The sequence below is a fragment of the Aplidium turbinatum genome, chromosome 15 (genome assembly GCF_918807975.1).
Source record: "Aplidium turbinatum chromosome 15, kaAplTurb1.1, whole genome shotgun sequence".
NCBI lineage: Eukaryota > Metazoa > Chordata > Ascidiacea > Aplousobranchia > Polyclinidae > Aplidium > Aplidium turbinatum.
Window position 1 is genome coordinate 10,304,991 of NC_137486.1, and position 72,089 is coordinate 10,377,079.

General features: G+C 38.3%; 4 protein-coding genes across 4 annotated transcripts in view; 3 read left to right on the forward strand and 1 right to left on the reverse strand.

Moving 5' to 3' along the window:
• LOC145784510 (uncharacterized) overlaps positions 1-1,832 on the forward strand; it is an 8,289-nt gene extending 6,457 nt beyond the window's left edge. The window contains exons 9-10 of the mRNA XM_082596341.1: positions 589-756; positions 1,349-1,832. Of these exons, the coding sequence (XP_082452467.1) occupies positions 589-756; positions 1,349-1,591 (411 nt within the window). The 3' untranslated portion in view covers positions 1,592-1,832. The remainder of the gene's footprint in view (positions 1-588; positions 757-1,348) is intronic.
• Positions 1,833-11,419: 9,587 nt separating this feature from the next.
• LOC145784172 (adenosine 3'-phospho 5'-phosphosulfate transporter 1-like) lies at positions 11,420-19,831 on the forward strand. The gene is made up of 6 exons (XM_082595937.1): positions 11,420-11,546; positions 12,704-12,822; positions 13,322-13,478; positions 13,929-14,192; positions 16,362-16,532; positions 17,059-19,831. Exons 2-6 carry the CDS (start codon positions 12,743-12,745, stop codon positions 17,311-17,313), a joined length of 927 nt encoding a protein of 308 aa, XP_082452063.1. The 5' UTR covers positions 11,420-11,546; positions 12,704-12,742; the 3' UTR covers positions 17,314-19,831.
• Positions 19,832-28,449: 8,618 nt separating this feature from the next.
• Positions 28,450-36,503, forward strand: LOC145783955 (uncharacterized). Its single transcript, XM_082595716.1, has 9 exons — positions 28,450-28,557; positions 29,022-29,156; positions 29,571-29,683; positions 30,009-30,218; positions 31,003-31,240; positions 31,600-31,749; positions 32,221-32,351; positions 34,805-34,888; positions 35,462-36,503. Exons 1-9 carry the CDS (start codon positions 28,488-28,490, stop codon positions 35,525-35,527), a joined length of 1,197 nt encoding a protein of 398 aa, XP_082451842.1. The 5' UTR covers positions 28,450-28,487; the 3' UTR covers positions 35,528-36,503.
• Positions 36,504-36,747: 244 nt separating this feature from the next.
• Positions 36,748-51,893, reverse strand: LOC145784280 (acetoacetyl-CoA synthetase-like). Its single transcript, XM_082596070.1, has 14 exons — positions 51,760-51,893; positions 51,081-51,200; positions 49,676-49,897; positions 47,367-47,477; positions 46,475-46,572; positions 44,205-44,404; positions 43,879-44,020; positions 42,234-42,314; positions 41,806-41,930; positions 41,178-41,365; positions 40,640-40,891; positions 40,020-40,148; positions 39,088-39,329; positions 36,748-38,672 (listed from the first exon to the last, which is right to left on the reverse strand). Exons 1-14 carry the CDS (start codon positions 51,827-51,829, stop codon positions 38,535-38,537), a joined length of 2,118 nt encoding a protein of 705 aa, XP_082452196.1. The 5' UTR covers positions 51,830-51,893; the 3' UTR covers positions 36,748-38,534.
• Between the last annotated feature and the right edge of the window lie 20,196 nt (positions 51,894-72,089).

Here is a 72,089-nt window from a genome sequence, read left to right on the forward strand (position 1 = left end):
TGCTGTTCTGCAAATAGTATAATTTTTGCAAATAAATTTACATTATTCGAAATTTGAAAAGCAGGTTATGTAGGCCTAACTTACCATATTTTCATCGCCTAAAAAGAGGACAAGTTTTGCCAGCAGATAAAATACAAGTAGAATGTTAGGTATGAAGAATTTTTGACATCTTTTTGGATAATTATAAACCTATGCAGCAAAAAAAAAAACAGACACCAAAAAAAACAGACAAGTTTATTTGTTTCTCGAAAGCAGATTTATTAGATTTGTGTGACAAAATAAAAATGTGATGCAATAATGCCATAAAATTGTAATTTTTTTTTTTTTTGAAATATTTGATGGAAACAGGATAAGATTATTGTAAAAGGAAGAATGCACAAAAAATAGATTTTTGAGACAAAATCATAGTTTTTATTTACTGTAAAACATAAAATAGTTAAAATTAAATCTTTGTTTTCAAATTTTTTTTCTAAAATTTATTAAACGGTAGCCTATACATGCAATTTAGTAGAAATTCATGAATTCTGCAATGGGTTTTTATGGTAATCCGTTAAATATTTGTTAGTGAGTTGCTGATATGTTATTTAGGGACAATTTACTATCGTGTGTCAACCTTCTTTGAAATGGTCTGACGTTCCTCCAACATGTAACGATTCTTGTCCTGCATGTTTTACTGGTCCCACCTGCGAAGAATCAATCAGTTGGTCAAAATTGAAATCATTTGTGCAAAACATTACACCAAATGAAGAGTCATTTGTAAGTATTACTGGTAAATTTGACATGATTGTATATAGTTGTGGACAGAACAGGTTTAACAGAGGAACATTAATCGTATGAATTAATTGTATTTTTATTTCATAGAAGTACTGTAGCCTACAGTAGACTTTAATTTTCGTTTGTTGTATTTTCACTGATGGTTACAATGCGTGAATATTTAAAGTAGCCTAATAAGTTTAGACGTTTGCTATAAAGAACCTTCCGTATTTTGATAGCATATTAGCATAGCCTATGTAAGAAAAAAAAAATTTTTAGGATTTAATTTTTAAAGATATTACTTCGAGAGCGGTAGGCCTAAGCATTACGAGCAGTTCCTGGGTTTATTAACTCAGTTCCAATTGTCGGATTCACACATTTTAGCAATGATACGACGCAACGATCATCGCTTAAATATTGCAGACCACCAGCAGCAATTCTTAACTTTCTTTTTCCAACTGAAGATTCAAGTTAAAAACTAGAATTTATTGATCGAGTTTCGATTTGTTAGGCTTGCTCCTAGTAAATTAAGCTTTCTTTGTGATAAGTTTTGAATTACCTTGGGAGTTGAGATAACATAGTTTTTATACTTCAGGAAGACTATGCCGGTAACATCATTGCGTGCATTCCACAAGCGCATGGAAATGTATTTTTAAAGGTTGATTTGGATTGTACCTGCAGAGACATTTCGTCATCGGTGTCTGTGAGGTGTAATAATTACCCATCCGGGTCAGCGTCTTGTGAACATGCACTAGCGCAATTGGTTAGAGATATGAACTCTAGAGGAATCTATCCAAAACCATGTGATGTTAAATCTATGACAGTTGGCTGCAACTGACGAAAGCAAATTCTCAATAACAGAGCTATTGAATTTGTTGGTATAGCCCATATGCAGTAGTTGTGCTCTGAACAAACTGATTCAACGCCATCGTCAAAGATCGTTTTTATGTTGCTTGCGTTGCTGGGGCAGAGGGTTTCATGCATCACTAAAAAACGTTGTTTTCTTTCACGAAAAATACGGTATCTCATGGGTATCTTGTTTCTTAGTTTGAAGAAAATATAACTGCTGGACTACTTTGCATTAGGTGTCCTATGATTTTATATTGATGCGATTGCACATGGTTGTGGGTAGCCTATGCTGTTGGCTAATCTCAACAATATCAGGCCTTAAAAAAAGTGGATGACAATCAACCAAAAGTGAAATGCAGCTGAACAACTTATTGCAAAAACAGCTTTATATTCAGCGGAATCTGGAATACATATCTAGCCTATGTCAATGGTTGCATTGCATACAAATACAATGCATAATAGCCATAAGTTGTGTATTTGCTTGCAGTTAAATAACAGGTCTCAGAGAAAAAAAACAAAAAAAAACAGATTTTAAAATGGTTTTGTATTGCCAATAAAATTATAATTACAAACTGGTAGGCATCAAATGTTTGAAAAGAAATAAAGTAGAAATTATTTTGATTGGTGAAATTTAAGTAGGCTAGGTTAAAAAAAAAGCTTCCGCAAGATAACATTGAATAGAGTAGTGGAGAATGGAGATTTCCACTATTAACTTTCAGCATTCGATGATAAAATGCATCGATTCAATTATTTTCAGCATTTTGGAATGAAATTCTACTGCAATTAGTACGTTTGAACATTTTTATTAGATAGTTTTCTTTGATGTCCCTCCAGTTTTTTTCTTCGTGTGGCAAACGGCCATGTAGCCCAAACCTCAAGTCAGGTGCGACTCCCAGGGTTTGCGTTTGAGCAAAGCTTCATAAGGACAGTTCTTCATTCACCAGCTTACTAAAAGAGATATTTTACAGACCACAACACGTCTATTAACTGAATATTAACCCCATATGCCAGCAAACTACAAGAATATCCAAAAGATTTTACTCCAACTTTGAAGTCCAACATATCATAGCATCTTTTCACAAATTGCCAAATTCAAAAATTTATTAGCTAAATTTATTTACTAAATTTTTTAGCTAAATCTCGAAAATGTCACTATACATAGACAGCCATTAATATTGGATTCATTGATTAGTTAATTGTTTTATTGTTATTAGCCTGCGTAATTGTTTTAGAGCATCCATTAATTTTGTCAATTTCTTGAATATCGAATCTACAGTGTAGAAACTTATTAGTTATCTTTTACTTCATTTGACAAAAGTTGTAGACTCTTTTGGTTTTCATGCTATTTAATTTTACATGTTACGTTTCTTCATTAGTAATTACGTAGTAATAGATCATATAATTTGTTTCATTGTTTCCGTGGTGGCGCAACATGCATTGTTACGTCATAATATCTAAACTTTTAACCTTTGAAAAGTTTTCATTATTATTTTGTATTTTGAAATTATTATTTTGAAACTTATTATTTTATTATTATTTAAAAATTATTATTTTAAAAAGTTGTCATTACTAGTTGGGTCAACTTGGGGATCCAAAACCCCAACACTGCGCACTAGTGCCCTAGCGCTTGTGTACAGTGCTGCCGAATATGCTTCTCCAGTCTGGTGCCGCAGCACACACGCAGGAAAAGTAGATATCGCCCTTAACGACACCATGCGCATAATCACTGGATGCCTGCATCAAACTCCTACAGACTTACTACCAGTGCTTTCAGGCATCGCCCCACCAAAACTACGCAAAGAGAATTCTACCATACGGCTCGCATCAAAGGCAGAGGTCAATGATGGCCATCTCCTCCACAATGTAGTCCTTGACGCACAACAGCTCACACGTCAACGCCTGCTTTCCAGGCACCCTTTTTCTCGACACGTTGTGGCGCTTCATGAAGGTCACTTCGACGTGATGAAGTCATGGAGAGACCGCTGGGAAGCCATCTCACGGCCCAACCAGTTCCAAGTCACACCAGACACTACGGTACCACCTGGCTCAGACCTGCCAAGAAAAGAATGGGTAACTCTGAATCGCCTCCGTACTGGTGTTGGTTGCTTCAAGCACAATATGTTTACCTGGGGATTGTGTGACTCACCAGCCTGTGTTTGTGGTGACTGTCAAACAGCACAGCACATCATAAATCACTGTCCAGTGTTTCGACCTGAAGAACATGTGAATCTCATAGACCCTGATATGAAGACACTGCTCTGGTTGCAACAATTGGGAGATGTTACCTGAATTGCTGCCTCATAAGCAAGAAGAAGAAGAAGAATTATTATTTTGCTCTTGACAATATCAAACTGAAGATGCTTTAAAAGCAAAATCGATATTTTATTACAAAAATGAGGCTGGTACACTGTTTGTTGTGTTGAGCAACAAGACGAGACTAATGATAAGAGACAGTCAACCGCTTCAAGTGGACAGTTTGCTGGGTGGTTTACAAAAAACAGAAAAGTTTTATTAGTCAATCTAAAGAGAGTAGGGTAGCCAGTTCTTTTCTCTCTGCCGCCTTTCCTGCAGCAATTATGTCCACCCAATTTATTACACCCGAGATAGAGGTGAGCAGTGCTTTCAAAAACCAGCTGAAGCCGGGAGTCGAACCAGGTTTGCATAATTGGAAAACTAACACCTTATCCGTTGCACCATCCAACCGAAGAGAAACAATATTGGATTATCTGAACTTACAAAAAATGTACAATTTAGCTTTTTACATGACCGTACTTAGCCAATAACCTAGCGAATTGTTTTTACACAAATTGTAAAGTCATAAATATGTATAGTAGTAGCCTATCTATTTTTACCATTACCGAAAGGCATTGTGCCAATACCGGGTTGCTTTATCATAAACAGTAGGCTATATGCGACTCAGTCTTTGCAGATTTTTTTTTGGGCAAGTATCAAGTTTTATTCACGCAAACTGTAGGCCTATAGTTCTTCTCTCACCGGACAGTCTTCACTAATGACAAACTTCTTAGCACAAACAGAACTGTAGCCTACAGTATGATCTGCCTTTTCGAACCGTAGGACATTGTGGCAATATCGAAAGACCCTTAAATAAACTGCACAGTCTCGTTCTTACCTAACTGTAGACTACGTCCTGGAATACATTTTCCTCCTTATCTGACTAGCTACTGCATGTAACTGTCACCACATGCATGTCAGTCAGCTATGATTCAATAATGTGTAGCCTACTGTATATGATATGTAAAAAAGATATGTATGAAATGTATTGGATTTTAGTCAGATATATACTAAATCAGTGGTTTTCAACCTTTTTCATACCGCGACCCATTTTAATAACCCAATGTAACTAACGACCGTCTTCCAAAAATTTTGATTCAGGCATATGTAGGCCTAATACATTTGTGTATGCGTAATAGCACAAAAAATATATTTAAAAATACTACAAATTATGATACCACTCTGTGGAAAAAAATACTCATTTATTAAATTCATGCACAAGGCAGCATCAGTGAGATGGCTGGTGTTGCATCTTGGCGACAAGCTTGTGTGTGGGTGGAGCTGTTGTTGCCAGAGCACACCCTCCCTAGACCTGGCTCTACCAAGTTATTAGTTTATTCCTGGCTTTGTTCTTTATTTCCAGCATTGCTGAGAAGCATAGCATCTTTTCACATATAGACTAGGTGGGCAGTTGCCCACCTAGTCCTTTCGCTTGCCCTCCTAGCCTTTTCTTTGCCCCCCTATAGTTTGAAACTAGGTGGGCAATTTTTAAGACGTAATTTTCGTTTAAGTTTGATCCTGGCTTTATGTTAAAACAGCAAATCTGTAGTTTTTCTAAATTTATAATAGAACACTTCTTGATATATCAGCTTGCAATATTGAAAACAGCAAGGAGCAAATGCAGCGTTTTAAAGGTCTGGTGACTTCGTCTGTTCAAGTCAAATGTAAAAATTAGCTGACTGGGTTAGCGCTGCCAACCAAAACCAATATTTTGGTGTGAAGTTGTTGTGATGGCCTAAGTCAGTGGTTCCCAACCTTTTTGTTGTCACAGACCCCTTTAGACAAATTATTAATTCTGCGGACCCCTACCTAAATTTTGCCTGAAACTTAATTAACATACTATTGACTTTTAAGTTATTTTGGCAGCCGATTGTAGCATCGAATAGACAGCGATAGACACGTGTTTCGCCCATGAGGCTGGGCTCATCAGTATCGCACCGTATGTGTTAAACTGTTTTATTTGCATCAACAGCGCACGGGTACAAATAATTGACACGACGAGAGAGCACAAACAAACATAGCCAGGTCGAAGACTTTAAGAAACCGGCCTGCCACACCCCGCGGCGGCGGGGAGCGGCGTGATTTATGGGGTGACGATGCACCCGGAGGGTTAAGTCCACCAGCTTAGGTCGCGAGGGCCAGGCTGGGGAGTCGAGGTACCTGTGGAGGGAGAGTGTGGATCGAAAAACTATATGGCCCGTCCGCAAATTTAGAATGGCGGAGCGGGCCAGGGAGACAGGCTCTTTCTGCATAGCCCAGAAAGAAGCCCTGCGACGAACCGGGCGACCCGTCGTGTGTGGACGCTGGAACCGGCAGTAATTGACCGCCGGGCAGCGCCCACGTCTCCTTCACGCGTCCTCGCGCAGGTACTTTGACTCTTATACCCGGTCTGCCAGTAGGCAGAGCGGATAAAATTGGGGTCTCCCACGAGGAAGAGAGTCGAACCATTTAAGGATAATTTGGCTCTCGTGGCAGACGAATATTCAATAAAAATGTGGAGCAGAGGCTCGATGAATCAATATACTGTAATCAAAAAAAAAAAAAATATATATATATATAGGTGGGAGTGTAATTAATACTCACTGGAGAAGAGTAAGCTTTCATTCGGCGAGCACGGATGTGCACTGGCCAGACGTTGAGGCAGGTTCGCCCAGCTGGGTCGGGGAGGCTAGCGATCGAAACCAGAGGCACTGATAGGCTGCATTACCGGTAAAAATAGAAAATTGGGGTAGAAGTTTTGAGGCTGCATCGAGTTGATCAGGGGATCGTGTTGATCAATGCATTGAAAGCGGAGCGATGTTGATCCCGCCGCTTTACCAGTCAGTTTAACTCTTATCTTTGTGGAAAGAAAGAGCCAACAAAACCAGCAGGTGCCAGGGGTAGGTCAATGTGAAGAAAGGCGTTCTTCCCGGCTATCAGCACAAGGCTGATTACTCACTAGCACAGCGAGCTGCAGTGACGCTTCGCTAACCAGAACGGTGTAGCTTCCACGCCAGCCATTGAGACCTCCAATTAAACGTTTAAGTTATTTTGGCGTCACTGCAGCTCGCTGTGCTAGTGAGTAATCAGCCTTGTGCTGATAGCCGGGAAGAACGCCTTTCTTCACATACTATTGACTATTGTAATAATTATGCTCCTCAACTACTGTAGTCTACTGTGTCATATTGCATTGCCGCTATGACTCCTGCGGCCAGGCCCGGATTTAGGGGGGAAGGTGCAGGTGCCCCGGGCCTCCTACGTGGAAAAATGTGATTTTTTTTTCTTTCTTTCAGCCTTTGAAGTTTCTGCAAAATGCTGTGCAGTGCTGGATTAATGCTATTGTAGACGTAGAGGTGTTTTTTTGCACGGGAGCCCCCCGATCTAAAAATGCCCGGCCCCCATCAGCTAAATCCGGCCCTGTACATGATGGGTACTTTTTCATGCTTAAAAGCATTTTGAACTTTTTCATTTGAAGTTTGGCAGGGGTTTTGTGTTATTAGTTTTTGATAATTTTGATCTGGCAGCTTTGGGTTGACCAACGAGGTTGACTAAGCAAAAAACTACCATTTTCGGTGGTGCACGGTCGTTTGGTCGACAGACATTTGGTCGACAGGACGTTTGATCGACAAGACATTTGGTCGACAGGACGTTAGGTCGACAGAACGATTCATTTTTGGGTTAGAGTTAGGGTTAGAGTCAGGGTTAGATTAGGGTTATGGTTAGTTAACTAACCCTAACCCTAAAATAAATCGTTCTGTCGACCTAACGTCCTGTCGACCAAACGTCCTGTCGACCAAATGACCGGGTACCATTTTCGGTAGGCACTTTAACATTACCCACTCGTCGAAAAGCGTACTCGCGATTCAGCTGATTTCAGTCATGTGACTCGACACGTGATATTCTGATCGAAAAATTTTGATACAAAGAAATTTAACTGAATGCTTCGCTACAACCAGCGTTGCCTAATGGTTAGGGCAGAGGAGTAGTAATTTCGATTTCGTGGGTTCGATTCCCACCCTCTGCTAATACTATTTTTTCTTCTGCAACTGAACTGAGTGCAAGAAGGATCTTAATGACTGCAATCAATGGAGTTTATAAGGAAAATTGTGACTAAAACACAAAGCAATTTCACATTGAAAAGCAGGCACTCTTTGACGAGTGGGTGATGTTAAAGTGCCTACCACCATTTTCGGACTCTGTTTACTTGCGTATTTTGGCCTTATTTTCTCAGATTTGCTTGGTTGAGTTCATGAAACAACTTGGCAACACTAAGTTGAAATTTTAGACTGGTTTGTCGAACTTGGGATTTGGGAATTGGGAACAGGGTTGCCAGATGGCCTTTTTTTAGGCCAAATTCCAGAAAACTGGCCTTTTTAAATTGCAGTTGGCCTAAAAAAATTGATGCAAATAAGGCCAGAAAATCTGGCCTTATTTGGCTCTTTTTATGGCTGCAAATTTTGACCGGTTTAGAAAGTATTATTTTAAGGAAATTCAATTTCAATTGTAATATAAAAGTATCACTTATCATCACTTGGAGCCTGACCTATATTCGTTTTAATTTTAATTAGTGAGTACTAGTAGAGACATAGGTAGAGAGTAGAGAATGTGTTAGCGGTGGACAGGGCGGTTCTATTAAGTTGCACCTGCCGTAAACCGTAAAAGTATACACTTGCCTTGTTTGTTAATGTGATGTGTTTGCATTCCATTTGTGCAATCTTTTGCTGCTAAATAATTTCAAAACCGAGTATTAGTTTTAGTTCTTATGACATCTTAAACATAATGATTTCGTACTGGGTTGGTCAGTGAATAAGTTTATTATAACGACAACACATTTCACTGATTGTTGAACACTCCACGTTTACTTCTGATCCGGTTTGCAATACGCAAAATGCTACAGAACGACAGGGAATCTTTGCATTTGTTTATTTTTGATTTTTTAGATTCGTGGTTTTAAACTTCTATACATCAAATAAGTTTTGATGTGAGTGTAGGCTATATTTTATATTGTCATTGCGAAATTGAATTTTATACATTCTTTAGTTGATACAAACAGTGTTTTATTTTAATAATTCTTCTGTAGTCATGTATAGCACTGAAAAGAGTTTCCAATCCTGTAGTTGTAGACATCCCTGGTAAATATACTCAATAAGACAAATTCATGCTGATTGCTTAGTTAGATGTTCCGAATAGCACTGTTCATGAATTGAAGTAATAATGGTTTCTAGTTTATCTGCTACTACAGTAATTTTTCATTAATCAAATTATGCAAACAAACCGGTCATTATGCTCTGACAGTGCTAAATTATTATCTGTCATATTTGATCGTAAAATGGCATTTTCAAAAATTTATTTCAACTAAGTTGTTAGCGTTTATTTAGCCTTGGAAGTAAATAAAAAATTTGGCCTTTTTTTGGCCTTATTTTATAATGGATTTGGCCTTGCTATAGCTTGAGTATCTGGCAACCCTGATTGGGAATTGGGATTGTAGCGGTAAGAAGTTGTAGAAACCGGGGTTGAGTAACTTGAGTTGAAAAAAAACAAAAAAACTTGAGTTAACTCACCTTTCGTAGTCGTCGGGTAAATATTAAACCAATCATGAAGTTAAAGTAACAAATTTTATTCCTCTGCCATTTAAAAACAATAGTTGTCTAGCAAATTGCATGTCTAACTGCGCTTTCATATTTGATGATGCCTTTTTGGCGAATGTGGGCAATAGGCATTCGCTACTTTAAAAGTAATGCCCTGAAGCTATAACATTAAAAGAAAAATTCTTCAGTGGTTCTCAAACTTTTTTAATTGTGACACCTTTGGAAGTGTTTGCTGGACTTGCTCAGAGATCCATTAGGCTTAGGCCTATACATGAATCCCTGGACTTACTATAAAATTGACCAGTAACTTTTATATACCGGTATTTGTTTGCATCTCTAGCATTCTTTGTAGTGCAGGGGTTTAAGGTTTTATTTATATTAAATGTTTATAACCCCTTAATGACAGCAGAACCGCTGCTGGCGTAACAAAGCTTCGATGGCGTAGAGATAACACAATGAGTCTCAAGTTCTTTTATTCGTGAGTTCGAGTTCTCTGTTAATTTTCAGTAATATTATGAGTCTCTGTAATATTATGAGTCTCTGTTAAGATTGTGAGTCTCTGTCTGAGTCTGAGTTAAAATTTTGTGCAGAGGTATATAAAGCACTTTCAGAAAAAGGAAAAAGAAACAGTTTCGTAATTTAAAATTGGCAAATTCCAGCAATGTTTACGGACTAGGTTGAACTCCTGCTAGTGAGATTCCATTGCAGAGGTGAATCGCGGATATACTGAATAAGCAATAAATGGCCATTTTAACAGACTCACTTGAGAAAGCTGCGGGTGGTAGGTTATTTGAGTAAAAAATGATCCATCAATATTATCTCGGTGCACAACAACTGAGTTTTCTTAAGAAACGCAACTAGCCTAGATATAAGGATTGCTACTAATTGCTAATGGCCAAGTTTTAAGAAGAAATTCAAACTGGTTGAACTGCCAGACCGTAATTTATATTGTGTGTGCACGGTACTTTTTTTTTCAGATAAAAGAAGCTGGGCTATGTGATAGTTGTTTTACATTTATTTGTGATAAAATGACTTTAGAAATTGTGCATTTAGTTTTTGGATTTTTTTGTTTTCACTTAGTAGAAGCACCTCCTGTGGACGTAGCAGAAATTTCTGATACAAACTGGCAAGAGTGGTGGTTTATCAGACTGACCATCAACTTGTTAGGATATGCCACTGTGGTTGTTCCAGCGTTTCTTATTATTCGACATCTTAAAAAGATAAAGTATAATGAGAAAGGTATATATAGCAGTAATGCAGAATTTTGTATGATAATATGTTAATATCAGGGTCTGCTAAAAATGGAGAAGTTTTTAATTTCATTGACATAGTTACATTATTGACTGCAATACTGAGTGGTGAAAGCATCTGCATGGCACTCCAAAGGATATGATACAAGCTCAACACCACTCAAAAGCATATGTGACTGCATTTTAGCACTTTATGGCCAACCATATTAAGGATGTTTATATTGTTTACACTGGGGTTTTGTAGCAGTGTTAAAACTGCATCAGCTTAAAAACCTCAATTAGCTAGATCTAGTCATTCAGTAAAGCAGAATGAGTTATGGTTTTTGGAAAAATCTAAATTATTGATGCAAGTAATATGAAATCATGTTGACCATAAAGCATGAAGCTGTAGTCATGTCTGTTAATAATGTTATAATTGTACAGACAAACATGTTACAGTGGCACTGTCAATGGTTGCCGTCAGGATTTCACAAAAACAAAATGTGAACTATGCTCATCTGCCAAATACTCCAATTGAAAACTTTGTCAAATTTATCTATTGAACATGTTTATATACATATGCTAAAGTAAAGAAAACGTTGTGGTATTTTGTATGCAATTTTATGTCATAATAGGAGATATTGTGTGTAGCCTACCACAGATTGTTTATATCAGTTTTGAAACACTATTTTGCTTCAATTTAGGTTCTGGGGTATGTTTCCCCCTTGTCACCTCTTGTGTCTTTGGTGATGACGTTTCAGCTAGCCACACATCTTCTGCCACCTCTGCCAGTAAAACCGGTGCACCAAAATCCTTTCGTGGTTTCTTACTGCTTTTTTGTGCAGCTGGTTTGCAAGTAAGTTCATAAATTCTATGAAAGTTTGCTAGCATTTGAACAAAATGAATAAAGACTTTCATGCAAAAACTAAACAAACACGATTTGTTTTCCAAGCGACCGTACTTAAATTATATTGATAATTTACCAGCTCTTTTTTTATGCCTAGTTTTTCATTTTGAGTTTTTTTAATGAACTATTCTACTATACAACTAATCTGGGTTTTTTCTCCGGTCATTTATCGGTCATAGACCGATTTTTTAGCAAAATGTCCGAAAAAAATATAGCCAATTCGGTCAAAATGTCCGAAAAAATATATAGTCAATTGACTAACTGCAGACAGTGCACACCGTACTATATATGACCAAAATAAATAAAAAATGACCGAATTTTTTCAAGTTATTTCGGACAAATGACCGAAAAGTCTCTGCGAAAAAAAAAACTCAGCAACTAATCAACTATTCTAAACAATCCTGTCTCACACAAAAGAAGTAGAACTATTCTACTCCTAATTTTTGGATATATGTCACTGTAGTGTAGCAAGTACAATTATATCCAAGTTTATTTCTAATGCGTAAACTGAAGAGTGTAGAGTTGTGTCATAAAATGTAAGTGATTCAATAAAGTTTATTCTTTCTTTTCTATCTCTGTGGTCTGTACATTGTATGCTTTGCTGAGTGGCATTTATCGAATATTCATCCAATATATCATATAATACAATTTTGTTGTGGAAAATGTCTTAACCTACCAAGCTGAAAGTCAGAAAATCCATGATAATGGTTTTTGGCCATGGGTGTTTTCATTAGACCTAAATTATGTAAAGAGTTGATTGGTGGTACAAAACTTGAAAATTGTGAGTAGAATGTTGCTCATAGCTTGAAGCTGCAGGTTTTTGTCTCGCTCTCTTCAGGAGCTAACGTCAGAATAAATAAACCTAAATGTGGTAAAGTATATTTATAGTAGGCTAGAAGAAAAACAAAATGTAAATTTGGCTGGTCAGTAGAATTTAAATTAACAAAGGAGCTTTAAGGCATAAACGAATTTATTTTGGCGGCTTTTGAATTCCATGAAATTAATACTTTAAATCGGAAACGGAATGCCTAATGCCTATGTTATTGTTATGCGCTTACCTAAAAAACTTACAAATTTGATAACATAATCTATATCATATCTTTAAGACAGCATACTTGACTTGGGGAGTGATTCAAGAAAGAATTATGACAAAAGAATACGGAAAGTCTGATGATGAGCCAGGGGAAAAATTTACTAACTCCCAATTTCTAGTCTTTGTCAACAGGCATGTTACATTTAAGAGTTGTTTAAAAAAGATGTAACTAAATTGAAAGGAAAGTGATGTAATGAAACAGCTGACCTAAAGTTAACAAGTTTTTGTACTTTGTCGTAATGTTATAAATTTCCTATCTTTTTCATCTTCCTCACCAATGTACAGTGGCACACATGCACATAATTTTATCATTATTGTTGTCTGCTTGAACTTTCTTGGCACCAAGTCTAAGTGAATCAACATCTGTTTTAAGCCACCAGTCAGAGGAGTTTTCCCTATACTTGGAACATGTAATGTAACGCAGGGGTGCCCAATGTTTTTTGACCATATTGCATTTCGCTTTTTGTGAATTTTGGCTGCCGCATTAAATATTTCACTCATTTTTTCCTTGAATTCGGCCTAGTTTAACCTTTAAGATTGCATATTCTGGAGGCCAAATGAGGGCCGCTGATAGTGTTTCCCGCGTGCCACACTTTAGGCACCGCTCATTTAATGTATTGTTATTTTTCAGGTTGCTGGCGTTTGCAGTGGCAGGCGTGTACATAATGTCAACAAGACAGCCAAAGCATGGTTGCCCAATATACAAGTTTTCGTTTGCTTCTTTTTCCAACATTATGAGCAGTTGGTTTCAGTATGAAGCTCTCAAGTTCGTAACGTTTCCAACTCAGGTATACTCTTGTAGGGATGATAATCATGGCAAAGGAGTTTACTGTACTTGCTCGTACATTTGTAAAATTGTATTATATAATATTATACATATTATTTTAACATATAAAAAAACTAAACTGGTTAAGTCATGCGCTACCCAAGGTTTCATGCTAGGTGGCTTAGCAATCGTCAGCCGCAACACTGAAAAAAAAAATTATTATGATACACAACGTTTGCAAGTTGGTTAGTTATTGTATCATAGACCATAACCACATATGTTGAGCTAGTCCAGGAAATAGCTTTGGCAAGATGTCTGCTTCATGTGTTGCACATTTAACTTTCCATTGCACCTCAAAGCAATGCTTGTAGTTCAAAACATAAGATAAAAAGTAATCAATCCGTCTATGGTGTATAACAATTACTTATGTTGCTTTACATTGAGGTAATTTCATGTTTTATTGCCCTAACAGGTTCTTGGCAAAGCTTGCAAAGTGATTCCTGTGATGCTGATGGGAAAGGTAGTGTCTGGAAACGTTTATGAGCTCTATGAGTGGGTCACTGCCGGCATGCTGTCGGTGGGAATCGCCTTGTTTCTTTTGTCCAGCGGTCAGCAAGGCCATCACGACGCTGCTGATGCTGTTGACGACACTTATTCCCCCGTCGTCACGATAGTATCAGGATTTTTGCTGATGTTCGGCTACATGGCTTTTGACAGTTTCACGTCGAATTGGCAGGTGAAGGTTTACTTCATCGTTTCCTGAACTCTGCTTTAATCAAGACAATTAATTACACTGTAAACTGATTTATTCAACACTTTTGAAGCACTTTTATAGCCAGTAAATTGCAGAGGTGGGCAGTAGCGCGCTACTAGCGGCGCTACTTTTTTGGTAAAAGTAGCGGTAGCGGCGCTACTTTTTAGTTGAAGTAGCGGCTGTAGTAGCGGCGCTATTTGTTTCCAAAGTAGCGGTAGCGGGAGAGGCGCTACTTTTTTTCAGTCGCACTCCCGCTACCCGCTAATTTTTAATTTAAAGTGAAAAAAATACTCGTTTTTTTGCCAACACTGGCGTGGTCAAGCAGCTATAATCGGTTTGGTTGCAAAGTTTCGGTTTTTTGGGAATCTCGTTTTCTGGTGTGGAGCTGCGATCCTGCGATCAAGGTATGAAATCGATAATCTTCATTTTAATTTTGATAATTGCCGAAGTAAAGTTGTATTGTACAGTATATTATATGGTTTATAGAATATAGACTATATACATGCAGTGAGCATTGCCTTATCAGTCATCAGTCACCTATGCTAAGATGTTCAAAAATAAGGTTTTATCATATTGGTTAAAGTAGGTTAAAACTGTTGACAAATGGTTAGCTAAGATATTTGTTGTTGATAAAATTGTCTTACATGATGGTGGACTGGAGCGTGTTTGTCGGAAGTTGCAACTTCCTGTCTTAATCCACGGTAAGTCTTCGCTTACTTTCTAACAAAACACATCCCTGACTAAACGTTTCTTACTTTCAGCCATTCAATTTTCATCAGCCCTGCTTACAACTTAGAAGTTACAACATAGTTTATCTTATTTCTAAACAGCTTATTTTTTTCTAGCTGACGTCAACTTCTTCGGCAAATATCTCCGTGTGATGAAGCCTATCTGCCAGGCTGTAGACATTCTCCAGGGCGAGTCCAAGGCGTATTACGGAGTCTTGCTTCCGACCATTACAATTTTCACGAAGAAGTTGACCGAGATCAGTGATCTTGTGACCTGTGAGGAGTTGAGAGTGATCCTTGAAGTTGAAGGGGTGAAGAAACGATTCAACAAGTGCTTCAACGATATGAAATGTGTTATGGCATCATGTCTACATCCCTCCTTCAAGACTTCGTGGCTACAATATCTGCACTACCTTTCCACGGATGATGCTGACGCACTGCGAGAAAAAGTCAAGACAGATGTAATTCGACTGTTGCGGGAGACATCAAGCCAGGTTAATACCGAGAAGAGTGACACCAACACCAGTCACGACTCCAAGGATAAATTTTTTGGTGTGTTGGCGCCATCCCGTGAAACGTCTGTGCAGAAGGAAACAGCAATTGTGGACGCCTTTTTTTCGGACAGGAGCAAGTCCTTGAGCTTTTCGAATACCGAGTTAAAACATGTGTTCATTAAATACAACACCCCCATTCCTTCCAGTGCTGCGGTGGAAAGACTTTTCTCTGTTGGAAAAGATGTGCTTAAGCCAAGCGGGCAGGACTTAATGACTCTTATTTTGAAATGCTCGTGTTTTTGAAAGATGCGTAACAATAAATTTCCCTTAAAATGTGTTTTCTATAACGACGTTAAAATGACAGTGTAAACGAATGATAACATTCGTTTTCAAGGTCATTTTTGCGTCACTAGGGACTTGAAGAGTGTTTCCTAGTGTCATTTTAGACAAAAGTAGCGGAAGAAGTAGCGGTAGCGCGCGCTACTTTGGTCCGAGTAGCGGTAGCGGGCAGCGCGCTACTTTTGTAAATTGGTAGCGGGTAGCGGTAGCGCGCGCTATTTTGGGCGAATTAGCGGTAGCGGGTAGCGCGCTACTTTAAAAGTAGCGGGTGCCCACCTCTGGTAAATTGTGTGACATTTATCGAAAGTACTATAAAAACTTGTACATACACAGCCTAATAAGGAAATGGTAATAAGGAATACGTTCACATTCTAGGACACTCAGTTAGGACTTAACCTTCTCTTCTTTCATACTGGCGTTTTACTTTTTCTTATCTGATTTTTTACATGTCTGATTGTCTGGCGACTGTTTTCATCATTTTCCAAAAGTTTATTGTATATCTTGTCAATCGACTTGTTCTACCTTGGCGTTTATTCTGCAGCTCAAAAATGATTTAGTAAGAATAAAGCTCAATGTTTTTCTTCTGTTAGGGAAAGTTGTTCAAAACACACAAGATGTCTTCCGTGCAAATGATGTTCGGAGTCAACTTGTTTTCCTGCGTTTTCACATCCTGCTCCCTACTTGAACAAGGAGGATTCTTCGAAGCATTTAATTTCATGATGAATCATTTCGACTTTGCCGGGCACGCAGTGGTGTTGTCTGTAAGTACACTGATTATGGCACATTTCGATGCCAATACACTTTCCTTGGAGAGAAAATTGTGCATGACTAATTGACTATTGACTACATAGGACACAATTCTGGCACTATGGTAATAGATGCCATTGATAACATGATCATTGATCAATTATTATACATTTTGCAATATGCAACCATCCCAATCTTGTCTACAATAAGCTTCAACTAAAAGGTGAAAAAATGTAAAATTTTAGGAGCAAGTAGAAATCTTCAATGGGGTTAAGAGCTTTCGCTTGTAAGACGTTCATCGGCAACATAGCTTCTCTAGTTGATTAGAGTTTATTCACCTGGCCTTGTCCGTATTTTTATCTTTTGTTAAAGCGAGGTACAGAGTGTAAACGTTTATCTATTGAGTGGGCGTATTCTATTCAAAGCGTGGTATGTTTGTTTATGGGGTGTTAAAGTAATACGTTAATAAACCAAAACTGCAATATTATAGTAAAAAGAATGACCACGAGCATTCTGTAAGCATAATTGTTTGCTTTGTAGATTTGTTCTGCAGTCGGACAGCTATTTATATTCTTCACCATATCGGAATTTGGAGCTGTCATCTTCACAATCATCATGATCGTGAGACAAGCGTTTGCCATTCTGCTGTCGTGCTTCATATACGGTCATCCAGTCGGCTTGTTGGGAATTTGCGGAATCTTTGTCGTGTTTGCCGCGTTATTTCTCAGGATTTACGCCAAAAGTCGAAAGTCAACCACAACTGTTGCTTCTTCATCACCGACCAGCAAAGTTTAACGTGACCACCGTCAGTGCTGCGTCATCACGCTATATTAGACGTCGGTGACGTACCGCTTTTACGTTCTGCGTGTCTATAGTTAAAGCAACCTGTGTTTTGTATTTAAAATGTGGTGATTATACTGTTTGTTGGCTGTGTTTTTATTTTGGTGAATGTTATAACAAAAGCATTTTTAAGTAACCTTTCAGTGCAAGCGTCGAGTTTTACAGCACTAATTTTAAAGCATTTTCTATCAAGTTTCTTTTGTATTTGTCGCGTAAGTTTTAGTTGAGTTAGACGTTCTGTACAAGTAGCCTAGTTTTCTGCGGATGAAATATCAGTCGAAGGTTGCCACTTTCTTTTTACCAATGCAGTACCAAGAGATTGCTATTTTTTTATTGTTATTCATTTACTTTGCTCCGATGCGCAGAGAATGGAATTTTTAATCTTTTTTCCGCTGACTACTTTCGAAATACAAAAGATTTTGTTTTATGCACAACGACCTTTCATGTGCATTTTCTAGTTGCCATCTTCTATATATATCGATTCAACGTGGAATCCGTGTTCTGTCTACTGGAAAAATACATCCTTTTATGGTGTGCTAACTGCCATCGTTTTTGGCAAATTTGTTTATTGAAAATACGTAGTTTAACTTTAAAAATGCACCCTCTTTTCAAGTCTCGAACTCTCTGAATCACTCATCGTTTCATTGGTTTGATTTAGATCTCAAAATACCATCTTTGAATGGAATCGTAAATACCAAAGCCACCATTGAGCCATAGGCTGGCTACCTCTAGATAAATCGAAAAAGATCGTTAATTTGTGCGTCTTTTCCACGTTTTCCAGCAACTGCTCTGTTTTCGGCTTGTTCTCTTTTCTGACTTCAGCACAGATGCCTGCTGTGAACGATATGCTACAGTTGCATTCAATGGCTTATTCAGGGCTTACTTTTGTTTTGCGTTATTTCTCTCAATGTCTTTTCTGTTTGATGCTTCCGGAAAGATTCACTTTATCTGTTTGTGTCTGGAATGCTTCCATATTTTAAAAGGCTGCAAGTCCCCCAAGAAAAATTGTTGGGGGGGTGCCATATCGAATCGTATCTTCGACATGTTTTTGTTTTTGGAGCCTGCTTCTAACTCCGTTACTCACCTAAATGTGTGTTGTGACAACACAATTAGTTGTGAATTATTTAAAAACCATAAGAGTTAAGATCCTACAATTTGGTATACAGTGACTAAAATATTTTACAACTTTTCTAAAACATTTTAGGTGGAAAAGCAAACTAGGCTACATCGTTTAAACAAAATAGTAGTGTAGCACAAGTTTGTTTTTAATCCAATGACAAATGTAATTGTACAGATGGCAGCCGAATTCGCTGCAAACTTGTGGTTAATGTTTTATTTATCGTGTTTCCAACCTCAGATTTATCTCCAGTTTTGTCCTATTCTGTCCTTTGATTCTTTAAAACCAGTGGTCCCCCCCTATACCTCTGTAAACTTTCTCTGAAAGCGAGTCTCGAACATAGTAGCCTAGTCGTTCTGGTTGTCATCCGAAGACTTGGGAAGGTAATTTCTCTTTTAGTGAAACTGGGAGTATTATGTTTGAGATAGCTGTGAAAAGCACGGCAGGTATGTGATACTACATGCTCATTACAAACGCGTGATCATCACATGTTCATTTTTTGTGGGCTACCCCAGACAATTACTTTCGTCACTCCATTTTTAAGTGACTGTTTGAAAGATGGCATTCGTTGGTTTTTCCATCTAAAATGTTGAAAATTTCAGTCAAACTGCCACGTTATGATGCGTACCAAATTTTGAAATCATTCTTTTATAGATTTAAAAAACTCAACGTTTTGAAGTGTCACCATTTTTTTGCCCCCAGGGGCGTCGGAAGCGGGGAAGCAATGGTGCCCTTTTAAGATCATGTAAGCTACTGAACATTTGCAATTCGATATAACAATTTCAGCTATTTGCTTTTCGCCTAATTATAATCTTTCATTTCTGTCTCAAAATAATATTCACGACACAAAATTCTGTATCACAGTAGATTACATCATTATAACATATAGCATGATGCCCTTCCGTGCCATTGTTCTTTGTGTACCGGGAACTTGTATCATTACTCGATGATGAGCTTATGGATGAGCATTATTGCTATATCTTCTTAAAACTCAAAAAAAAATGGCCTTTCAGCAACAAAAATGCCCTTTTTTTATAATCCTGCCTCCCCCCCAGTCAAAAACCGTTCCGGCGCCCCTGTTCGCCCCACACGATATAACCAAATCATCCTTGTTATTTTGTGCATTGCTCAAAACGTGTAGTTTTTGTTAAGATGCATTTATGTAATTACCACCTGTTTTTGTAATAGAGTTGATCTCACAGATATGTTTATTGTTTAGTCAGAATTTTTGTTTATAATAATTCTTTTCGTAAGATGATGCGTTTTTCGAAGCCACTTATGACGAACGCACAATGCGCGTATCAGTGGTGCTCGTGCTTTTTTGCTTCCCGTTGGTGGTGCGCAATAAACACAACAAACATCCAGTTATTTGGCGTGTACTGTTTTCGTTGTGGTGGTCAGAAATAAAAACAAACAGAACTAGACCAGGTCCAAGCTACAATCAACTTGTCCGCTGCGCAGCCGAGTGGTGTGAGCGCGTATGTCTCGAGGCTCGAGTGAACGTCAGTTCGATATCTACCAAGAGCACGCAGATGTGTCTTTGGCGAAATAACGCCCTGAAAAGTATGAGACGAAGACCGGCTTCCTTGCCTCCCCTTTCAAATAATTAAAATATCCAACGACCGGGCATGGACGTGGTGATAACAAAGTCATATTTAATTTGTAGAGTTGGCGTTTGCCTTTCGTTTATGAGTGTGATCTATCGTTACCCAACTGATGGAGAGAGAACAAAAGGCGTCGTGGTTTTAACCTTGAAAATTTTTCAAGAAGTAGCCTAAGTTATGTTGGTTATGGTGCGCAAATATACCAAGCATGAAGTGTCATGGATTTAGTGGTGAAGGTTGTAAATTTTATTCTGTCTTAAAAACGTCCATTTGCTAGTTAGGCCTAGCCTCTATACCAGGGCTACTCAACTAATGTTAGCAAAGGTCCATTTCGACAAGATGAATATTTTTGCGGTCGGGTGAATATTTCATAATCACAAAAAATTGCTTTTCCCTAATGGAAATCTGTTTAAAGAAGCCCTAAAATGTGGCAAGGAGGTTATTCTTCCAGAAGCCCGAGGTCCACCTTCAACACCCAGAAAGTCCGGATTCGGACCGCGGTCCGCCAGTTGAGTAGCCCTGCTCTATACTCTGACAAGCAGAAAATCAGTGCTGAGATTTATTTTATTTTTGAAATGTCACTCGAGGCGATATGGGCCCACTGATCTAAGGAGAGTGTGCAGATTGCACGTTGTGGAAAAAAGTAGTATTCGTCGCAGTTTAATGCTGCGAAATAGTACAGTAGGCTTGACTGATCTACTATTTTGTTACATGATTGTTGATCAAGCACTTCAGTGGCAGTATCACAATACCCAGAATTCACAAATGCAATTAGCCTATAGTACAAAATTTGGCTCCTTCAAAAAATAACATTAGGCCTAAGCTATTTTTTTCAAAATACTGACATTTTTTAGTGTAAAATTTCAATTCGACTAGCTATTAATAGATCAAAATTTCGTTTAATTTTTACGTGAGTTTGTTAAACACCCTCAAAAAACACCAGCAGTTAGCATCATTGCTGAAGTTTTTTTTTTACGCTGATCATTGCTGATGCACAATTGCACATTCTTAAAAGGTCTGTCCGACGATATTAGACCTAGGCCACATCCTTTGCTTTTTGTACCAATTTTCGATGATGTATTATTTCATGCTTCTATAGATCTATTTTAATATCGGCAACGTTAACAAGTGGGCTAACAATAGGCTGCCGTTTTTGCAATCATTTTGCATGACGTCATTTTTGACCGAAAGCATAAGCTCGGTAATAAATCGTGGCGAACATTTGTGCCAATTTTGGAATTGATTTCGTCTTTTAGCTCACGAATTTTCGTATTCGATAGCTATTTGAGATATATGAAACTTATTTTAATAAACAAATTCCAATCAGTTATTTACGATGACGACATTGTGACAATGTGACTTACCAATGACAGACACAACTATATTTGTATCATCAGAATTATTAAACAATAAACATTGCAATTTTAGAGATAATTTATACTTTATTGTAAGTTACCTCAAACTGTGTGCTGCGCACATTAGGGAGCCTACTGTGCTGTTGGAGGGTCGCAAGTGTGCCCCCATTTGAAAGTTGTAACCGTAGCTGAAAGGTGCGATATGTCAAATTTGCTTAAAACAGAGCATTTGAAGACCTAAATGCTTTCAAATACTAAAATGAAGTTTAAAATACGACTTTTGAGTTAAAGCAACTGAAAGTTCTTTTAGCGTTGGTTTGGTTTTGAATCTTTATTCTTGGACTGATAAAGCCTTGATAGGTTATTCCTGGTACTTTCGCATGGCCTACTTGTAAAGGCTTTTGACGCATGGCCGGTTACCGAGATTTGACAGAGTGAGGTTTTCCGATTGTTGTATTGTTTTAATCTTTAATGTTTATGCATATACCGCGTGTTTCAATAGCGAAATTAAACCTTTTTTTTAATGAAAAATTTTGCGCTGGGACAGACGTTGACCACCATAGGCTATAGCCTACAACGTATTTTGGTGATAACGGAATTACCACAAAATGTAACTTAAGTACCGGTAGTTCTACAACTCAGATCTTCATTTGCTTTCGTGTTACAGTAGGCTACTACAGGCTACTGTAAATTGCCGACAATCAATTGTGTAAATCAATCGGACGCTTGCAAAAAGGAGGTGCCTCCAAAAATCTAAACCAGTTAGCCTACATAGCAATTTAACAACGATTGTTTGCAATGGGAATTCAAGTGGACAGGAGTTTCCACCGCACCATCACTGCTCACATTGCAGTAAAAGTAAATAATGTTACATAGCCTACATGGACTAAACTACAGCAACTTCCATCATGCAGCCTAGTGTTCGTCCAGTTTCGAGCAGTTTTAGTTGTTCTAGCAGTTTCGAGCAAAAGTTGGTGAAAGGTAATATTTTGACCAAAAACAATGGAAGTTAGCAGGGCCGGATTTAGCTGATGGGGGGCCCAGGGCACTTTTAGATCAGGGAGCCCCTGTGCAAAAAAAGTTTTTGCGCCTACGGCGCGAAAAACCATCTCTACGTCTACAGTAGCATCAGTCCAGTACTGCACAGCATTTTTCAGAAACTTTAAAGGCCAAAAGAAAAAAAAATAACATAAAATTACATTTTTTTTCACATAGGGGGACCCTTCAAAAGTCGGGGGCCCGGGGAAACTGCCCCCTCTGCCCCCTAAATTCGGGCCTGGACATGAGAAGGCAGTGTACCGTGGTAAATTCCGAAACTATTCTGTGTGCTGTTGATCAAAAAGTTTGAAAACTGCTGCACTACTGTAGATTGTAGAATGTAGCAAACAGTTTATCTGTGGAACTAAACAAAAAAAGAACAAAATTAAAGTGCATTATTTATAAGTTAAACGTTCCACCATGGCCACCTGGAGATGCGGCCTGATTTGTCACATTTTGCAGATTTTGATTAGAGCTACTGCTAGTGCTTGACTGACATTTTTTGAGATGTTTTTACTTTTTGTGGGTTCCTAATGACAAAAAACTTTTTTGTTGCCTTGGGGAAGCAATAGCAAATGAGAAAAAGTAAGTTGAAAAACGCAAAATCAGACTGTTATTGAAAATTAACAGTCTGACTAAAATTTACAAAATCAAATTTTCTTTGTTTTTCAACATGTGAGGATGTTAAAACCTATTGTGTCATCTGGGGAAAAGAATAAAGAAAGAGTAAAAATCTAATTTTTAGAAAAATTTATTTAAAAGTTCGCCCAAAGTTAGAAAAACCTGGAAATTTCTGCAAAAATGTGACAAATCAGGCCGTATCTTTAGGTGGCCATGGTTCCACTTATCGGTATCATGTTTTATTGTTTAAACATAAACGGCTCAACAAGAAAGCTTGTAGACCTATTTCAAAATTGATTAAACGATCTAAAAAGAAATTAGGGGCTGTAGTCGAGGCGGTGCCACTCCGCAATCGACGGTTTGTAATCAAGGTTTTGTTTCTTTAACCTTTACCTCAAAGGTATTACCTACAAAGCTATACAGGTGGTTGAACAAGGTAGCTCAACGTTGTCGGCCTACACATGTTCTACAGCCAGAGCAGTTGACAGGATAATTTGGGGCCGGTACCAATAATATCTTCAAGTCCCAAATCAAGATACTTCTAAGAAAAACGCACTAACCTATGTGCAAACAATACGCGGCAGTTTCTTCAAGTTTCCGGGCTCCTTGGAAAGGTTACATTCCTTTAAAATCATCCCGGGCCTGTGAACAAAACTACTCTCTTGGACCTTCCTGTCAATGCTACTGGCTACAGCTGGAATCAACAGGTAGGCTATGTTTAAATGGCATTTCCTCTTTCAAGAGACGGGCAACTAGCCCGTCTCAAGCGCGCATACGACACCAGCAGGTAATACATCTTGAAACATCAGTTATGCCGCCGAGTTTTCAAATGCTTTTAGATTTGGGGATCGTCATAAAAACAGTGATTCTCAGTAAAATCAGCAAATAGGATCAAGCAAAGTTTCGATGCGCAACCGTCGACAGAATTGTTGCAAAGAAGCATGTGGGATTTTCTTTCTTACAAGAGTCGTCGATTCATAGGTCTTCTTAAATCAGTGCTTCTCAGCCTTTATTTGTGGCGACCCAAATATTAAGGCTAAATTAATAGCGAAGATTTGGCGACCCTATATCCAAAACTACGTTTCGCACAACGTTTTGTAAGCATGAAAAAATGAGCCACACTCATATTCACGGATAATCATATTAAATTCTCGTATCAATGAACCCAAATGCCTTTCTATGACAAGCTGGACATCGTCAAAGCCTCACTCCGTATCTTCCAGTAATTGATTAAAAACAGTAAACGATGCTGTTTTCTGGGACGCAATCTTCCTCTTCCACAACTTCAGCTTTTCGTAAAAGCAATCAGTTTTTCAGATACATCAACCAACATTTTGTTTGGCCCTTGCAAAGATTTATTCAAGATGTTCAGCTGCGAAAATATATCAGAAAGATACGCTACAAGCAAAAGCCACTTTTGATCAGCAAACTTTTCTGCCAAGCTATGCTTCTTGTTTATCAAAAATTCTTTCACGTCCTTGCGCAGAGTTACATATCTCTCCAGTACTTTGTCACGAGATAACCATCTCACATAAGGAAAGTACAGCAGATGTCTGTATTCTGCACTAAAATCTTCGCATAATTTTTCAAATAGTCGTGAGTTCAGTGAATTGGCCCTTATGAAGTTGACGATGTGAATTATATCTTGCATGACAGTTCCCAATTCGGTTGAAAGCCTGCAAGATGCTAAATATTCTCGATGGACAAAACAGTGACTGACGAGTACATTCGAATTCATTTCTTGCACACGAACAGTAAAACCTTTGCGGAATCCGAGCATAGCTGGAGCTCCATCACTGCAAATACTGGAGCATTTTGTCCACTCTAACCCTCTTCATTCACAAATGAGGCAACCAAAGCAAAGATATCTTCACTTCGTGTTGTTGTTTCCAAAGCAATACAAAAAGTGAACATAGTAGGCTACCCCCCTGCATAGTACCCATACAAGCTTAAGTAATTGACGAATTTACCTGTAGACAAGATGTTCAAAGATTGAAAGGGTTTCGGAAAATGCAATAATTTTTTATTTGATAAGGTTTAAAACAATAAATTGTCCAATTTTAGCAATTAATTGTATATGTTTGGTGTGGTTTTTGAAGCAATTAATTGTTGCAATTCCCTGGTCTAGAGTGTACTGTTGTGTACACTTCACTGCAAAACGTGTGTGGCGAAATCGTCAGGTGAAACCTGCGGCGTAGTTAGAATAGTGGAAATTACAAAAACTAAAGTTGTGGTATCCAGGCTTACGCCAGGTGGTTAAAAGTATAGATTAGGTCTACGTGGAAGGTTGGTTGGTTTTGAATGTTTATCCTCTGACTGCAAAACCTTTGGTAAATTATTTCTAGCAGTTTCGCATAACTTATTTATAGAAGCTTTGAACCACTGACGCAGGGCCATGTTGCCAAGATTGACAGAGTAAAGTTTTCGATACCTGTTGCTGTTGAAATGTTGTTGTTTGTGAGCTATTTCATCGATTGGGTGCTGCTGAATGGAGAGCAGTCCTGAATTGCGTTCCTCAGGTGCATACTCCAAGAACCGAACTAGCGCCGCTTGATGTAGAGTTGGACGCTCAATCAATTCATTAAGGTAAGGAAGCTAATTTTCGTGTCCATCTTCAAGCGTGTTATTTAGTGTCTTGCAAAAAACACAGTCGAGTGATCTTAACGGTATCGAAATGATGTCATTTTGTGAGAAAGTTTTCGCTACTTGACTGTATGCAAACGACTGACCAAGCTTTCATTGCATGAAACGCCTCAAGTGTTCAAACTGAAATACTAGTCTCATTAAAATATGAATAAAAAGTAAGAAAAAATAAAACTCTGTCAAAATTATTGGGCCAAATATTGCAATTTTAACCAAGTTAAATTCAACAAAAGCTATGTTTACGATAAGATTGATTTCCCAGCCTCAAAGCAAATGTTCTGTATAGGTTGATGATCACAAATCAAACTCAACATCAAGAAATAAACTGTAGGCCTAATTTAACTTTTTGAGAAAAGTGATTGATTGATTGATTGATTGATTGATTGATTGATGATATGTTTGCATGACAACCAACAGATTGAAATTAGATTTCCGGATGAAGTTTTTGATCAAAATTTTATATAGATTTTTTCACTCAAAACAATAAGTTTTTGATCTAAAATGAGCCAGACATGACCAAACGTTGTTATTTGTGGTGAACTTTTTAAGTAGCGTACACTTAATTAATTTGAAGATTATTGTAAATGCTTTCCGAAGCACGTGCGTGAATGCCTTATTGGTCCATATCAACAACTTATAAATAAACATATCGGTAGTGAAGCAAAACTCAAAGGAACGACTTTATTCATAACTGAAATATGCGGAATGTTTCTATTCCTGGCAAGAAATTAGTTGTTTATGTGACTAAATACGAATCTATGTTGAATAAAATGAATGAACTTGCTCCAAAGGCTAATTTTAAGTCGCATATACTCATACTGTATATGAAGTTGTAAGATACACACAATCACACGTAAATAACAGCTTGTAGAATTGCCACCAAATTAAGCATTGGTACATCTCAATGTCAGCCCAAGGACATGGTTTTAAAGTGAAAACTTTTCTATGTTTGGAACTACGTCACAGCTTCGAAGTGACGTGGTTACCAAGACAAGTTCTCTAATAAGTTCAATGTTGTAAAAACATTTAAGCCTTGATATTTTATAATTCATGTCATAGAAAAGAATTTTTAATATTGTGACTACTCGGTTGTTTTTAAATTAGAAATTGTATACGTTGCTTGAGTATCATTTTATTTAATCTGGAGGTTACAAGCAATCTTAATTAGATCAGGGTGGTTCGTACGTTGGTCTAATGTACATCCTGCAACGCTTTTTTTTGTATCTACATAATAATCTACTTTTCAATGACTTTACGTTTCGAAAATGTTCACCGAAATTCGCTGTTCGAAGCAAACACGCGCAAACAAACAAGTTTAATGAATTAAACGAATTGTTTTTCAGTTTAACCACGCTCTATTTTCAGAGTGGTATATTGCCTTTTTTTCTTTCAGTGTGCAGCCTATTTAAGCACACGAAAAACTTCGTTTGAAGTCACAAATAAAATAGAGACTCGATGGGTAGTGGTCTCCTATTCATTACTTTAGGTGGTCCTTTTTTTGATTACAGGTCAAGTCATGGCGAAGATGTTAAAAATTCATGGCTATGAAGTGAAAATATGTCACAATAGTATCCATGGCTATTTGAAACATGTTTTTTAATAAATCTAAATTTTTTACACTTTGAAAAATGATTTGAAATAACGCAAAATTCTTCTCCGAGAAACTGAATAAGTAAAGAATGCAGAAAAGTTTGGATCGAAAAAACATCTTAGTAGCTGCAGAATGACTAATACTTTTATAGAAATTAAAGTACTACTTGATATCTTTATGCAGAGCTGTAGTGAAATGACCAGACTCATAGCTTTGTTCTAAAATGGTGTAGTGAGTTGCCCATGTAAGCGCTTAAAAAAAATCATCAAGAATTACTTGGAGGTTTGGCCAAAAATAACTAGATACACTCACATTTTTGAGGTGCTAAATAAGTCAAACTTTAGCACTCAGAAATTTTGTTAGTATATTCATAAGCGAGTCGGAGTCGGCCTTTACGAAAACACAACAAATATGCTTTTGCAACGCACACCATCGAAAAGATCCGGATGCCCGCTACCAACAAGCAAAAGTTATCTTATTTCGATCGTTTCAAACTCGCCGGATGTTGAAACGATGTAAAATGAGCAAGTTCTGCTGGCTGGCAAAAGAGCCTGTACAAGACTAGTCGTGACAGGTAGAGCGCGCAATTCGGAGAACGTTTGTCGGTGTTTGAAATTGCTTAAATATTTACCAGAATTAATATCCACGCAAGCTATTTTGTTATCTAAACATTTATTGATCAAATTTTTTTTGCAAGTATGCGCGAAGCTGGATAGGTGGTGGACGTGCGACGTTAGGTAGAATTCAAAAAAATTTCTTTTGCTTCTAGGCAGAAATAATTAGCCTAGTTAATGTTTTCAATAATGGTCGTTGACTGTCGGCTAATTGTAAAAACGCTGGTGCAGGTTAAAAAAAAAACAAGAATTTTTTATTTTCTGTTTTGTCAATATTTTCAGGCAAAAATTTGCTACAAGCCTTAATACACTGTAGATTACGTTATTAGCAATTTGAATTACGTCTTTCGCCGCATTCCACGGCAGCTTAATGTTATTTAAAGATCAGCCGCAAGCAGAACATGTAGTTTTTTTGGAAGGATCTGACACCTTTAAATGTTAAGCCAGAAAGGCGTGTTGAAATTTATTTTCTAAATAAACTTAACCAGCCTATTTTATGTTTAGACCTGCAATTGCGTATTTCTAAATAAAAACAACATTTCCAAGATGCTTCAAATTACCTTTATTTTTATTTTGCTTCTCGGATCCACTTACTCAGCACCAGTTCAAGTAAAAGGTAATTAATTGAGTTTAACTTTGTAGGCTATGTGACAATAAAGAGATTTGAAAAGGTTTTGCAGAACATGCAAATAGTTTTCATCTTTGGTTAACAGGCACGCTTGTATAAGTCTAAACATGCAAAATATCATGATAGATTGCAAATACATAGCGGTATTAACATTTCCAACAAATAAGATTCTTTGTTTTAAGATATGGCCAGTGTCTTATCCTTTTGCAAAAAATTGGATTTTTACCTGCAATGATTAATTAGAGCCCGCTGCTGTCAGTACTTACTACTTCCGTGAAGTGAAACAATTAACACCTTTGACTCTACTCGTAAATTATGCTCCGTCAATTCTCCCTTTTAATTTGGCATCGCAAATGCAAGAGTAACATTAAAAAAGAATAAAGTAAAAGTATCGAACAATCAGAAACGTTCAGTTAATTTCCATATTTATCCAGAAATTTATGCGTTTCCAGATTTAAACTGCACACGACATTTAGTGCAGTCAGTGTCCACAAACCGACTAGATATCAAATGCATTGAATTGCACAATCAACTTCTCACAAGCCCAGTGATATTTGCAATTTTACATGGTGGCGAAAGACAACAAAGTAAGTAGGCTACTTTAGCAGCTATTGGGTACCGGTACCGCTGTAATTTCAGTCACTAGATTGTACTTTCAATAGTTTGTGGTCCACAATATATCTTTGATTAAGTTTTTTCAACCTTTAAACAATGTTTGCTGGCAAATTTGCATAGGAAGGTCGTTTACATTTCACACCTATCTCCACCCCATGCCTCCACTTTGATGCAGTCTTGTCACTTATTTCTTCACACTGCATTTCCAGACGGAGGACTGAAAACTATTAGCCGAGCTATATCTGCTGTACAGTAGGCTACAAAGTCTTTACAAGTAGGCTATGCGCAACTGCCAGGATTATAAGTCTTCAAAAAGGTTTTCTCAGAACTAAGAAAACGATTTCTAAACCCATTTATGTAGGCTAAGCTGATGTTTTGTTTTACAGAAACCGGCATCAACGAAAGTGAAAAAGTTCCACTCGTATTTAGTGTTTCCTTATCGCGTGCTGGAATTATAGGAGTGGAAAAAGGAACGTTTGGATACGAGCCGCAATTAAAGGTTTGCTTGTATTAGATAAAGCTCTTAAAAAACTTTGAAGATTTTGTAACTGATTCTGCTGCAGCTACATTGCCAACCTTACATATAATTTTTCGATTTAAAACTTAACCTCCCAAGGTTTGATCTTCAGCTGTGAACTAATTATTTTAGAAAACAAATCAGTAGCCTATTGTTTTCATGTTGATTCAACGTTTGTAGATGTTAAATCAATGTGAAAAATAACACATTTACTGGCTGGGGTGGGTAAGTTATCTAAATTTGATAGCCAGAATTGTTAGATGTCCTTTGCAATTGAGCTACAGTCTCAGCAGTTTCACTTTTTTAGATGTTGAATTTGGAAATGAATGAGTTGAAAAAAATTGAAAGATATGCATTTGACGGTTTGCCGAATCTTCAAACTTTGTCTTTTCGAGACAACTACATTGATGTCATTGAACCTTTTTCATTCAAAAAGCTAAACAATCTCCAGCATTTGGATTTGTCCTTTAATGAAGTGACAAGCATAAGTTTCAACACCTTTCTTGGACTCAGAAAGGTAAACTAAGTAAAAGTTATTAACATAATGACAACAATAGTTATTACTATCTGAAGCCTTTACAAATTGTTTCACCTAACGGATCATTAGAAGGTCTTGACCTTATGATGATCCGTTAGGTGAAACAATTTGTAAAGGCTTCAGATAGTAATAACTATATTTGATTTAATTCGCTCTGCTTTGCCTTTTTGCTTGGCATTGAGCACTTTTTGTAGCATTAATAGTTTTCATTGTTTTAATGACAGCAATAAATTCAAAGCCTAATTCACTTCAGTTCAGTTCAGTTTGTTTTTGTTTCTGACCATCACAACGGCAAAAATGGCCTCTTCCTCCTCCTGTGAATGTGGTGCCGAGGAACAGACCGCCGACCACATCATCAATGACTGCTCCATCTTCAAGCCACCTAACGGAGTGGAAGGTCTGCGTGTCATGGATGATGAAACCAAAGACTGGCTGCTCTCTAATAGCCTTTCAGTGTGGTCCAGAAGCGTCGTGAATCTGGGGTGGTGGGGGGTGGTGGGCCCTCGGCCCCGGACGCTCACACGACGACGACGACGACGACAACGAGAAAAAAACAATATATGACAAACATTGCAGAGGTCCAGAAAAAGGTAGAAGCGACAAAACGAGGACGTTATAGCGCGCATGATAGCCTACCAAAGCAGGACAATCAGTTAAAAATATGTAACCGACAATCAGTAACCGACTCACGTTAAATTCAAAACTGTAATTTAACGTGAGTCGGTTACAATGCTTATTCCATGACATCTTGTTTGTTCATTAGGTTCAAAGTTTAAACTTGGACAGCAACAATTTGATAAACTTTCCCTCCGCTTCATTTGCCAGCCTGGACAATCTTAATAGCCTATCGTTGGAATACAATCGAGTGACCCATCTTGATGGGGGCATGCTGGCCGGAATGAACGACCTAAAGCATCTTTCTTTGAAAGGCAACAATCTCAAATCGATTTATTCTGGAGCATTTGGTGGAAAACAGAAATTGGAATCATTGGATTTATCTGGTAGGCTATGGCATAAAAATACCTTGATGACCTACGTTGTGAGGATTTGCTTTAAATTTAGATTTGCTTCCTAGTGTAGCCTATTGAAGCTAAGTAAAATATCCAGAAAAAAGTTAAAAGGAGCTCAAAGATTTACATTTCTAAATAATTTTCAACCAAAGCTTACATTAAACATCCTATTAAACTTTGGCAAGGCGTACGAAATCGATTAAATTGGAACATCATTGTTAATCAAGAGCTGCATCAGCTATGACACTTACATGGAGAAATACTGAAGTTAATTTAATTATTTTATGGTACCGTACAGTATTAAGACTTTATATCAAACGGACTGACAGCATTACAAAGTGCACTTGCAGGCAATGCATTGAGAGAGATTCATGTCGGAGCATTAAGTGGTTTGACAAACCTACGAATTTTGAAACTGCAAAAGAACGTGATAGCCACAATCCAAGATCGGTCTTTTTCGCACATGCCTCTCTTGAGAGAACTCGACATTTCACATAACGGTTGGTAATGATAGCCTAACGATCAAAGTAGATTATTTCGGCAGTTTTAAAAGCAATTTGCTGAAATACAGATTGGTTTAAATTCTTTGTTCGGCCTACAAAGTTTTTGTAATAAGTATACTCTCAGTTTGAGGATAAAGATATTCTTTCTCAGCCTAAAGGTAAAGATCCCCAAAATTAATTTGCGTTTGTCCGATATGAATTTAATAATGATTTCCAAACAAAAGGATTAGATTTGGCTGCGACCCTTTGATTGCAGAGAAAATACAAATTTTACTTCCATCTTTGAAAATATAGGCTACTCTCACATTCTAACGAAAAAAATGATTAGTAGGTCCATGCAGAATGCTCAACATGTAGGGTCTTGTAGTAGGTCTCACAATAATTAATTTATGTGCTGGTGAAGTAACAGGCAACGTTAGCATACAAAACAGCCTTTCGCAAATTGTTATTTGGATGCTTTTTTGACAGCTCTAACAACTTTATCTCGAGGAATGCTTCTTAGTTTGATTAACTTACAAACGCTTGATGTATCGAGCAACTGGATGCACGAAGTCACCATGTCGCCCTCTGCAGAACTCGAGGACAAAAGAAACAGTTTAGTAAGTTTTTTTTATTCACGTTTGACGTTTGTATGAAAATAGAATTTCGATTTGCCACCGAGCCAAATTGTTTAACTTAGGCTGCCATCCTATTTCGGAATTGAACACGTTTTGACGTTCGCATTTTATTGCTTAACTGTGCTTTTGCTAAACCTCTACTGTGTGATCATTTCGTTGGAACTAATTTACTGCAATTGAGTAGGAGATGCGTTTAATTGCATAGGTAAGATATTTTGTGCGTCATTTTTGGCTAGGAAAAGCCCTTTACGCAATAATTAATTATATTTGTCTCAAACTTCGACATTTTCAGCTACTTTTGTGCATTTGTTAGTTTGACCCTTTTTTGTCATTTGAGTGTGTGCAAAAAAGTCAAAAACAAATTTTGACGCAGAAAGTATTTTTAATAGCCTACCGGTAACCAGGGATGGAGGAACCACGTGGGCCTCGTGGGCCTGGGCCCACCTACTTTATTTTCTGGGTGGGCCTGGCCCACCCACTTTTGAAAGCCAAATTTCTTTGAAAAGGTAGTGAAAACGGCAAATTAGAGAAGGAGTTCCAAAAAAAAGCTCTTCACTCATTTGATACACACTAGTTTGATTACAGAAGCTAACAAAAAAATTTTGACACAAAAGTTGAGAGTCATTTTAGAGTAGGCTATTTCAGGGCCCCTGATTCCAAAAATGCACTTAGTTTTTTCGAATTTTCGAAACTACCAGGAATTGAATTTCGAACCAAGATTAGGCTACATTCTTCCGTAACAAAGATAAAATTTTAAGCAGCTACTTTATTGATACAAATGGCCTTCGTACCTTGATGGGTGTTGCTCAGTAGGCCTATAGTAAGCCTACCATAATAAAGAATTGCGTTTGTTCCTCGATGGCTTTGTTTTGCTTATTCGTCTAGTTTGTTAAGCAAAACAATGTAGCCTATGTATTTTATTTGTACTTAGTAGCTTAGTTAGTAAGTCTGATATTGTTGAAGTCAACAAAATAATATATTAAGGTGATTGATTTCAAATGGCGTTTATACAACTCAGAAATGTGCCTAGGATTACTTTCAGTTTTGTCTATGTAATAAACGACACGATGTTAAATCTATAGGGGCTCAAAATTGCAAAAAAAATGTTTTTGCTGTAGGCTAGCTTAAAAACTACAGCCAATTCGAAAAAAGTGCATTTTCGGAATCAAGGGCCTCGAAATACCCTAAAATGACTCACACATGCCGTGCCTTTAAAAAAAAGTTTTGTTTGCTGTGTTATCTTTGATAGCTCAATGATGAAATCTAATCTTCAAACTTTTCTGTTGAGCCCACTGTTGATGGGAAGCACGTGTGAGTGTGGTTGCGTGTGATTGGTGGAGTAATCTATAAATCAATCTAATTGTTCTCCAAGGTTAAAACAATGATACCATTACATATTATGCAGTGCATGCACGTAGGCCTACGGTATAATGCTGCAGATTATTTCTCCCAGGTTGGTATTATAACTGTGTGTGTATAATTGTATATTGCCTTTTTATTTGTGTGTACATCGCCATATTTTGTACAGCGCTATAGAGCAATTTAATAATTTTGTAATTTGTTTGGCCAAATCGGACCCAAAAACGGAAATTTTTTGCTGGTTGGCACAAAAGGAAATCATGAAAACACGATGTATAAGCGATTTGAAGTATTAGGTATGCAGCAATGTTATGGGGGGTCTGGGGGGCGAAGCCCCCCAGAAGTTTGATTAACTTTGACTGCTACGCCTTTGGGCCCACCTACTTTTAAAATGGTTCCCCCATCCCTGCCGGTAACGCATAAAAAAGTAAGACCATCCCTGGAAGTTGGCCATGGCACAGTAGCCTAAAGGCGATTAAAATAGGCTACTTTTTGAAAACACTGCTGGCTCGGCTCTAAAGGTGTCCGCTTGAGCAACGCAAGGACTGCTCTCCATCCATATTAGGCTAGCCTACATAGGCTATCAGTGAACGGAATAATTTACAGATAACAAGCGAAAATTTCACTCTGTCAATCCCGGTACCGGATCTGTGGTTTAAAGCAGGTTTGGTTTTGGTAAATCTTTTTCTTTGGACCGACAAACCATTGATAGGTTATTGCTAGCAGTTTCGCATGCTTGTAGAGGCTTTTGACCCAGGGCCGGTTACCGAGATTGACAGAGTAAGGTTTTCCAATTGTTGCTGGGGAATTATTCTATCCATTAGGTGCCGCTGACTGAAGCACATTTGAAACTGTCAGGATTAAGCTTCCAAAGAGGCTTTCTCAGTCCCAAGGCAATGATTCTCATATTCAATCAAATTCTAGCCTACGTCTTTCCTGGATTGCCCACTGCAGTATAAATAGGTCTCCTGACCAAAGTTTTACAAAGTGGCCTAACTTTACTTGAAAAAATTGTGATGGCCTACTTAGTGTCCATATTTTATCTAACTATTTTAATTCTTTTTTTTTTTATTAAGATTGAATTCATTGGCATCATCTGTAGAAAACCTGGTTTACATTTCGCCAACATGAAATGGAACGGAATTCTTTCTTTACTCAAGGTAAAAGTAGTACTCAAAGTAGCCAAGTTGCTCTAGTAGTAGGAGGCTACCGTAGGCCTAAATATTCTTATCAAAGCTTTCTTCTAACACCCGCTTCACAAACATATCATAGCGTAAGAAGTGTGCAAAGCGTGAATTAGTAGGCTACTATCCATGTAGCGCAAGCTAAGCTACAAGGACGTGCAAATCAAGAGACCCAACAATTACGAACATTTTGAATTTATAACTGTAATCTGGTGATAGTTTGTGACATCTTCTATTGGACTTGTCACCACAAAAAGGTAGCAGCCTAGGCATTTTTATGAAAATGATATAGGAACGATCACGGTGTGACTTGCACAGGACCTGTAAAACTTTATGGTCTGCGTAATGTATTGTAAAAATCATCATAGGCCAAACAGCTAACACTTTGACGTATTCAAACGTTTTCCAGTTTTGTCGCTACAACGTTGCTGGACAATGGCCTTTGAAAAAAATAGACTTGCTACCGTAGGCTACGCAGTATTTTTACTTTTAGTTGTTTGGCGTAAATCTAGACAAAAAAGCGTGAAATTTGTTGTTTTCATATTTCAGAGAACCGGTCAATATGCAGTTGGATTTGACTTCAATGATTCAACCCAACACAAATGCGCGTTCTAGTTCAACCTCTTCAAAGATAGTAGGCTACAGTAGTTGCGTGTTCAGGTCTACGCTATAGCCAGAATCGACACTTCAGTTTTGAGTTCTAAAAAGTGGTTTGTAGCCTATCCGAGACTAACAGTACAATCTGCTTGACGTCTGTTCATCGATGTAGGCCCACCGCAGTTTATTGCAATATTCTGATAACGGTTGCATTTCTATGCAGTGAAGCACAGTGTTAGAGATGACAAATTAGATAATTCATCTGCATTCCTTCATCTACGTTAAGTTCAATATGTCTCAATGGAAGTTATTACAGAGCATATTATCGATGTAATATTTCCTATCAAATGTGAATATAAGCTACCGTACTTGAAGAGTTTCAGATGCCAAACGTGTGGACGGTGGTAAGCCAATTCGACAACTGATCTGAATATTTGCCTTTGCTCCTAACTTACTACTTTTTACAGCACTTGTGTAAATGTGTAGCCTAACCTACTATAGACGACAAGCTTGATCAATGTATTTATTGTGGTTTCCTAATGCAGCTATGTAATTCTCACCCGCTGTAGGTATTTAATATTCATTATGTTATTTATTTAATGCATGCCGATATCAGCTTGTGGTATCATTTGCGTAGTTTTTATTGGCATCAGAAGATATGATGATGTGCCTGATCTGATACAGACGTTGGCGATCATGGTCTTCCAAACTTCTGTCATTTGCCATTTGTATAAAATCGTTCGTTTTTACTGTTGTGTTTGTGGCCCATTGATTCAAGCTGTTTAAATAAGTTAATCTTTGTCGACCACTGCTCCTTTTTTCTTGCATCATCCCCAATTGTTTCAAATCTCTGTATGTGAATGTGATTAACAAATTGCATCTGGCGCCTTCTAACTGTTGTTATTAATCTCCTTCTGCCAGTTTCATAACTTCGTTATTACTCTTCTTTTCAGTCCAAGATATATGTATATTAGAAGATATACAATAAAATGAAACTACTATATTTTGTTGCTTTTGCGTTTGGTCACTGCTAAACTACTATTCCAGGAAATTCAGGCACATTTATTCAGAGGTAATTATTGTCAGCTCAATATGAGCCAATCTGCATCAATCTTAGCTTGGCTATTCACGTTATAGGCCTACTCATGGTTCAAAATATAGCTGAGATGTTAGTTGACTCTTCCAAACATTCAACTGTGTTCATGTCCTGCCGGCAAGACGCAGATCAGAGCTTGTATTAAAAACGTCTGTGTATTTCTGTGGATATGTGCATAGTAAGACACTCGCTAAAAAAATTCGTGTGAACCGTATCAAAAACACAAGCACCGCAATAACAGCGTAGGGGGGACTATATCTTTCAGCACGGCAAAGCATCATACATTTGGCTTTACAAAAGCAAGATCACACATCATATGACGTAATTTTCTAGACGACGTTCGACCAATAACGTTGACAGGGAATAGTTATAGACTTGGGATGGTTTTAGAAACCTAAAATCTTTTCTGAGGACTGGGATGAAAAGGAAATTTCGCAAAATGTTTTCTACAGTACATTTTAGCGATGTCTAGTTTTTGAAGCTCGGACACAAATTACAGTAGTCTCTCAACGGTCGTGCGTGCGACGCCATCAGATAATGACGTCATGACAGTTCTCCTAAACGTGTCTTGTGATACTGGAACACTTTCATGGTCAGAGAAATAACGGAACAACTAGGATTCTAACAGATTTAAAACAGTTTTAAGTTGAAATATACATTATACATGCTAGCCTTTCTTCAACGTTTAAAAACTCGTTTTTAATAAAACTGTTGCTAGCCATAAGTCCGCTAGAACTAAAGTAATTAAAAAACAAACAGTTGCAGAAATGGTGACGAATTTCCAACCTTGAGCTTCAAGTAATAAACATACTGAACGGCTTTCGGCCAGCATTTCTGCGTAAAAACTTTTTTGCACATAGAACATCGGGCTTAAAATAGACTCAACTCTGTCCAAGTAGACCTACCACATAAAGCTATTGATTAATACAGTAGTAAAACATACAAAATAATAAATTATGTCATTCAACTACTACACACAAAAGTACAAAACATTGGAGAGTAAAGACTGTGTAGACGTAAGCGATGAAAAGAATGTTTAACCGTCAGAGAAAGTATTTCTATTCTTTTATCAGAACCAAACCTTCAATAGGCTACAACACAGTGAGAAGTTTTCAGCAAACAAGAATATAAATCTTTGGTAAAATTTTAAATGAAAAACGTGCTTAGAAATTAGTAACATAAACCATGGCTGCTTTATTTGTCTCATTTTGCATCGTATTACGACTGTTGGTGTACGTCTAAATTTTTTTAGAAACTAGAGTTACTCATTTTTCACTGACTGATGATAATATAACAGCACATTTTGGGGATGTAGAAAACATGAAAAAAAATGTACTTTAAAAAACTTAAATCAGACTGTTCTCAAGCGGCTAACAGTGTAACTCAAATTTTCTGAATAAAACTTTATTTTTTAAAGCCTGGTGATGTTAAAACCCACTGTGTCTCCTGGGGAGGGCAGTAAAAAGATTTGAAATATGGTTTTCAGAAAATCCCATTCAGATAGTTTGGAAAAGTTGGCGAACACTGCAAAAGTCTGTAGAATGTAACAAATCAGCCTGCATCTCTACATTGCCATGCATGAAAATTGCTTTGAGAACATTCTATCATTTATGTGGATTTCAAAAAAAAACAATTACTTACAAGAGCAACCGAGTCACTTCTTAAACAAAGTACGATGTAAACCACAGAATTAAACCGAGATACAAAAAACAACTCTTTAATTAAAAAACCAGTAAAGAACTCAATAAATTTTAAAGCAGTACTTCTTCAGAAAACACAGGTAATTTCTTTCAGGTAAAAGATGAGTATATTTCCATAAAATAAAACCGCATTTCGAGCGACCGGTTAATAGCAGATCGGAAATAAACTGAGCATAAGCACCGTTCACAAAGGAAGCAAACACTACATAGCCGAGAATACTTTCCGTATTCAGTAATTCATCAAGATTGGAATATCTTTATAAAGATCAAGTGACTCTGGGTTGCGAAACGCTCCCCTCTGCTTCACATCCATGCCAGCTAGAATTTTCGTCACAGCGATTTCGACTTTCTTGCCACTGATAGTGTACTGCAACGAAGAATAAGAGTAATCTTACATTGCCTTTCCAACAAAGGTTATACTTATAGACATTCTGTTTTGAGACTAATTTTAATGCTAGCACAGTATATGGCATACATGCCAAACAGCTCATGTATCCGCAGTTTAGACGATTCGACTGCACGTCGTCATGTTCAAACGATAAACTGTAGCGTTTTAGCTGTAGCGTAGGAAACACGCAGGTTGTTCTGGCACGTAGAGTACATCTCATCAATTTTAAAAGACAAGTCTTGTCTACTTGAAATTTTACATGTTGCTCGCCGAGTTCAAAATCTGTACATTAAATTGCAACAATGGATACCTACAGAGAGTTTCAGACTTAAATTACAAATAAAACTCCACGGCCTTTTAAATACCGATGTATTGGAGAAGCACGAGGACTTACCGGGATATCGTCTACTTCCATGATAACCTCTGGCACATGGCGAGGAGAAAGAAGACTTCGTATTGTCTTCTGTATTTTCTTTTTCAGATCATCCTGCAGACTCACACCAGGCACCATCTTAAGGAAAAGGATGACACGTTCATTGCTGATGGTCCTCTCTGTGGCTCCATTGCAAGACCGCAATTGTGGTCGTTGCGCAACAGCAAGACTGTCACTGATTTCTTTTCGAAAATTTTCTTCGACTTTAAATTGATTTTAAAATATTGTTAATGTCATAGCATGGGAATTTTTAGGCAATTGAAGCATCTCATTACTAAAAACACAACGCTACTCGCATATAATCACAGCAAGTAAGGCCAGTTCTACCAAGGAAAGGATTGGAGGATAAAAATATTTCTGTGCTTCCTAAAGTATACTTTAAAAATGCCAAACTACTACAACGCATAAAAAACAGTTTTCTTCTTTTAAGTCTTTTTACTTGAGGACAGAGATGGTGAAATCCAGGGCTGTGGAGTCAGAAAGTTTTTGCCTGTCTGCGGAGTCGCGGTCGTTAAAAAAAGCTGACTCCGACTTGATACAAAATGATAAACACTAAACATTGTGTTCAATCTTTGTTCTCCGCATTGAGCTCTGCAACTTCACCAGAAGAGAGAAGTGTTTATTTTTGTTAGTTTTTATGAAAGTCGCCGTTATTAAAATTAAATTTAAACAGAATTAATAAAAGACAAAAATTTAAAAAAAAATTCGACAACCTTCTAAAATCTGGCAACACTGAATGGGGAGTCGGCCAGTTATAAACGAGTCAGGGTCATAGATTTTTCGCCTGACTCTACAGCCCTGGCAAAATCAAGTCTTCAGTTCACTAACAACAATGACAATGTGACGTGACGTAAGGCCAGCTGATCAATCCGTAATGCAACGTGCAAACCTACCGATGGCGTAGAGCTCTGCAGAACCAAACCGAACCCCATTCGGATTCAGGGTAGCGTCACTTCTACCCAGCAGAACAAACCCGTGAGTGTGTTCGCTCTCCATACAGTAGTCGCCGTGGGACCACACACCTGCCGATTTATTTGCTTGTAAACTTAAGATAACACAATTCATTTCATAATTTAGATAGTTACATATTTAAATCAGATGACCGAAAGACGCTTTTCACGCTCTGTGCTCGCTCAGGCGTGGCTTCCACATTCTGTAGAATTAAACAACGATTTCCTTGAAGTAAAATCGAAAAGTCACCCGATGGGTCCGAGAAATATACACGGTGAGCTAAAGTAAAAATAATTTATTGGATATTTTAACATTTGCGCCACAGTCACAATAAAAAAGAAATAATTCTCTGAGTTACTGTTATTTAAGTTTAACAAAGCAACAGCTAAGGCTTTACTAAAAAATAAACATAAAACAAGCGCAATAACACTACTGGAACAAACTTGCAATTTCTCAAAACCAAAAATCGCTTTCCTAGAAAGTATGACTTTGAAAGTTGTATAGAAAAACTTAAATTGTAAGTAAGAATACGCATTACACATGCTTGCATAACTCATGTCACCTGCAAACTTAGAAAAATAGGCTTTTCTGTACAAGGCATTGTCCTTGTCATTCCAGAAGTAAACAGGCATGCTTGGAAATGGTTTGGTACAGATCAGCTCGCCTGGCTTATCATAAACCATCTTCCCTTCGCCTTTTTCATCTTCCTCGTAACAATAGATTGCCATTCCGAGTAAGGCCCCCTGGAGCTCACCACGATAAACAGGAATCGTCCAATTGGCACCAAGGAACGCCGACAGGATGTCAGTTCCACCTTACAAATAATTAAATAAAACGTTTTCATAAATGAAGTGAAATACTGCTTTGTTAAAATTGTTAATATGCAAAATTCGAATATGATATTCCAAGGATGACATCACTTTAACAGGCGCATGGCTAAAGAGCGAGCGCCTGGTTCACAATATAAAGGTTGTGATTCGACTGTCATTGAGAGTAGGCCTACGCAATTATATCGAAGCAAGATAACATATAAAATAATTTCAGGTCTATCATGATTGTAAGAGGTTTATTTAATGAAACGAAAAAACAGTAACTCTCACCAGACATTGAAGCCAACAAAACATCAGGTTTAACGTGTTCATATACGTAATCAAACTGGTGAGGGGTCAAAGTTGAGCCAGTGGATAGTATCGTGTGCAGATGCTTCAGATCATGAGTCTTGCGCGGGTTCAAGCCTTTTGCTTCCATCATGTCGATAAACTTGGCACTGGTGCCAAGTATTGTTATGCTGTAATTAAAGAACAGTTATTACAGCATGAAAATTACAATTGAAACCTACAATGTGTTTAGCATTTTCCGTTGTTTAGAAGCAACATATTCGGTAATCGTCTTCATTAATATCTTGTTCATCTCTGCTGGATAAAGTTATGATATCAAAAAGATTTAAGAAAAAAACAAAAAAACGCATTGAAAACGCATGTTCAACAGAGTATGCCAAGGTTGGCAAAACTGTATCTGCACTTTCAAATGATAACAGAAGATTGACAGCTCAAAACAATTAGGTTGAATTAAATTACTGAAACTACAAAGTCAAAAACAGCACAAAATTCAAACGTTTTGACGCAGCCCTGTACCCTCGCTATAACAATATAGAATTGGAACTGAAGAAAAGGAGGATATGGGTTAAAAAAGAGAACAAATGTTACAGGAACACAAGGCATCTGTTACCCCAATTTATCAACGAGATCAAACATTGCGGTCGATTCCGGTTGGAAAGGCGAGCCATCAAAAAGAACAATAGCGCCACCACACGGCATAGCACCAACAAGCCAATTCCACATCATCCAACCAGTCTGCAAACAGTAACCACGTGTTTTTGAAAGATGGAGTCATGTTGTCATTTTAACGTTTGTTCAACAACTGGTCGATCATTTGCCCCTGACATAATATTGCAATGCAATTACGACTTTTCAAAACGAAAAAATGTAATAATTAAGATAAAAAACGCAAACAACAGTCGCGGTTAATGCATGTATAAACTCAAATACATCAACAATGACAAAGGTGGAAAGGTTAGATAATAGAAGGCCAGTGATCCCATCTCAAATCAAAATGAACCAAAAGTGACAATTGAAAAGATCCGCTTAACAACTTACAGTTGTGTAATAAAAAAACACGTCTTTTCTTCCCATGTTTCCATGGAGTAAGTGATCAGAAAGGTGTTTAATTAGGGTTCCCTGCAAAAAAAAGTACAATATTGATTCGACGTTTGCTAACATTACCAAGAGTGTTTTTTGGTGTATATATATTTTTTTGGAAATTAATGACCAAATGTGGCAACGACCGCTCTGAGATTAGATTATTACATTTCAGCGAAAAAGGTGATAGTGCACAAATACCAAGATAAAGCAAAGGTTGCCATCATATGCCATGCTATTGCAAGAATTTTATGAGTAGTCGCTACAAGTTGAAAAGGGAAAGAAAAACAATTGCCGGCACAACTGCAAACTTTCTTCCCATTTGCAAAGACATTGTGCGAATGGGTACACGACATTTTAGCAAGACCACTTGGCACAAGTATATAAACCGCTGCTGAACTGTCGCAAAGCGCATCTTTCCGCGAGACTATTTGGGGCGACATCTATTTTATCCATTGATTGTGCCTTGCCAATGTTGAATTCTCATTAAATTTTTTTCTTTTTTTATTATACCTTTTTTGACGCGAACCAACATTGTTTTCTCTTGAAAAGTTTATATATATATAGTTTAGAAATTTTCCATAGCTTGTGTGAACACTACGTGTCTGTCTCCAACAAGCTTCACAGATAGTAGTTCCTCGGTAGCGATGCTTTGTCACGTTTTAAGATTACTTTATAGTGTAAAGTAATCTTAAAACGTGTTTATAAAGTGTGTTTAAAGTGTGTAAAACGTGTTTAAAGTTTATACAATTATATACTGCAATGCATCGCAAAAGTACACTGTACGATTACTTTATACAAATAGTGTTGTTTTTTTTTTACTTTTTACAAAGTGCATGATAACGTTCGGTAAGGGGTAACATCAACTTGGTGTACAAAATGTGAACGACTTCTGCTATATTAGGCTCGTGTAAGTCATCCTTATGAGAGTGGCCACCCAAGATGACTTGGGAAAATAACCATAGAAACAAACTACATCTTATATATAATTGAAATGTAATGTTATCCTGACGTAATTTTACCCAATTTTCGCGCAAAGAAAAATGACAAAACATTTGAGAGTTGTTGAAAATGGAATCTTATTTGAGAAAAAATATTCTTCTCTAAAACACCTCTCAAGTCCTAGCGAAAGACAAAGAAACGTTTGATCGAAATGGAAATTCCCTTTCAAATACTTTCCTCGATGTATTGTGACATCATCATATTTCAGTTGTAAGTTACATTTCTACTTGTTCAATGTTCATAGCTTGTATTTTTATAAATATTGGATGACTGCTGCGTCAGAACAAGAGCTTGGTGAAAAATTGTTGCTAAGTAAACATTGGTAACAACAATATCTGTAGAAGGCAGAAGATGGAATTTGGGTCAAATGTTCTCGCGGTGAGGCGTCTCTACGACAGCTCGCACCAAAATGTCCTGATTCCCACATGAATAGATGTACTGCATTTTGAAGTAATAGTAAACTATCGTACAACTTTGAAGCAAAGGCATCTCTAAATATGTATAATTGTATAATATTATATATGAGTAAAGGAAAAAAGGTTTAGCGGATACTGCGATACAATAGTCATCAGATGTAACTAATAAGAAAAAAGCAACTTACACCGGCTGAATGAACCATGCATTTTGGTGGTCCAGTGGTACCCGATGAATACATGATGCACAAGGGGTGATTGAATGGTAGTTGCTCAAATTTCAATGGATTAGATGGTGACCCCAGATCAAGAAAGCTCTTTAAAGTCATGCTGAAATAAAAATACCACCATTACTTTCACTAGACGAATAAACTGGTTCAGTGCAAGAAAAATTTAACCAAAAGTAAAGTTGTAATTTGGGTACACATAAAAATGCGCCAAAGATGCCATTGTATGCTGCACAAATAACGCGAAATTCCAACAACTCACAGACCAAAGCAAGTAGGCCACACACCTTTTGGGAACATTCGATATGTCGATTTCTTCAGCATCGTCCTCAACAAAAGGAATAATTATCACATTCTCGAGGTCAGGAAGACCAGCAACTACTTGTTCAAGTTTTTGCAAGTGGTCGTGCGTTTTGTTGTTGTATCGAACTGCTTCTACAGAAAAAATTAACTTCGGGCGGATCTGTTGAAACCTTTCCAAGACTCCCTGAATAGCAAAAAATGATAAAATGTCACTAGCCTATGCAAGAAAAAATAATAGCACAATGAAAGATGTTATAGTAGAAACAAGCACTGAGCCTCTAGCTCTAGCACAATATGTTATGGTGCTTCATCTAAAAAAGATGTTGGCACTTTCATGGCACACTCAGAAGCATGCCACAAAATGTTGTCGGAAACATTCCCAGTTGAAATTTAGTCAATTGCGTGACAGCCTGAGTTTCACCACCAATTGGTAATGCGTTTTGAGCACGACTCAATACAACTTCACCAGCTGTGCATCGGAAACCGGGGATAGATTACTCATAATACAGTATCGTACTTTCTCGTCTGTGTGTGTGGGAAGTAGTTGACAGGAAAGCACTGGTCATAATTTTGTTTTAAAAAATGCATTTTTATAAATTTTTTCCTCTGACAAAGTTGCTATCAGCTGTTGCCACTCCCTCAGAGTTAACATGGCTGAATAAAACAAGCCATAGCCTACCAATTTCATCCTAAACGGGAGAAAAATTCTGTGTTTATTCTCGTTCCAGGCTTGCTTTTGTTTGAGCTGCAATGCAATGGTGACATTGACAAAAAGCAAATCTACACCGCTACATGAGTGCTAGGCGAGGGATTTCCATAAAAAAGCCATCATACTACAAGAGATAGATTGGAAAGCATAGTTAACAATTTCAACACAATGCAAAGTGCAGTTCATTTAATACTCTGTAGGCATTTGACAATCGATACTTAGCAATTCACAAGCCTTAAAGCAACCGGCGGCCATCGCGGCCATGGCCGCTAAGTAGTGCTTAAATGACCGCCGGTGCTACCTCCTCAGTCGGCCAAGTTTGGCCGCCGGTTTCTTCTAGCCAATTATTTAATTTCGCATTAGAATGATCGTGGATTAAATGTCGAAAATATGTAGTATCAAAGAGTGACGCAGAATTAGGTCAGCGCCTCATAATCACCATTATTGTATTGCGCGGGAACATTTGCTATTGTAGGCCTATATATTGTAAATGGAATACATCCAGCTGCGATCACCAGCGCTGTAAGTCTTGTTTGCAATTCCCGACGTTTATTTTAACAAAGTGTTAATCCGAAGTGATAATTTACATAGGCTGGCAATGTTGTTGTTTTTATATCCATTCAATGTTGTCGGACATTGAATCGTTGTTAAAAAGGAGAACTAGGTTAGTTGAAATCGGAGGGGAAAACACGTGTCTTCATAGTTGAGAAATGTTCCGGCTGTGGGTTAGTGACTTCACACCTTCAATGGTGACATCATAACTGTTTTTTTCGGTCATTTATCGGTCATTGACCGATTTTTTAGCAAAATGTCCGAAAAAATGCAGTCAATTCGGTCAAAATGTTCGAAAAAATATATAGTCAATTCGGTGCAATAAAAGATGGCTGCGGCCGGGTGTTGCAAGGTTGAGTTTCGCTGATGAACGTTGAAGAAACGTTTGTCTGTTCTAACTTTTCTCAGATAAAACACGACAATGTTTCTCAGCGAAACTTAATGTTGTAGCTAGTCAGGAAGTGCAAATTTTGGTTTGTATCAGCTATACTTTAAAGGACTATTTTCATCAGAAAAAATCACCGAAATAAATAAAAAAATAACCGAAATTTTTCAAGTCATTTCAGACAAATGGCAGAAAAGTCTCAGCAAAAAAAACCCAGCATCATAACGGAATAAATGGTCAGGTTTTATGAAAGGCGGTTTAATGCAGTTGAAACAATCTTCTGAGCTGCGAGTAGTTGCAACAATTTAGTGTCGTCAGATGGTCCTGCAATACCGGATTACAATCCCGATAAAGCAGTTATTTGTGTGATACAACGATTCTATAGCAGGACGTCGCCCAGACTTCAACAACGCTAAGTGATCATTGTAACACTGTTGCAAGTTTAATTCTATTTACTTGTCTTATCGTTTCATATTTTGGCCTCCAAGCGCGCAGATTTGTCCGCCGAGAAGGAGCTCTCGGTAGGCCACGATGGCTGCCGGAAAAAAACACGAGTTTTAAGGCCTGAATTCACTTTCTGTGCTCACAAGCATATATTTCGTACTTACACCAACTCCAAAATCAGGTGAGGTGCTGCTCCACACTGCGCCAATGCTGGCTGTAGCCAACATCGCTATAACAGTTTCAATGCAGTTTGGAAAATAACCTATAACGAAGCAAACAAGAAACTAAATAAATGCCAAAAATGCAACAATTCACTTCTTGAACTAACAGGTTAGGCTACACTTTGTACGTTACAGTTACATGGTGTTCTCTAGAAGTGAAAAGGTTACAGTGGCTGCCAGTGATTAAGAATATTGAAAATTTTTAAAATGGGATATTTTTACATGTCTTACTTGCAATTGCTGCACACTGAACTCCATTTATAATTAAATTCTTCTTGCAGTCACTAGAAATAGATCTTCCAATTTTTACAAATATTGTGCATGCTACAACCTCAAAATATTTCCCCGAAGTTAGTGTATGAAAAAAATGAGGAAAAACTTTAGCCTAGAATTTCTAATTTAAATCTTCGTCTTTATCACAATTTCAGCATCAAACGTGAATTCCTTTAGTTCTAAAATGGCTCTCTACAATCTACACTCTACAGTGCATAGATACCTCAATAAACGTTTTGCAGAATTTTTAAATGTGCACAAGATTTGTAAAAATGAGAAAAGTCTATTATTAGCTGTTACAAAAGTTGATAATTATAAATACAATGCCCCAAATGTGAACTACATAAAATAAAATTTCAAATATGAAATGTGTTAAAAATGCATGCAAATACTAGCAACAAATACAAGCTAACTTCATTGTATGGAATGGATGCATGTTACAAATCCACTTAACAAAGAGAAATAACATCTGTGGAGTGATAGTACCCCAGAGTGACAATTTGGTAATAACTTAAAAGTAGAACGATACAAAGGTAAAAAGGCATAACATGAAACAACTTACCAACTACTCTGTCCCCTTGTTTGATGCCAAGCTTTCTTAATGCCGATGCATAATGAGCAACCATTTTGTGCATCTGGCTGTAAGAAATTTTCTTGATAGTTTGTCCTTCACCTAAAGTATAAGTAGGTTGGAATGAAGCTGATCAGTTTTACGAGCAAGTCAATTTCATACACAAAAACAACAAAGCGAGGTACTGCATAACAAAAAGTCAAGAAGTAACTATCCAGTCGTCAAACTAGCCTCTTTTCCCCGTTGAAAAAAACCTGACTGATTTGCTATCTGGGTAGTAGCTACACTATTAATAAAACCTTATTTTACAAAGTACGACAAGAAAGACTTTAAAATTAGAGGGCAAAATTCCTCTCAAACTTTAGATTTGCATTGTACTTAAAACTCTTATAATAACTTCCTGTCTTTAAACTACTTGTACATGAAATTATGAAAATTTTACACAGACAACTGACAAATTCCATTGAATGATTTCAGTTGATTACAACAAGGAGGTCAGGCTACTTTATGTTTTGCTTTTTGCAATAACTACAATGCATATATATTTCCTCCACACCCATGAAGTCCTTAGTGGGAATTCAACTTTCCGCTCAAAACAACATGGATAATTGGATATGCACCAATGATGATCCCTAACAATTGGGTGAAATTCAAGTATGACGTCTTTCATTTTCGATTGATAATGGCCAATCCTTTAACTGACACGCTTTTTTCAGTTAGATGCATTTTTCAGAATTCAGCTTGAGCAAAGCATTGGTTTTGAACTGTTGTATTTTAAGAACGGTAATGGCCAGAAACAAATCAAAACATGAAAGTTGTTGCATTTTTAACAGTCTTTTGAAATTGAAGTCAATTGCAGTTTCACTAACCAATAAGCAGTTAAGCACATTACACTTTAAATACAAAAAACAACAACATTGCAAATCACTTTCAGAATTGATCTAAAAAATTCTTTATATCATACAGTAGAATTCGCCTATAGTGACTTTGGCTATAGTGACACTTCGCCTATAGTGACACCTGTTGCAAAGTCACGTTTGCATACGCAATGGTTGAGTAGAATTCGGCTATAGTGACACTTCGGTTATGGTGACATTTTTTCTGCGGTCCCTTCAAGTGTCACTATAGGCGAATTCTACTGTATATAAAATAGTTCTTCAGATTTGCCATTAAAATCAATGCTTAAGACTGTACCATGGCGATCTGTATACACAGGCCTTGACAACGTACAAACTGGAGACCTGACTGAAGGCCGATGTATTTTCAATTTCAAAGTTTAAGCTAAATTCACTTTATATTCCTTTTAAATGATAATTTAAACAATTTAAATTGCAAAAGTGTGATCACTGAATCCCAAATCACTGCAAAACTCCTAAAATTATGTTGACAAAATGACAATATTTTCCAAAATAACGGTGTTGTCAGACGCTTTTTGGATTTCCAGTACAAGTGCCAAAATCTATTCCGTTATTTAAATAGTAAAAACAGCACAAAAGTAACTCAAACTCTCACAAAATATAGACAAAGACTCTATTTATCAACTAATACTCAAACTATCAACTTATAAATAAAGTAAACAATATCACACCAAATCAGAAGAATCGGTTTATTTAAATACAGAGCTTTCGCCACACAAGTGTGGCTTCATCAGTATAAACTGCAACAATAATAAAGAATGATATACTATTAAGATGGTTATAAAATTTAATGAAAGTGTTAAAAAAGTAGATAATATAGTAAAGAAATAGAAAAGATCAAATATTATACATAACTATAAGACTTTAGGTCAATACACTAGATAATAAGATGATAATCAACATGTAAAAATTCAAATCTATTAAAATTGTAAATGGAGAGAACTTTTAACTATAAAACTAGTTTCTACGTATTGTAGCTCCTATCATTTGTCTGACTTGTCTGACTTCTAACGATGACATAGCCTACACTATTTATTATCGTGATAGCAAGGAATGAAAACAAACTGAACTGCTAATTCAAAGAATGTTGAGATGCAAACAAACTGAACCGCTAATTTAAACAGAACTAAATTCTAAGAATGTTGAGATGCAATGACATTGTCAATGTCAATGACATCATTGCAATGACAATGACAATGACATTATCAACTTATACTCGCGATTTTGGCTAAGTTAACAGATCGGCCTTCAGTCAAATTTTAAGCTGCACGTTGCCATGGCCTGTGTATAAAGGTCGCCATGGACTGTACATAATTTAGTCAACACTTGTAAACAAAAAAGTCCCCCTAATATGTTCAATTTGTTCATTCAAATAGCGGTTACCTGTCCCGATAAGAGCAATCTTGTCATCATCAAATCGCATTAAGTTTTCAGCATAATTCAACAAGGCACCTTTGAACCATTGTGGATTATCAAGAATTGTTTGAGAAGTATCAACAACATCGTCGTACATCTTTGAACAAATGATATCACCATACTTCCACATCTCTTTCCAAAAATCAGAGTAGTAGTTTACAGACCATTTCCACAATTCTCTGTACGTTTCTGAAGATCAGAATTTAGAAAAAAAACATTTCAAAGCCAATTGCAAACAACCATATGAGTTAGTAGTTGGCTTGTGTTAATGTGTTAACATGAATAATTTCATCTTCATCATTATCTACCCATGTCCTGCATACCGACCCCAGGATAGATATGTTGATCTAACAATGCTTGATGAACACACAATTCATTGGCTGGTGTGCCTGGATTTAAGAGTCTGCTACTATTCGGTGAGTTCCTAACCTCTAACCCCTAACCCTAAAACGGCAATGATAATTAGGCTACGGTACCCGATAATTTAAAAAAAAAAATTTGAAAAAATCACCTAATAGGGATCGGACTCACCGAATCGAACTCACCAAAACGGGCCATTCCGGGATTTAACAACATGACTTGTGTCAACCCCAAACGCAAGAAAAAGGGGATTTCATTTTTAAAACTGGTTTCAGTATCTTGATATATTAATGTTTTCAACATTAACAATTTCCAGTAGTTAAAAACGAATAAAAAATTGAGAACGTAAATATTAAGACAACTTTTCACAACTATTATGTCAACTACAAAAACATCTTTTTCTCATAAGAAAGAACACTATAGGATGCTTTATGGCACAAAGTAACCATTAGTTATTGTGCAGCAGATCGACGATCGAAAACAAGAAAGTCGTTGGTGACATTTTGAAAAATTCCCTTTTTTGCATTTTCAAAACCTATGCACTTAGGGCTATCTATCTACTACTATATCTTACTACCGGTACTATTAGTTACAGATATTACTGCTCAAAGTAAAAGCATTAACAAAATTTATAAAAGAAAAAAAAAATGTTTTTTTGGCCTTTCACTCTAAAGTGTAAAAATGCACTTATATACGACTTTTCTGTTTTTGACCGTCGATATAGTAACTGACTTCTTTGACTTAATGTATTACAAAGACACCATTAACTTAATGCTGAGCATCTGTCATGCAAAATTTTTATGAAACTTGGGGCATTGTCACTTGGATATTACAGTATGGTAAGTCATCAGTCATCTGCACAAGTGAACATACAATACAGCATGAAATAGACTATTTCTATAGTAATGATGATGATTTGATATATATATATATATATATGATAAATTAGCTATCTTTATTGACTAGCCTTTATGCTATAAAATTATACTTTCATTTTTTTTTTGAAACTTACCAATCTTTACACCATAAGTTTCATTTATTTGAGCCGTAATTTTTTTTATGTGTGTTATTTTATTTAATGGCGGACGCCACAGAGGTCTTGCATCATGTGAATGCTGTCCATTGATTTCTTCTGAAGGCATTTTAATAAAACAAAATTAGTCTTAGATGATAAGTGGTACTTTCATTACACATAAACTAAACGATCTGGAAGAAATGTTAAATATATAAGTGTGCTGTTAACAGAAAATATAACAGGATGATAACCAAAACTTTTTAAGTACGGTAGGCTACACAATTAAACCATAACTTAATAGAATCTAAAGCATATATGATTAAAAAAGTTACCATTCATGCAAACTAACATGCTGGGTGCTGGCTCATCAAAAACTATATCTTTCAATAAAACTCGGGCATCATGTGAAAAATGCAAAGCAGCTCAAAAACTAAATTTCCTCTTACTCAACTAATTACTGTCTCCTAAATTCAAGATACTAACACATGAAATCTATTCTAACACATGAAATCTATTCTAACACATGACATGACCACATATGAAGTAAAAAATATGTATACAACCAAGTATAATACATCTTATACTCTTTATTTCTTATACTGTATATACTGTAGTGTTCTTTACAACAAACAACATTCTGATATAAGGTGGACTAAAATTAGGGTATCATGCCTACCATATCCAGGATTGTAACTACTGATTGAATCAATCTTTGTACTCCTGCAGCAACAATAAAATAACTCCATTAAGAATTGTACATCCAGGACTGCAACAGACCTTGGCAATAGTCTCAAAACAATCTGATTTGAAATTGTCACTAACACATACTTTTCTCTATGCTACTTAAAACTGTAAAGTTATCGTAGAAAAATTCTAAAATTAACAATAATTTAGAGAGTGCAGACTCGACGACCTCCTACGTCATTAAAGATACTGTTTTTAGCACTCTCTCATTGGATGCACAATTTGCTTACTGTACGTTTTTATTTTATGTACGTTTTGCATCGAAACAAAAATAAAATGACCATCGAACAACATCAGTAAACGCAAGCTTACCACATGTTGCACAAAATTAACTAACCTGGCAGATGACATTTTTTCACATTACAACTGTAAGCAGCGGCGCAACTACAAAAAATCAAAGGGGGTCGGCAATGTGAGAGAAAACTAACAATTATTTGTACAAGTGGATATATCACAGTTATATTGTTAGAATATTAGCCTAGTGTAAATTGACAGTGCAATGATCCAATTCTGTGACGTGCGAAGTGACTTTTTTCGCTCTGTCTGCGCTTGCAAGTCACTCTCAAAAAAAGTTTCCGCGCTTTTAAAAGTAGGCAGCAAATTTTTTGCTCTCCAGGCCCACATTCTAAAAAGTAGTCCACACAAGCTTAGGGCCTGGATACACGTCAAGTTTGACAAGATTGTAAAGAAAATTTAATTGCCGTCATTTTGATACCAAAATTATAAAATTGGTTTAAGAATGTGTGAAGTAGCGATCATACAAAGATTACAAATCAGACTAACCTAAAGTCAGCTGCAGTTTTGTTTTGTGGGTTAATAATGTGGGTCTGCTACTACTCGGTGAACCGTTTCGGTGAGTTCCTAACCTTTAACCCTTAACCCTAACCCCAAACCCCTAACCCTAAAACGACAATGATAATTAGGCTATGGTACCAGATAATTCAAAAAAAAAATTGAAAAAATCCCCGGTTAAGGGATTGGACTCACCGAATCGGACTCACCGAAACGGGCCATTCCGTAATAATGTTGCATCCTAAGTAGGGATGCCCAAAGTAAAATTTTGAATCCTTAAGATTCGAATCCATCCAGAATCGAATCTAAAAACCGCTTTTTTATCGGGTGATTGGATTCGGAAATAATACGGAGAAAGGAAAAAAATTATAAAAACAAAATTTTTTTTGAAAAAATGCTCCGGCGATCCGCAAAACGCCTGCAAGTCACGTGCGTCGTGCATGCCAATCTGTTTCTGCATGTGATTAACAGAGGTCCCTTACGTGTGTGTGCGCGCGTGTGTTGTTTTGAGAGAACAAAGGCAAGAAGAAGAAAACGATTGAACTTGAGAATGAAAACTTGTTAAAATGATGGCTTTGTAAAGCTTCTTTTTCATGCCGTTGTATTTTCTCAATAAAAAAAAAAGGTTAAAAATTCCTGCCGAGGATTTTAGAATAGGATTCGAAATTCATCATCATTATGTTCCTTCCTCATATTGAGGGTTGGATACAATGCGCCATTGTTCTCGACCATGAGCTGTTCGTACTGTATTTTCATAACTTAATTTTGTCCATTCAGTGATGTTTGATGTCCAAATCATTCTTGGTCTATCTTTGTTTCTTTTACGGTTTATCTTCCCTTCTATTAATCATCGTTGTAACGAGTTTTACCTTATTGTGTGTCCAAAATACTTTAATTTTCTTCTTTTGACTATTTGTAAGAGAATTTTGCTTGAATTAAATTTGGATAATACTTCATCGTTAGTGATCTTTTGTTTCCATGAAATTTTTAACATTTGCCTGAATGACCAGAGCTCAAAGGCATCGATCCGTTTTTCCATTTTTTTGTGACACTGTCCAAGTTTCAGAGTTGTATAAAAGAGTTGAATAGACATAGCATTTTAATATCCTTTGACGAATTGATAAATTTAAACGATAAAAAATTAATTGATAAAAATAATTCGAAATTCTAGAATAGGCAATTCTTCTACTTTGGGCATCCCTAATCCTAATTTAGCCAAATTAACAAATTTTAGAAACCAAATTCAACGAAAGGAAAATAAATCCTTTTAGTTTCTCCACCCTCATTTTTGTAATCCCAATAAAAACAAAAGATGAGCTATTCTAGCCTGGCCTTGATTGCCTTATGGACGACAAATGGGATGGACGACAAATGGCTCCTCGTGCCCCATCCTGTGAGTACCATCTGCCTTTAACCAGATGAGAAACGAAATTTATCAACAAAGAGCCTCCACCCGGACGGCACAGCTGCAAGGAGCAATTGATAAGTTCAGACGCCCCACCATTCTGCAGCTCAACATAGAAGGCTACACAACAAGCAAGACCAAAGTTGTGGAGCAGCTTGCCCATACCAACCGGGCACTCGTCATCCTCCTCCAGGAGACCCACTGCACTTCTGGAGATAGGCTTGCTATTCCCAACTACACGCTAGCCAGGTCTACCTTAAGCAGGAAGCACGGCATTCCCACGTTTGTGCATGAGAGCCTGAAGTGGACGTTTGTCGACCAATCTCTAACTGATGCCGAGATTGAGTGGGTGTGCATATGTATCTCAGACTACAACATCGTCAACATCTACAAGCCCCCACCCTCGCGAATGTTGCCATCATCCCTTCCAATGTTCCCCTCCCCCAGTCTCTACGCTGGCGACTTCAACTGCCAGCACATCGACTGGGGCTCAGTCTTCGAAATTAGCCTCGGCAATTGCCGAGGCAGATGCATGAATGGCACATTAGCCTCGGCAATAAAAATGCCGAGGCCACACGAGCGCTTGTAAGAACCACAAGATTACAAAAATAACCCTAATTTTCTTAGACTACACCAGACTAGGAGGTTGATTCAATCTTACTATTGCTTGATGTTTTTATTTGGGTTACTTTCTACTTCGCCGGCGCTTAGACACGTGCCCAGCTGGGAGAATTGAATCTTTTATAGAAATATCACCCTATTTGCATTGATTCAACGCCAGTAGACGTCAAATTATTGTAAGCGTTTACTCCGTATCGCGCTTCGCCTTCCGTATCTCGTCCAGCTGTATCAGAAACAATCGCGCCGCTTTCACAACGAACCACACAACATCAACAGACGTCGAATACATGTAAGTAATAGGTTAACGCGTTAACCTTTAGAGTGAGCTTTGTTAATTGCGGTTTGTGATAGATGTCTGGTTGCGTAACAACAGGTGCAATTTTATGCGTTGACAATGCTCATGTGAACTATAAAAAAAATTTGCAACCTTATAAATACTGGCTTAATTGTTACGCAAGAGTTATTCTTTCATCGAATGCTTGTTCTTTACCAGTGTCATTGCCAATATAAATCATGGTAAAGGAAGATACAGTTAAAAAGTGGAATTTACCTGCTATAGGTTATGAAACAAAGGAGACAGAAAGAAAAGTTAGTGTAGTATTTTGCAAAATTTGTGAAGAATTTTATGACGGAAACAAATCGGATTTAGAAAAGCTACGCGGCCCAGTTAAAAAAGTAGTACAAAATTGGATAAATGGTACTTCGGCAGTAAAGAAAAGTAATGCTTCCGATAATATGACATCGCGCGTTCATGAACGGGCAGTTTTGCGTCTTCAAGCGTCTTAAGAAATGCAGTCGTCGTCATTTCTTATTGGGCATTGTTGTTACGCAATACAACCGTCAACCGGTCGGGAAAATTAAATCGATTTGTGCTGACTCGAACGTTAAATCAACCCAGAATTAACATACTCTCCCCCCCCCCCGTGAGTTATTTAACATGAATTATCGTAACAGCGTATATGCAAGAAGAACTAGAGGGAGACCAAAAAGAAGATGGCGAGATGACATAGAAGAAAAGATTGGCATCACCTGGATGAGAACAGCAAAAGACAGAATGGTGTGGAAACATATGTGGAGGCCATCTGCCAGCAGTGGCATGACCGGCTGATGATGATGATGATCGTAACAGCGTGCATATCGCGTTGCTCGCTTTATCGCTACTTTTGGTATTATTACATCACAACAAATCAAACAATGCGGTCTTGTTAGACTACTCTATTATATTTTTCGCTTCTCGTTTTCCATGTTGTGGTAGCCTACAATTTTTTCGTAATAAACGTTCACAGCAATTGCCGAGGCAATTTCAACTTTTACCGTTTGGCCTCGGCAACGTTCTTGCCAAAGTAAAAATATGCTAATTTCGAAGACTGGGGCTACAACAACACAAGCAGCGACGGAGAATTGCTGGCTGACTGGGCCTCTACAAACCATCTTGCCCTCCTATTCAACCCAAAGGAACCAGCCAGTTTTCACTCCGGCCGCTGGGGAACAGGGACAAACCCTGACTTGGCCTTCGCGAGTGTCGACAGTTCTCTTCCAGACAGACGTGTGCTTGAGAAGTTTCCGCGTTCCCAACACCGGCTGTCCCTCATCATCGCCCCAAAACTTGTGGCTCCTATCCCGAGTTCACCGGTGAAGCGATGGAACTTCAAAAAAGCCGATTGAAATCAATACAGCCTCCTGACCAATGAGTCTGCTGCAAAGTTACCATCACATGAAACATGCAACGCAGACAAAGCATACCAGGACTTCTGCAATGCCATAATAACTGCGACAAAGGCCACAATACCACGTGGCCATCGAACCAGCTATAAACCATGCTGGGACTCTGAGTGTGAAGCTCTCTACCGCTCATACCTAGCCGCCACAAGTGGCGCTGCTTCTAACACCGCCGCCACCAGACTACTTGAGCGGCTGGACACAAAGAAGCTTGAGCGATGGAACGAAGCTGTTCAAACCATCGACTTCTCACACTCAAGCCGCAAAGCATAGAGCATCGTCAACAACCTCACTGGGCGCTCAGCAAACTCCGCTCGTCAGTGCCCCGTTTCTGCTAATGCCATCGCTTCCCAGCTAGTGCAGAACGGGGTCTACAAGACAAAGGACCGCAAGGCATCTCGTCTTGTTGCCAAGAAAGTATCTGCCCTTTGGCGAGTGGTAACACCACAAGAGGAAGCAAACTCTGGAGACTTCACCCCAGAGGAATTCGCCACCGCCCTCCGCCTAGTGAAACCACACAAGTCTCCAGGGCCCGATAAGATCTGCCCTGAGCTTGTGCTCCATGCTGGCCATGCCCTAAAGTCCTGGTTACGTAGATTCCTCTCTTCCTGCCTGCACCACCTCACAATCCCAAAAATCTGGAAAAGAGCTTTAGTAGTTGCGATCCCTAAGCCTCACAAGCCACCAGAGGATCCAAGGAGTTATCGTCCAATATCCCTCCTCTGGGTTCCTTTCAAGATCCTCGAAAGACTGATCTACGCACGCGTCAACCCAATCATCAACCTGCTCCTTCCAAAAAAACAAGCTGGGTTTCGGCGCGGAAAATCCACCGTATATCAGGTCACACTCTTAACCAAGACATCGAGGATTGCTTTGAGGCAAAAAAGAAGGCCGGCGCTGTTTTTCTAGATCTTACAGGTGCCTATGACACCGTATGGCATCGCGGCCTTCCTTGCAAGCTGCTTCGCCTGCTTTCTGACCGACATATGGTTCATATGATTATGGAACTTGTCAGGAATCGAAGCTTTACCCTCACCACCGGTAGCTCACGGCGAAGCAGACTGAGACGCCTGAAAAACGACGTCCCACAGGGATCGGTCCTGGCTCCACTTCTTTTCAACATCTACACCCACGACCTGCCAACTACGGTCTTCGCAAAATATGCTTATGCGAACGACCTGGCAATTCTCCACTCCGCAAAAGTCGTGGGAAAATTTAGAAGACACCTTGAGCCAGGACATGAAAACTCTCTCAGCCTATCTCCAGAACTGGTGACTGAAACTCAGCGAAACCAAAACTGTGGCAGCAGCTTTCCACCTCCATAATCGGGAAGCTGATCGTGAGCTACACGTCCAGAACAACGGAAAATCTCTGTCCTTCTGCCCCGAACCAAGATATCTTGGGGTGACACTGGACAGATCGCTCATATACCGCCACCATTTGGTGTCACTGCGCAAGAAACAAGAAACGCTACTCAAGCGCCTGGCAGGCTCTAGCTGGGGGGCGAGGGCTGACACTTTGCGTATAGCAGCCTTAGCCCTTGTCTACTCTTCAGCAGAGTACTGTGCACCTGTTTGGTGCCGCAGTGCTCACTGCCATAATATCGACATTGCCATAAACAGCGCCCTGCGCACAGTGATTGGATGCCTGCGTCCCACACCATTAGACAATCTCCCGATTCTCGCTGGCATCCAACCCGCTGAGCTTCGTGGCGAAGAAGCCACTCTGTCCCTCGGTCGACGGGCACTGGAGCCTAACCACCTTCTCCACCACAAGATCTCTGCTCTCCCAAACGAGCACCCCCGTCGACTGAAATCAAGACACCCATTTGTGCCAGCCGCTCAACTTCTTATCAACGAAGCTGATGTACAAGACATCTCTGCGGCTGCTTGGGCGGACCATAAATGGAGTTTTGAATGGAAGTCAACCGCCACCAGACTCTATTCATTCATCTCCGACGCCGACACACGCCCCATCGGTCTAACACTACCAAGACAGGCATGGGTGCGCCTTAACCGTCTCCGTACGGGCGTCTGGCTTTTTCGCTCAACCATGCACCAATTGCGAATGGCCTCTTCCTCCTCCTGTGAATGTGGTGCCGAAGAACAGACCGCAGACCACATCATCAATGACTGCTCCATCTTCAAGCCACCTAGCGGAGTGGAAGGTTTGTGTGTCATGGATGATGAAACCAAAGACTGGCTGCTCTTTAGTAGCCTTCCAGTGTAGTCCGGAAACATCGTGAATCTGGGGTGGTAAAAGGATAGACCTTCGGCCCCAGACGCTCACACGACGACGACGATTGCCTTATCTGTACTCCGTTGAAATCATTCATTTAATGCAATCGATACAAATTCAAGAAGAAAATTCTAATGTTTACAATCTCTAATATTATTTCTAATGTTTACTGTATGTTTCGTCTATATGTTATAATCTTTTAATGTTTGTTTGTGTAATTTATAGGCCTAACTAAATTGTATTTTTTAAAGTTGAGCCGGTTTCTCGTACTTCAAGTTTTATTACCGTGGAAAGTCAGCAATTTTGTTTTTATGACATCACATTGTGTGAATAAGTGACGGTTTGTTAATATTTTGTATTGCGGTTATGCGACTTAAGCGTGAAACAAGTTTGGTATGCATAGAACTTAGCTTGAACTGACACACGTTAAGTAGTATGTAAGTCTCAGTCTAGTTAGGTGTACCTCTTCTTGAAGTTACAAATCATAAAGGGGGCTGTCATGCCGACTAGACAGCCCCCCTATTTGCGCCCCTGACTGTAAGTCATAAAATCTGAACAATTTTACCCAAGAAATTAGAGTAAAAATAACTTTGTCTGTGCTATATTGTACATTGCTTCTTTTTTCTGTTGTGTGGTTTACACTGAATCTCAAAATGTGTAGCTTCAAAAACACAAGTTTCAAACATGTCTGTGAAAAATTGATTGTTCAAGGTAACAAAGCTGTGAAACACTGCGTCCACTTGCTGTTTGACAAAAGGCTACATTAGCATAACTTAGAATTCAAGATTTAATAGAACAAAATAAAGACAATGGATTGCAATATGTGTAGAAGCTGTATAGTGATCCCAGAAGTAAAAATTTATTTTTTAGTACAAAAGTAAAATAAAGTGTTTTACTAATAAAACATCAAAAATCAGCTTAAGTTATCGGGTGCAACCTAGTTCATACCCTCAGTTCGTACCCTGAAAAGATCAAGAGAAAAAAATTAAACAAGCGGAAGTCGCTGATCGCAGTTTAATAGCACAAAGCCGAAGTCGCTGATCGGAGTTTCCGCAAACAACTCGAGGTCAGCGGAAACTGCGGTTGGCGGAAACTGCGGAAAAATATTTGCGAAAACTGCGATCAGCGAGGGTAAGGGTTAGAGAGCATAGATTACTCGACGGTTAGAGCATTAGAGTTAGGGTAAGCAAAAACTGCGGTTAGCGGAAACTGCGGAAAAATGTTTGCGCAAACTGCGATCAGCGAGGGTTACAGCATAGATTATTCTATGGTTAGAGTTAGAGTAAAGGTTAGCGAAAACTGCGGAAAAATGTTTGCGGAAACTGCAATCAGCGAGGGTTAGGGTTAGAGCATAGATTACTCTAAGATTAGGGTAAGGGTTAGCGGAAACTGCGGTTAGCGGAAACTACGGAAAAATGTTTGCGAAAACTGCGATCAGCGAGGGTTAGGGCTAGAGCATAGATTAGTCTATGGTTAGAGTTACGGTTAGCGGAAAGTGCGATCAGCGAGGGTTAGTGGAAACTGCGATCAGCGACTTCGGCTTTATGCTATCTTTCTCTCGATCTTTTCAGGGGCAAATTTTTTAAATGTTTGCGGAAACTGCAATCAGCGACTTCCGCTTTTTTTAATTTTTTCTCTCGATCTTTTCAGGGTACGAACTGAGGGCACGAACTAGGTTTCATCCAAAGTTATCTACCATATATTATACTGACGCACCCTATTATAGCCTATTATAGGCTACTACATATATACATTGAAGCATTGAAGATAAGCAGCTTTGTAGAGAAAAAAATCATGCATTCAATTTGTGGTTTTGCAGAAATAATATTTTGTTTTGTGAGTGAGGTTTGGTTTATCAAAATAACCTTAACCCGAAGTGAGGTTTGGTTTATCAAGTGTTATTTCAAGATACTTAGCGTGGTCAACTGTTTCGGTAACTCTGGCAACAGCAACTCTGATCAGCGACTTCGGCGCTTTTACATTGTTTCTCTCGATCTTTTCAGAGGAGGAAATAGGTTGCACCCATACGACTGTCTTGACCAGACTGTCAATCAAAGAGCTACGCCAGCCTTCACTGACATTGCCTGTGAATTGAGAGTTTCATCGTGGTTTCCCTCCAACATAACAACGGTAGCCTACGCACGCGATTGCCCTAAACACAAAAAATGAGCATGAAGTGGCTGCGTTTAAGACGCTGTAAACATAGCCACTTCCAAAAAATAATGTCAAGCTGAAGTGACTAGGGGAGCGTATCGTAGCCTGAGAAGCTATGTTTATCATACTTGGTAAGAATAGTCACTACTCAAAACTCTACCTGGATAGCTGATTCGGCCTTCATCAGTGACTCAAAGCTTCTACAATTATGCGAAACTTCCAGAATTAAGCTCTCACATAAGCTTTCTCAGTCTGAAAATAAAGATGGCCTCAATCAAAAGATTTAAAGATATAAAACCATCACACATTATCAGCGAATGTCTCTTGTACGTCAAACTTTTTCATAGGTTTGGTTCAAATGTGAAACTGCTTCATAATTCTTCATTTATTCTGTTTTCAATTCCATGGCTCACAAAGAACTTTAAAGATTCAAATAGGTTGAACAATGTAAGCATTGTGGAACAAGAAGTCTAGGCGATCAGTTGAGAAATAGGATACACATTACAAGCATTTCGATTTAAATATAGCTTACCCATTTCTTACATTCTTTTTATTAGAAATTACCAGTCATGCTTTAAGGTGCTATACGTGTATCCCATTTAAAAATGAAAACATACTAAGGCTTAGCGGTTTATTCACTGATCCATTTCGGTCGGACTGGAAATCAGGGTTGCCAACCTTTAAAAATATTTCCCGCCCAAACTGATCACTGAACCCGCCCAAAACCAGCCCAAACGCTTTTTTGACGTCATAATACTACTAAACTTCCAAAATATTTTTGATAGACTCAATTCAATCATATATACTAATGTCTAACATATCTAGATCTTATAATTTACGCTGAAATTAGCATGTACCTGCAAAAAAAGAACAATCAATGTGTAAAAATTGAGAGATAATTACAGTGCAAACAAAATAACAAATATGTAACTTTACTAAACACAGGTCAGCACAGCAGGCACAGTATGTCCAATTACACATTACCTACACATTTATGATCATACATATTCACGCCAAACTTATCTAACAATTTCAGAGGTTATTTATCCCACTTTCTCATGGTAAACAATGCCTTGCTATGAACACAACAGCGTTAAGTAAAGCTTTGAAGGCCTAGTGAACTTTTATGTGAACTTTCTTAATGAAAATAGAAAAATAATAAAACATTAATTTATGCATTTCACTAGCACAAAATAAACTTGCCTTCTTTATGAGACCAATCTAATGGCTGACATGACAGCATTAGGGCAGCAACTTACAGCATTCTATACAACTTACCTCAACCTAACCACAGTACATTTGAATTTCGACTACATTCTCTCCTTTTGATAAATTTTAGCAATCTCACGTTTTTTTTTAGACACATTATTCAAACCAGCCCAAAAAACTGCAACCCGCAACCTTCAAAAAAATCCCGCAACTCAGGACGAAAACCAGCCCAATTGGGCGTGAAAACCGCAAGGTTGGCAACACTGCTGGAAACACAATACAAAACAAAACAAAACTAATGAAGCGAATCCGATGAAACGACACATGAAAATTGATACAAAAGTTGCCAATTTTTTTCACAGCTTAAGCCAAAATAAACAAATTGGTTTAGTATTTTTTAATAAAAATACTGAACTGATAGCCTACTGATAGGCCTAATTGACGGAAAATCGCTGGCCTTCTGCTTCGTAGTCAGGAGATCCCCTATCTTTAACCGTTCCATTCCATTTTAACGACACCGTTCCATTTTAAATAAGCCATGACACCACACGGGTGTGGCAGTCTCGATGACCAGTTCGGTCCTTCTGTCACTCCCATCGTCATCAGCAAACAACCTAGCTCACATTGTAATCGTGTATTGTTTTGTTTTTTCGCATGTGCTGATGATGCAAAATAAAAGAACTTCTTCTTTAATGGAACTCCACAAACAAATTAGTTTGATTGATTGTGAACAAACTCTACATTGCTTGCTCTCCTACAAGTGTTTGTTTGTTTATCTTTATCCTGCATTGCGGGAAAGCGGACTTGAGCGCTATGCATCGATGTACGCCTTCCGACGTACACCTGACCCACGCTGCAGCCGACGGCAATGTCTGTTTTCCGGTTGTCTACTTTACTTATGACTTAAATTTGGTACTACCCATTACTCGAAATCGATCACTAGGTAGAGGCAATTATCGTTAAGTTTCTTGCCCAGAGAAACAACAGCAAGTGCGGGTGGCTGGAGTCGAACATGCAGGCTCTCGACTGCGAGCCCAACGCGCTAACCACTCGGCCACTGCTGCCGATGTTTAAATCTTAACTCCATGAATTGAGAAACTTTATGTGAAATATTTCTTGACCATTTACTAATTGTACATTTTGTATTCTATTTGAATAAGATGCACTAGTAGAATCAATTGCTGTATGACTGTTACGACTTATGATCATTTGGATTACTATTTGTACGGATTATCACTTCAAGCCCTGATTGCTGTCTCGGTGAGTCTGAACTGTAATCACCAGCTCTATCTAGAATTGAAGTAGCCTATATCTGTCCACTAAGTTTGTTAAACAAACTTGCGACCTGCAAACTTGTGGCTGAACCTGCGACCTGCAACTTGTGATCTTGTGACCTTATGATCTTGCAACCTTTCTGCCATAATAAAATAACAGAACTCAAGACCGTGTTCAGATTCAATCTACTTGGCTTGTTTCTCTATCTGTTGTAGGCGCATAACCGTATTAACTAAGCGACGCATATAATAATCCAATCCACTGTTTGGCGCCAGTGAGAAAGATATTCTTAACGTAGAATTCGCGTCAAAATTCTACACGGTTTAACAAACTTAGCCAGCAAATTCTCGCTTGGTTTTCTATCTTTTCTGCCTTCAAACGCGTTGTATGCTAAGAAGCGGAAAACTCTACAGCAAAATGGCCGCTGAAAATCTTTCTGATGCGGCCAAGCAATTAAGCGATTTCTATTTAGAAATCAACAACTTAATGAAAAGTCTTCATTGTTCAACAACAGTGCGTGCCCGGCTTCACGACCTAGACAGGTTATTTAGCGCCCTGATGGATCTCTACACTGACATGCCCGATGACACGCCTTTGCTCGAATCTTCCACTCTTACAAAAGATGATTACATTCGAGACAAAGGCGAGTTCATGACCCAAGTCGACAACTGGCTAGAAGAACAGGACGAGCATGAGGGTAGTCAGGCTCACTCTTTGCATCTTTTCAATGTCTCCCACCATTCGAAATCGGGCTCTAGAACTGGAAGCCGCAGAACGACGACAACAAGCTCCAACAGAAGCTCTAAGCAAAAGGCGTTGCAAGCTAAATTAGAACTTGCACGACTAGCAGTGCAGCATAATGAGCAGCGTCGTCTCGAAGCAGAGCGTGAGAGGCAATTGAAACGGGAACAAGAACAACGTGAGAGACAATTAAAACTGGAACAAGCAGAGCGTGAAAGGCAACTAAAACTGCAACAAGAACAACGTGAGAGGCAACTAAAGCTGGAGAAAGCAGAACAAGAGGCGAAATTGAAAGCCGACCGAGCCGCAGCTGAAGACCTTCGCCTTTTAGAAGCGGCTATAGGGTCGAAGCAGAAGTATGGGAAGCAAATTCTCAGGAAGGTTCTGTAAGAAGCGTTTGTCACCTGTCAATTCCACCCCACGTCTCAAACCCTAAACAAATAATTAATGGTTCACAAATTCATGATAATTTGCGATCAAATGATCAAACTTTAATTTTACCTTAACAAAATGAACGAAGCTATATAATGATAATGTAACTCAGGAAAGTGCCAAAGTCACGTTTTCTACGAGCCCAACGTCACGCCAAAATAACTTCGAAATTAACGACGAACCCCACTTCGGACATCCAAGCTACAGTAGCCGGGATATGAGGTACTCAAACCCCGACAACGATGTTTTTCAATCTCGACGTACAGTGTTAACCCACATGAGTTTCAGGCTGAAGTCAGTGAGCGACTACTTCCCAAGCCTGACATAAGAAAGTTCGAAGGAGACCCCATGGACTTTCGTGCCTTTCAACACCGGTTTGAAACCCATGTTGGCAGTTGGCTTCCCTCAGAAAAGAAGCTGTCATTTCTTTTGCAACATTGCGGCAGGGGTGTTCAGGAACAAATCCAGCACTTCGCAGACTGTCCTGACCGCAGAAATAACTACCAGTCAGCAATAGAAGAACTTCGTCACAAGTATGGTGAGCCACATATTATAGCCCAGGCCTGTGAAGAAGTTCTTACTAACGTACCGAAATTCACGCGGTACGACCCAGAACGTCTCACAAAATTATCTGTGCTCTTAAATCGCTGCAGTGCTTCCTTATTTCGCACGCCTGATGGCAAGGTGTCTGCCGTCAGCTTAGACAGCGTCAATTTTATCACGATGTTGGTGGAAAAATTGCCACACACCATGCAATTAAATTGGATAAAGAAATCATGTGTGATAATAGAAAACAATGAAGGCAAGAAACCAGCTGGATTTCTTGACTTCATAGTTTTCATAGAAGAGAATACTATGAATGCAAACTCCGTCTACGGCCGAAAGCTACTACCGAGTAATCCACACAAGTCCAGTGTACCACAATCTGGAAAAAATAAGGTATCTTCATTTAGCACTAACTTTGTACAAAACCCTAAACCTCCTCTAACTAAGCCTAGCAAACGGCAAGAGGATTGGAAGTGTGCATGCTGCTTAGATGCCTTTCATAGTGTGTTTCGATGTAAAAAATTCCGTGCTCTACCTTATCGACAACGAGTACGCATTGTCTAAGCTTATGTAAAAAATGCCTAAGCCCAAACCATTTAAGTCCAGCGTCTACTTCAAGGTTTTCGTGCCAGATAGACGGTTGCGGGAGCAGACAACACAACACTCTCCTACATTCACCTAATCTTTCAAAACAAGGCACGTCAGGACCTGCAATACGGACAAAAGACGATACCTTCCGTCACAATGACCACCATTGGGATTCTAAAGTTATGAGCGACCAATGGCACCGTAGGCCTACTCCTCGCAGTCGCCATGACAACACATTTGTAAAAGCGCCTAACTTCGCCGTGCGCTCAGAACCGGAAGAGCTAGCTAGCCAAAACTCATACCTGGACATCGTTCCCGTCAAAGTAACTTGTGGTGAAAAAACAGTCGAAACCTATGCGCTGCTAGACTCTGGTTCTGACCGTACGTTCTGCGAAGAAGAATTAATAAAACTTCTGGATACCAAACCAGAGTGTGAGCGTAGTTTTGCTCTCCAGACGCTATCGTCTGGAAGCCCCCATCGTCTCCTTTATAGTGTCATCTTTAGATGAAGAACAAGACTTCGAGCTACAAGAAGTCGTAGTAGTCAACAAATCACTTGGGACTAAACTGCTGGATACAAAAAAAGATTTTCAAACACAACATATAACAGTAGACTACGAGATATAGTCTACTCAGTAGCTCACTTCCAACTGCACTGATTAATCGTGACAGTGCAGTACACACGGGGTGTTAATCATGACAGTGCAGTACACACGGGGTGCCTACCAAGTGCAAAAAGTGCAGCCTGCCAAGAGGCAATTTCTACCCCAATGAAAAGTTATTTTAATTTCTACTTCTGACATGATATAAGATATAACAGTGCAGATATTAGTCTGATAAGGAACGTGAAATGAAACTATTCTTTACATTGTATTTGCTTTATTAAAGCTTAACCTAACTTATAACGAAAGTCTAGAAAACAAAACATGAATTAACCTCCTTTTAACAAAGATACATAAACTAACAAAACAAACAACCTGACGGTAGGTTAACTACAAGGCTACTGATTGATTGATTGATTGTTATGGTTTGTTTTATGTCGCTTTACAACATCTAAGGTCTTTTAGCGACAGTCATTATTATAATAGCTATTTAGCACAGTTAGAGCACAACAGGGCATAGTGAAGGGTGCAATACGACACAACACAACATAATACGATACAGTAGTTTAAATACATCATTAGTGGAAAAGAAATTCTTGTAGGAGGTTAGGCCCACGAAAGTCAGGTACTTCTTTGGAATTGCACGCTTGGTGTTACAAACTGAAACAAAATAAGGAAAGCCCAGCCAGCAAATCAATCGCCTTCCACACCGATTCAGTGTCCAAAGACGCTGAATCAATGTAAGAGACGATCGATCTCTGGCTGGGAGCAGACACGACACGGGTGCACTACAGTATAACATGGACGATTACAGTGATTAAAATAATAATTTAAATAAGCTTATTGCAGGAGTTTATAAAAGCCAGCAGATGTGTAGTAGTTGGACGATTTTCAGCAAAATTTTTCACCGATATGTTTATTCCATACTTGCTCAGATTTTGTTCAAGACACTTCCTTTGAGTTGCATATTTACTGCAATGAAATAGAAAATGATTCACAGTCTCAGGGCTCATACATGTGTCGCATAGTCCAGAAGTGTGGCATCCGATCTTGAAGAGGTGTTGGTTTAAACGGCAGTGACCGGTGATGAGTCTAAAGACGGTTGGATGGTCAGGTACTTTGTTTGTTCCTGCACTTTTGGTGTCAGGATATATAGATTTGTAGAGTTGGCCTGTGGTACTGTTTATATAGTGATTATTCCATTTTTGCAGAGCTAGATCTTTGGTGAGGTTTTTGACTTCACTTAGGCTGAGTTTTGTGTTTGCGGAGATGGGGGTAATGGCTGATGTTGGTATTGCTGGTATGGCTCCTGAAGCAAGTTTTGCTAAGAAATCAGCAGTTTCGTTTCCAGGAATGCCTACATGACTAGGAACCCATAAAAACTTTACTTTTGTTGTATTTGATATAATGCTGGAATGAAGCAGAAGTATGTCATTGATTAAGCTGTGTTTTGTCCAGGTTGGATTTGAAATCGTCCGTAGTGCACTTAAGCAGTCGCTAATGATGACCGACTTACTTTGTTTGGTCTCTTTTATCCATATAAGTGCAGCCTTTATTGCAAACAGTTCGGCACTGAACACAGATGCGGATCTATTAATTGTGAAGCAGCGTTTTATTCCATAGCGGTTTACAAAAAAGGAAGATCCGGTTTTCGTGTTGGTCTTGGATCCGTCTGTATATATGTTGAGAAATTCTGAGTAATTTTTTGTGAGGTGCTCAGCGACTATTCCAGAGATGGCATTTGGATGGTCAAGCTGGGGAGGTTTCAGTCACAAGGGTGTCGTCAGTTATGGGTATATAGACTTCCCAGGGTGGGATAGATGGTTCTTGGATGAGGTTTACGGTAATATTCGTGTCTATTGTCTCGGTGAGGGAATGGAATGGTTGGTAGTTACTTGTGTTGGTCAAATTTCTTGGCAAGCTTTCCTCGAGGATGTCATGTGCTGGGTGGTGTAAAAATGTCAGAATGTGGGCTTTGTAGTTTAGACAAAGTTGCTCGTATCTAAGTGACAAGGGTAATTCATTGCAGTAGTGTTGTAGGTTTGAAATTGGGGTACTTTTCATTGCTCTGGAGCATATTCTTAGAGCTTCATTTTGTAATGTCAGAATTGGTTGGAGTGTGGTTTTGTTTGTGGCAAAATATGCTTCCATACCATATTCAATAACCGATCGTATTATGGCTCTGTAGATGCAAAGCAGTGCTAATTTTCCTGCTCCCCAGTTTGTGCCCTTCAGTACACGAAGGACATTTAGTCTTGATTTGGATTTTTCTGCAACATGTTTAGCATGGATGCTATACTTTCCATTTGACTGAAATGTGATTCCAAGGTATTTGTAGTCTTTTTTGATGGGGATTAACGAATTTTTTATTTCGAGTGTACACGGATCATATTTACGTTTGTTTGTAAACAGCACAACCGCTGATTTGTTTGCGGAGATCTTGAAGCCCCATTTATCACACCAGTCTTTGGTTTTTGAAAAGTCAGATTTGATTATATTAGACAGAGTTGAGATGTCTTCTCCTGTTTTCCAAAAACACAAGGCTACTGTGAAACACGTACAGTTTGTTGTAACAATGCAACAAACGGCTAGCAGCTACAGGCAAGATCACGTTGCATGCCGTACAATCACTTTAGGTATAGGCTACTACAGAACGCTCGAAAAATCAATCAAACTAGTTGATCACGCCCGACCAGCGTGGTCAGCTGAATAAAAAAGTATGGTAGGCTAATTTGAAACATTATAACAACACATAAAAAGTAGGCTACGAATAATATGTCGGAATCCTACACAGGTCACCAAGATTGACAGAATGATCAAAGTTTTTTGCTTAGCCTATTGGTAGGCAATAGCCTAGTGTTGTCAATGAATTATTCCATCTACCAAAGAGCTGTCCTTGAAATGCCGTTGCTCAAGCGCACAACCGGAAATGTGAACCAGCGCCGCTTAATCATGAAGTTTCTTCGTAGCCTACATGAAGTCAGGCGTTCAATCAATTGAAATATCGAAGCGGGTGATACATATGTCAAAACCAGGGATCAAAACATTCAACACAACAGGCTACGAAGGGTCCGCCAATACTTGTTGGCGCGACCCAAAAAACAATTGTTTGAAATCTTCGCCACCCAAACGTTTCAGAAGCATATAATTTTGCGCAAGATACTTTACAATTTAATATTAATTTCAATACGGTCGTCTCCGCTTATTAAGCCCACATTGGGACCGGACAATTTGGGGCTTATTGAGCGGGGTAATTTTCTACCACTCCTATACCTTTCAGTAATTCAGGAATGGACAAATTGGGCTTAGTAAGCGAGTGGGCCTACTAACCGTGAGCTTAATTCGTCGTCGTCGTGTAAGCTTATTGATGCATGGTTGCATTGTTGAGCAGAAAAGCCCGACGCCGGTACGAAAACTGTTGAGGCCCATCCATGCCTGTCTTTGTAGTGTCAGGCCCAGGGCCTCCGAGAGAAATCATGACTGGTCGGGAAACAATACCAAAAGTGGCCCTAAAAAATGTTTTTTTTAGCAAAAATACAAGCATCGAATTTGATTGATTGATTGAATCTTTATCCTCGCACTGGGAAAGCTTCGTGCATAGCTTAGTCCTGGCAGTTTCGCATACTTGTAGAGGCTTTGAATCACTGACGCAGGCCCGGTCACCGAGATTGACAGAGTGAAGTTTCCGATTGTTGAAGTCTTGTTGCCGGGAGTTATTCCATCCATTAGATGCCGCTGAATGGAGAGCAGTCCTTAACGTGCGTTGCTCAAGCGCACACCCCGAGAGTCGAACCAGCGCCGCTTGATCTTGAAGCTTCTTCGTTCCAGAAGTGACGCGCTAACCAATTGAGCTATCGGGTAATTTGTATCATGCGTTGCATCATATTCATGCCATGTGGCATTATTATGTCGGCCTAATTGTTTTCTAAGAAAATGTACAGTGATAAAAATTTCCTTAGAATTAGATATGGGCCCAATAATTACGTTTGGCCAATAGCCTACATGGACCAATATCATCAAATTAAAACTAAATCTGTTTAGAAGTTTGAGTGACAAGTTTTGATTTGAAATCGATTAAGGTTTTTTTTTAAATGTAGTCTATCTTCCTTCACGACTACAGAAGGATTTCAATAGACCTACTTTATTTGTTGAAGGTTTGTGCTGTAGGCTAGGCTATAGCACTGCCTGGTAAGTGAACAAGGTGTTTACTTTGAAATATTTCACTAAAATCTTGGTTTTTAAGGAGGCCTTCAAAGTTTACCGGTAGGGTAGCCTCATCATCAGTCGTTATCTCCGCCTGCGGCAGATTGCGCATCAACATGGCTTATTTGCTTCCAAGACTGGCGATTTTGAGCCAACTCGCCCAGTGTCTTCAAGTTGAGTCCGGTCCATGATTGAATGTTGTCTTGCCATCGTTTTGGTTGTTTGCCACGTTTTCTTTTTCCTTCTACTTTGCCTTCTGTGCAAACTTTGCTGATTCCGAATTGTGATCTTTTAGTATGGCCTAACAGTTTTAAAACTTTTGATTTTATTATTGCTCCAATTGGATGTAGTTTTGTCAGGCTAGCCTACTATTCGTTAAGTTTACTTCTAAACCCATGCGTTCTTATTGACTGAATCTGACAAATAAATATGTTATGTTTTTTATTTGTCACTTATTCCTGCATAGCCCTTTAATCATTTTAGACAGTGGTTCTTAACCTTTTTGTTTTGGCGGACCCCTTTTGATGCCCTCGAAGCGGTCGTGGACCCCTAAAAAATTTATAGCATATTGCGTCTCCTTTTTTGTAAGTTTTGAAACGACACACTTAGAAGAATCTGCTGAAATCGCGACGCACTTATGACGATTGATGACATTGACGAAGTTATGTGATGAGCTATATGTTGGCACACAGGATCAAAAATCTGTATTCTATATGCTGATTTAATGCTTTTCTGCAAAATTTTATCGCAAATGAATAGAGTTTTTCTGACATTTACAAAAAATGTCTCTCTTTTTTCATTTGTAACCAATATTTCGTTGTAATCACAGCCATGGAAAAACCATGAGTGCTAATGGTAGCCACTTTAACAAGCAGATTTCTAATAAACCATGAACCAATCAGATGCTACGTTGTCTGTCCAATTGTGACCATTCCAGCATTCAGCCAGAGAATTGATCAACCCAGCAATGACATATAGTGAGGTAGATAACCCTGAAAATACTTCATTTGGTGACACAAGCATGAAAATTGGCACACATGTACTTTGGACCATGTAGATTTCAAAAGTTTAATTAACCAAACGAAAATTCAAAATGGCGGCCTGTGACGTCAAAATTCAAAATGGCCGCCATTCCGGTCCTGGACTGACGTAGGAAAGTTGCTTTATGAAAGCAATGTAGATGTGTCTCATTTCTTACTACCTTGAAAATGTTACTTTTAAGACAGTATGAATGATTTAAGATGGTATTCAAGAAAAACAAGTGTGTAACGTAGGCTACTATGGACAGAGAAAGGGTTTCACAAATTTGACAGTCAGGTGTGCAGAATAGTCTAAACTTTGATACTTTCACCCAAACAGACTTAAAATACTTTCTTAAAACGATAATTCATGTACAGTCAACATTTCTGTTATCAATTATTACTACTGAGTACGTAAATCATGTTCATGACAATGATTCACATGTATAGGCTATAATATCTATTTATGGTCACAAGGACAGGAACATAGTGAAGTGCATGGTAAATTTGCATTTTTAATTTACAGCTTTTGCATTCTTTTTTACAATTGCATCGTCTTAGTTCTTTACATGCTTCGGCTACGGGGTCTTTTCTTGTCTACATAATGTCCCATGTTCCCCCATCTCCAGATTTCCACCCCCAGTTACTTGGAGATGGCAATTCTGGACTCCTTTCAAGAGATCGTCCCCAAATGTGTCCGGCCTGATATGCTGCCCGA

Bases quoted from the DNA above. Each gene is read 5' to 3' on its own strand.
- LOC145784280 (XM_082596070.1), bottom strand. From the start codon at position 51,829: ATGGAGTTATTTTATTGTTGCTGCAGGAGTACAAAGATTGATTCAATC. The intron at 47,478-49,675 runs GTAACCGCTATT...CTTATACTTTAG, and splicing joins GATTGCTCTTATCGGGACAG to GTGAAGGACAAACTATCAAG. The intron at 41,931-42,233 runs GTAAGTTGTTAA...TACTGTTTGCAG, and splicing joins TGTTTTTTTATTACACAACT to ACTGGTTGGATGATGTGGAA.
- LOC145784172 (XM_082595937.1), top strand. From the start codon at position 12,743: ATGACAAAAGAATACGGAAAGTCTGATGATGAGCCAGGGGAAAAATTT. The intron at 12,823-13,321 runs GCATGTTACATT...GTTATTTTTCAG, and splicing joins TTTCTAGTCTTTGTCAACAG to GTTGCTGGCGTTTGCAGTGG. The intron at 13,479-13,928 runs GTATACTCTTGT...TTGCCCTAACAG, and splicing joins TCGTAACGTTTCCAACTCAG to GTTCTTGGCAAAGCTTGCAA.
- LOC145783955 (XM_082595716.1), top strand. From the start codon at position 28,488: ATGCTTCAAATTACCTTTATTTTTATTTTGCTTCTCGGATCCACTTAC. The intron at 28,558-29,021 runs GTAATTAATTGA...ATGCGTTTCCAG, and splicing joins AGCACCAGTTCAAGTAAAAG to ATTTAAACTGCACACGACAT. The intron at 31,241-31,599 runs GTAGGCTATGGC...GTGCACTTGCAG, and splicing joins GGAATCATTGGATTTATCTG to GCAATGCATTGAGAGAGATT.